Below are 72,089 nucleotides of genomic sequence, written 5' to 3' on the forward strand. Positions count from 1 at the left end.
ACATCAACTTAGGTCTGTCATACAAGTTTGGCAATTGAGCCTACCGGACATCACTTAGGTCCGTCATACATTTCTGAACACCTTAGGTCTAGCTACACTTATCTTCTTTTTGTACCTGAAATGTTAGGGTCATACATATCACAAACTAGGTCATAAACTAAATTACTTAATTTTCCTTACCTTGAGTGTGGTGCACAGAAACTACACTTGAGTCTTTTATTGGTAATCCTGCTTAAAACCCTATTTCATAAACATGATACCATTATTAAAACATAAATTTATAGATCTAAAACTCAAACACAATTAAAACTTAACTATACCTCAACCTTGATCTTGAAGAAAAACCCTAGATCCTTAAATGCTTGCTTGTAGGTTTTTAACAATAAGAAAGATTGCCTCGGTCGTGTGGCCTCTTTGGGTACTAGGGTTTCAAAGATATGAAGAGGTGATGGTGATGATGATTTCAGCCTTAGGGTTTGTGTTTTGATGGTGGTGTACGATAACAATAGGGAGAGAGAGAGAGAGAGAGTGCGTGAGGGTCTCAAGAAGAGCAATAGTGAATGAAAAAAATGAGTATGAATAGGCTCTATTTATAGGCTCTAAAAAATCCCAATTTCATTCTAACTATAACTAAAATGTAAATTTAAATAAAATAGAATCCTAACATCTATAGAAAATATCTCTAAATTATCTTATTAATATTTTTATTAAATAATTGAGGAATAATCTGACATCAAACTACCTAGGAAAAAATATTTCAACCTCTAACTACCTAAATCTCGTAACTCCGGACTTACCTATAGTAAAATCAACATAACTGTAGCTGTAAGGGTCCGATTTAAACAATTTTTATATCATTAGAAATCTAATTCAATTATCTACAACTTTTTAGAAATACTATTTTTCCAAAATTATAATATAACTAGGTCAAAAATGAGTCCAAAGGTACAGTACTCTATAGTTACGAAAATTCTATGTAATTATCTAAATAGCAACCTAATCCACAAATATCCTAACTAACCATAAAATAACAAACTCTAATTCTCTAGGCATTTTGAACTTACTAAGCCCAAAATCTTATTGGGCTTTAGGGCTTTATGTAGACTCGATCCATAACTATTCTTAATAATACCATAATTAATGTATTCTTACGCAATCACCCATTTTTCCACAAACAATGCTACTAATATCACAAAACTATACTATACTATACTATACTAATCATAACCACTAAATATTTCAAAAATTAAACCTTATTCTATCACCTCAACTCAAGTTAAATCTATTCTATAAAATAAAGACAACCTATAATCACATAAATAAAGAGGTCTAAGAGAAAGGTAACCTCAGTTACTACAGGTATTTTAGTAATCTAGTGCATAGTCGGGATTTTTCAAGTGATGGGTAGTTATTTGGTGATTATTTAGGTATGTCGGGATTAATTGAGAATCTTAAGTGAAATTTAAGGTTTAGCGGGGAATAGACGATTTTGCCCTTGGGGCATTAGAGAACCAATGTAAAGGCTAGGGGCATTTTGGTCTTTTCCCTAGCCTAGGATTACCTTAGTCATCTAGAGGCTTTGGGAAAACTCAGAAACAAGCAAACACTCATCAGCTCCCATTCAGTCTCTCTCTCTCTCTCTCTCTCTCTCTCTCTCTCTCTCTAGTTCATCCATTTCTCTTAGGCACTTGGGAAGATTTTGAATTTGAGGAGAATTGGCCTGGGAATCTAAGGAGCTGAAGCTAGGATTGGGATTAAGAGGCAGCTTGAGGGTGTAATCTCAGTTAAGGTAAGATTTATGCTCTGGTTTTGAGGGAATTATGTTATGGTTTAAGTGTTTGGTTGAGGTTTAAACTTTAGTTTTGATTTTTGAGTTTTGGTAAGAATTTTGTTTAGCTTTTGGGGTGTTGATGATGCTTATGTTGTGTTATTGAGAGTCCTAGACTCAATTGGGACTTTGGTATAACTTTGGGTTAGGTTTGGAGAGATTTTGGCTCGGGGAAAACACAAGAAAAACCAAGAATATCTGGGTTCGCGGGGTCGCGTCACGGCCCGCATGAACTCGAGGGCTAGGGGTTGTTCTCCTAACCGCCTCAGTGTCGCGGCGTTGGGTGGGTTGCGCAACAACGCGTGTCTAGGGAATTAAGGGGATTTGCTCTCTAACTTGTAGAGGGTTGTGACGCTTGTGTGGGGCGCCACACCTCAAATTGGAGGTCTTGGCAAAAAGGAATTTTTAAGCTCAAGAACTCAAACCTAAAGGCTCAGGAAGGATTCTACTACCTGCTTTAGTAGAATTCGAGATTCTAGAGGCTATTAAGTAATTTTGAAGTTTTTAATCAGTTCAGATCTTGATGGTTACCTGCTATTGTGTTGTGACTAGGTTATACCATTAGGGCTCGAGAGTAGGGATCGTGCTCGGGATCGCCATATGCCATCTGCTCGGGACTCGAGGTAAGAAAACTACACCCTGGTTGTAATTGGGAGTCGAGCCCCTGTTAATAAATATGACTATGATTTTGCATGAGATTACTTGATTAGGCATGCTTGTATATGCCGCATCTGATTGTGTGTTATACAAACTGTATGTTTGATTATACCTGATCTGAAAGCTCAGCTTAAGGGAGTCGGGGATGGCAATAAGCATGTGGAACGCATGCCATTTTGGCTAGGGCAACCTGGGAGTGCAATATGCACTTGACTAGCCCGAACGCCACCTAAATAATTAGAAGTGTGGTTTGCACTTGTCTAACTCATTTGTTGTATCATTTGGATTATGTGTTTGTTTGAGCAGGGTTGTTACTACTAAGCTTATTGTTTGTATTCTGTTGCCTATCTGAATCTGTTGATTTAAGTTTTCTTGTTCAGCCTTGGCTCACGTGTGCTATGTGGTGCATGTAAGGGAAAGGGAAAGCTATATCAGCCATGAGTTGGAGAGCTTTAGGGGCAGCGTGCACATTTGCAACTACTTGACCACCACGACCGAGGGTTCATGAGGGACTAGAGTCAAACCTTAATTTTGCCGCTTAGGTTGTAATTTCCTTTGGAGTTGTAAATGCCTTATTGTTGACCCTAATTTTGGCCAACTGACACGGAGTCAAATATGCTTGATTTGGACAAACATGTTGAAAAGAATATGATGACGAAACAATAAAGAACACAAGAGTTTATAGTGGTTCGGCCCCAGAATCTGGTAATAACCTACGTCCACTTGAATTGTTATTGATATAGGATTCAAATGAGTGATCAAAGAACTAGGGTTCAATGAGTTTCACAAACCTCTGAAGAACAAGACAATATATCAAATAGATTAACTCTAATCTCCAGTGATCAGAAAAGCCAAAAAAGATCCTTTCCCTTGAGCTATCTTCCTCTATTTATAGGCTCAAGGAGGATTTACATTAATTTTTTACAGATATTATTTCTTAAATAATCGGATACTCAGGAAATCATGGGAGATAATTTCGGATTCTATCATAACTGCATGAGATTCTCTCCGTGTATAGCATGCGTACGACCAGGCTGGTCGTATATAAAGATCGAACGTTGTGACAATAAATGTCTTCCTGGTCGATAGTCGAGCACTAATTCTGCCAGATGTCAGCCACGTGTATTAAACGTTCGCCATGTCATCCATGCCTGTTTTTTGGATAACATTTGCCCCCCAAGTTTGTTTAGTGCGACCAGCAATAAAGAAACTTTAGGGAAACAACTGTTCATATCCCCACGATGTCTATCAGGATCCCCGTGCATTTTTGAAAGCCGTGACATAATTATGTCTAATCAAGCCTTTTCAGTTTTCAAGAAAACAATTTGACGGCTTATACACATCCCCACGTTTCGAAATAGGAAGTAATGATTACCACCTTTTGCCATACCTCACCCCTATAAGTAGCTCCTTTTTCTTCCCCATAATTTTTTACTCACCATCTTTGTCAAAAACCTCAAGAACCTTGCTTCCAGAATACAAAGCTTCGAAACCAGTCAGTCGTCCAGCCGAAGGTCTTTCCGACTCGAAATCTCTACTTTTTTTGAATCTCCATCTTCGCCCAGGTAATTACTTTGTTTTTTAAACTTTTCTTTATGCCATGCACGCCGTTACTATGCTCTGTGATTTTTTGTGTTCTTCAGTAGGGTTTTATGAGGATTTTTTGTATAGAACTTTCAATGCTTGGTAAGGGGGTGTCTTTTTTCTTTGTATAAGTTAGGACTTAGTTTGATAGTAAGGACCATAGGCTTAGGGCATAAGATCGACGTAAAAATTCAATCTTTAAGCTAGGTGAAAAAACTGGGTTTTTTCCCGCCCTTCAGGAGTCGAAACAGTTCTTTTTTAGAAAACCGTTTATTTCCTCTTTGATCCGTTTTTCAAACCACTAGTGTCGAATCTTAGTGTAGGAGTAGGATGCTGCTGGTTACCTAGACGCGAGCAACGTTATCCCAATCTTCCACACTACTTCGTAGACTGTGTCTTATCTCCTCCATTGTATGTTTGCAGTTCATATGCAAGACCCTTGGGGAGGAGAAAGACCTATTGAAGATGACCTCTTGGCACAACTACTTGAAGGCGAAGAAAACCCATCCACTTTGATATCAGAAATCCCATTTTCTCGCCCTAGCTCAAACCGTCCTCCAGCCCCAACTCAGAGAATGGCCCGAACAAAAACAAAAGCTCAAAAAAGGAAAACTCCTAACTCCTCAGGCCAACCTTCTGTTGATGCCCCCTTGACCAGCGGTCGAGGCGAATTCGCTCCTGAGACCAATGTCCAGAGGCGTGCCCGTCCTCGTCATGCTGACCAGCCAGCTGTTGAGTGGCACGTTGTTCCCCAAAGTAGGGTGACGATACGGATGATCGCCAACTACTTAAATAAATACAACCTGACGGGGGTGATCCTGATCAGACCTTCTATCGACCAGCGGGCCAACCTGCCAGGCAGAGCCTATAGCGCCTGGGCACGGTTTCACTTCGAGGCGGGTGCCACCTTGCCTCTTCACCCGTTCTTTCAGGGGGTAGCAAATTACTTCGGAGTTGCCCCCTTTCAGATTACCCCAAACGGATATAGAATGCTAGCCGCACTCTATATCCTTTATAAACTCAAGAAATGGCCGATACCTACCCCCCACGAGGTCAATTTTCTTTTCGACCTTAAGTCCAACCCCAACCAAGATGGCACGGGGTTTTTTCATCTCTACCACCAAGAAACCGGGCGCACTTTCTTGTCCAACACCACTCATATTTCTAACGCGGGGAGGTATCATCATGAATACTTCCTTACTCCTGACCTAGCCGCAGACAACCTGGCCTTCACTCGAGGAGGTAAAAATTCTTATGCCAGTAGCTTCTACACTTAGTGTTTTTATGTCGCAATGTCTTGACATTCCACTGTGTTCCAGGCCCATGGTTACGTCCAATCCCTACTCCATGGATGGAGTCAAGGGCAACACTCTTAGCCAGCATGCCAAATGCTGATAAGAGTGTAAAAAACTTAGTCAACGAGGTTAACCTTAGGCTGGTCGGCCTTTGGGGCTCCCAATCTGTGACGAATGAACCCTCGGCGGGCGGTGTCCAAGGCCACGCGGAACCCGAGTAGCAACCCCAGACACCTCCTCCACGGAGGAGGCCAACTGGGGTTACGATCAGGGAACCTGCCGTCCCCCATCGAGCGGAGAAAACCTCGGTCCCCGAGGGCAAGGGGAAACAAAAGGCTGCTGAGCCTACCGAACTTTCTGACGATTCGTCGGATGTAAATGGTACAATAATCTCGCTTTTAAATCATTTTCCAATTCCCTCTCATCTATTTGATGGGGACGGCAACTTTAGGAATGCTCCCTCTTTAAACTCAGATTTCTTCCAGGAACTAGGTAGTTCAGTAAATAATGCTACGACCAGTAGTTGTAGCCCGGGTACTTTACTTGTAATCCTTTCACTTTTATCCCTGTTCCCTCTATGACCATTTAGTCTTATTGCTCAAGTTGCTTTCTTTTGTGCAGGTATGGATTCTGAAGACGTCTTCGAGCACTACGAGGCTACTGCTGCCTCTTCTGTCCCAAAGAAGGATAGCAAGAGGACTCGAGGGGAAAGCAGCAAGACTCCCTCGAAGAAGGCTCGAACAGACGATGCTCCAGCCACCGCCCCTTCCAAGGAGAACACGACACCTCCGCCCCCTACCGAGCAGTCGATTCCCACACCTGCTAATCCACAGCCCTCTTCTAGGGCTGCTGACAAGGAGGCATTGGACAACTTGCCCGAAGGCTCCCTGCCCAGCTTCGTGGTCGGGTCAGCCCGAGAGAGGATATACAAACTCTCAAAGCACAGATGCAGTCAGGCTGCCATCACCAAAACTGCTTCGATGGATGCTGACCAGGTCGTCAACAGAGGGCTGAACGAGATAGTTAGTGTGAGTCATCTCCTACTACTTTGCCATTTATGTCTGATTCATTTCCCTTACTTTGTTTCAGTTTTTTGCCTTCCAGGGGCTGCTAACTCTAACTGCTGGCTGGCGCCGTGTTGGAGCGTTGGTTTCTTGCGGAAAGAATTTTGATTCCAGGCTTGTTCAGGCTAAGCAAGTACTTGAGGCTGACTACAACAAGTTGCTCGAGGAGAAAAAGGAACTGTCCAAACTTAATGAGCAACTGTGCGAGGACCAGGCCACTCTCACCCAGGAGCTTCAGGAGAGCCAAGACGCCTTGAAGAAAGCCAACGATGCCCGGGAGAAATGGAGGGAAAGTTCCATACTTGTCACCCAAGAGTGTAAGCAACTTGGATTTGATCTGATCGCTAGCAGGGAAGAGACGAGGAAGCTTGAAAAGCGAGTGCAGGAGCTCGAGGAGGAAGGGGTCAAGAATTTGAAGAGGTACAAGGAAGCTACTCACCTCTGCTTCTACGAGTTCTGGAAGCACAACCGGGATGCCAACTTCAACTATCTGTCCGAGCGGTTGAAGAAGACTCTGATGGTGCAATGTGCCATCCGGTTGGAAGAAGAGGAGAAAGCCAAGGCACCTGCCGCTGATGCTGAAGCTGGTCCTCCTGCCGACCAGGGCACTCCCCCTAATCCTCAAGACCCTCCTGCTCCTCAGTAATTTTTTTTTTCTTTTATTTCGTTTTTATGACCCACGGGTCGTTTTGTAAAGACAATTGGTTTTTATTGCTGCGAGGGCAGCTCTTTTACTTTTAATTAAACAATTACATCCGAGCATAACTGCTCGCGGTGTAACATAATGCTTTTTTGATATTATAATATTTTTTGCCTATTATAACATCTGTTCGTATGACCGAACTTAGCATAGTACTTTGGTTTGATTTAACAAAATATAAATTTTGAAAAATACTCTATGTACCGTAGCATGCTTTCACTCATTTTGTTCATGTGTTTACATACCTCTTGGTATGCTTTGCTATCGATGTACCTTATATGCCCCCCAAGTGATCGAGGAGCTTTAGGCCCTTGGTCACTTGCCTTGACCACGACCTGTGCGAACATTACTGCTCGATAGTAAACATAACACTTATAATACAGCAAAACAACACACGTAATGAACAAATACTTGTAAAAATAAATTTATAAAGGTTGGCAAGAATGACTGGCTGCGCACAGTCCCTTATAATCTCGTATTAAAAATGGACTAAACATGTCTTTACGAGTGATCTTAAAAAGATCTTACACTTATAAGCGATTAGCCATACAACGTGGCTAACCCTTTTTCGAAACTTGTAAAAAGTAAAAATTAATACAAGCCAGTCCTTTAAAAAGGACTGTTTATTGGTAGTACTTGCGCAGGTGTTCACCGTTCCAATAGTGTGGAACGAGATCTCCATTTAAGCGTGCAAGTTTGTAGGTGCCCGGATGAAGGACTTCTTCAATCTGGTAAGGTCCTTCCCAGTTTGGTCCAAGCACTCCAGCAGTGGGGTCGCGGGTATTCAAGAAAAATCGTCGTAGCACTAGGTCACCGACGTTGAATTTCCTTTCTTTCACCTTTGAGTTAAAATACCGGGCGACCTTTTGCTGGTACGCAGCAACTCGGAGTTGGGCTCTTTCTCATATTTCTTCAATTGAGTCTAGGGACTCCATTATCAGTTGGCTATTCTGGCTCTAGTCGTATGTAATGCGCCAATGTGAGGGGGGATCTAATTCGACAGATAACACAGCTTCATACCCATATGCCAAGGAAAACGGGGTGTGACCTGTCACTGTTCGATGAGAAGTTCTATACGACCAGAGGACTTCAGGCAGCTGTTCTGGCCATGCTCCTTTAGTGTCTTCAAGTCTTTTCTTCAGGGTGTCCTTAAGCATTTTATTCACTGCTTCGACCTGCCCATTTGCTTGTGGATGCGCGACCGAAGAAAAGCTTTTAATAATCCCGTGCCTTTCGCAGAAGTCGGTGAATAAGTCACTGTCGAACTGGGTTCCGTTGTCTGAGACAATCTTTTGAGGCAAACCATATCGGCAAACAATGTTCTTGATGACAAAGTCAAGAACTTTCTTGGTCATTATGGTAGCAAGTGATTCAACTTCGGCCCATTTGGTGAAGTAGTCGACTGCTACAACTGCGTACTTCACTCTGCCATTTCCCGTAGGCAGGGATCCAATCAACTCTATACCCCATACTGCGAAAGGCCAAGGACTCTGCATCTGTTTTAACTCGTTTGGAGCTGCGCGTGGGATTTTGGAAAATCTCTAACACTTATCGCACTTTCGCACAAACTCCATTGAATCTTCGTTCATAGTCAGCCAGAAATAGCCCTGCCTTAGAATCTTTTTCGCCAAACTTTTCCCCCCAGCGCGATCCCCGCAGAAGCCTTCATGTACTTCTTTCATCAGCTCCTTAGCTTTCTCTGGTGTAATACATCTGAGCAGTGGCATGGAATATCCCCTTCGGTATAGAACACCATCGACCAGTATATACCTAGCAGCCTACCTTTGAAGAGTTCTGGCCTTGTTCCTATCTGTCGATAGTACACCATTTGTAAGATACTCCAAGTAAGGCGCCATCCATGTATCTTCCATCCGAATTTCCATACTGGTTTCATTTGCTCGTATGCTTGGCTCGCTCAATCTTTCCACTAGCACAATATTCAAAGTGTCAGCATCTTTCGCGCTCGCGAGTTTGCCTAAGGCATCTGCATTCGAATTCTGATCCCGAGGTATTTGCTGGAAGGTATACTTCATGAACTGGGCTAACAGGTCTTTAGTTTTGTTCAAGTAGGCCACCATTTTTAGGCCTCGCGCTTGATATTCCCCTAGAACTTGATTCACTACCAGCTGTGAATCACTGTAAATATCCAGCACCTTTATACTCATGTCTTTTGCCATTCTTAATCCAGCTAAGAGTGTTTCGTATTCGGCTTCATTATTTGACGCTGTGAAGTCGAACCTAATGGCGCAGTGAAATCGATGCCCTTCTGACGTTATCAAGATCACTCCTGCTCCCGCGTGAGATTCGTTTGACGACCCATCTGTGAATAACTTCCACGTAGGAGCTTCATCTTGAGGCTCAGGCGCACTAGGCTTTTCGCACTGCTCATTGTCTAGGAGTTCGGTGAACTCTGCAATAAGATCAGCCAAGACTTGTCCCTTTACTGCTGCTTCCGGTGAATATGTAATATCGAACTACCCCAGTTCGACTGCCCATTTTAATAAATGCCCAGCCGCCTCTGGTTTTTGGAGGACTTGCCGAAGGGGCTGGTAAGTTAAGACTGTAATGGGATGGGCTTGGAAGTAAGGACGTAGCTTCCTTGAGGCCAAGATTAAACAATACGCTAACCTCTCGATGGGAGGATACCTCAGTTCTGCTCCAATTAGCCTCTTGCTTACATAGTAAACCGCTTTTTGTATGCCTTCTTCCTCTCATACTAGTACCGCACTAGCAGCAACTTCAGTGATCGCCAGGTAAATGAACAAAGTTTCTCCTTCGATAGGCTTTGATAAAATAGGAGGCTGTGCCATATGGGCTTTTAAGGCCTGAAAAGCTTGCTCGCAGTCTCCTGTCCATTCAAACTTCTTGTTGCCCCTAAGTAGATTGAAGAAAGGGACGCATTTATCCGTTGACTTGGAAATAAATCTACTTAGGGCTGCAATTCTCCCAGTTAAACTTTGTACATACTTGATCTTCTCTGGTGATTTCATGTCGATTAGGGCTTTTATCTTGTCGGGGTTGGCCTCGATTCCTCTTGAATTAACAATGAACCCCAAAAATTTCCCTAATCCAACTCCGAAGGAACATTTGAGAGGATTTAGTTTCATCTGGTACTTGTTCAATACATCGAAACACTCTTGTAAATCCTTCACATGTCTTTCTGCTTTTTTTGACTTTACCAGCATGTCGTCCACGTACACCTCCATGTTTACTCTGATCAATTCTTTAAACATGTGGTTAACCAATCGCTGGTAAGTCGCACCTGCGTTTTTCAGTCCGAAGGGCATTACTTTATAACAGTACAATCCCGTATCAGTCTGAAAGCTGGTGTGATCCTCGTCAGGGGGATGCATGTTGATCTGATTGTAGCCTGAGTATGCATCCATGAAGGAGAGAATCTCGTGTCCTACAGTAGCATCGACCAGCTGGTCGATCCTTGGGAGTGGGAAGCAATCCTTCGGGCAGGCTTTATTGAGGTTTGTAAAATCCACACAGGTTCGCCATTTGCCGTTAGGCTTGGGAACCAGCACTGGATTAGAGACCCACGATGGATAAAATGCCACCCTGATGAACCCATTCTCCTTTAATCTTTCAACTTCTTCTTTTAAGGCTCTCGACCGATCCTTATCGAGCAGCCTTCTTTTCTGCGAGTGGAAAACTCTTGTCTATGTTCAAGACATGGCTGATAACTGCACGATCTATCCCAGCCATGTCTTTGTGCGACCAGGCAAAGACTTCCTGGTTTTTCCGCAAAAGCTCCACCATTGCATGCTTCGTGGTTGGTTCTATGTTTTTCCCGACCTTCACGACTCTGGTCGGGTCTTTTTCATCAAGTTGGACCTCTTCCAGGTCCTCGACGGGTCCAACATTTTCCTCAAAATCCCCAAAGCGAGGATCTAAATCTCCATCCTCACTTTGGGCAACACCCTATTTGGTGACTTCATCACTAGATTGGGCTTGTGTATCAATTGCCATCTGCAACCTATCTGGGGGAGTGCTCTTTGACATTCCCTTCTTCGCCTTCGTGACTGAGGCGTTGTAGCACTCCCTGGCCTCCCTCTGGTTTCCCAACACGCGTCCTACCCCTGCGTCCGTTAGGAATTTCATGGCTAAGTGCCATATAGAGGTGACGGCCCGTAGATCAACCAGTATAGGCCTTCCAATGACGGCATTGTACGCCGAAGGAAAATCGACTACTATGAAAGTAGCGAGTAATGTCCTGGTAGCAAGCGTTGTACCTGCTGTCACTGGTAGTCTGATTGACCCTGCTGGGGCGAGTCCCTCACTAGAGAAGCCGTATATTGTTTGGTTGCAGGGCTCCAGGTCCTTAACGGACAACTTCATGCGTTCCAGTGAAGACTTATATAGGATGTTCACCGAACTTCCTGTATCAACTAGCACTCTCTTCACCATCATGTTGGCCATTTGTGTATCCACGACCAGCGGATCGGAATGTGGGAACCGGACATGTTGGGCATCACTATCAAAGAAGGTTATTTCACCTTCTTCTGACCGAGCCTTTTTAGGCACGCGGTCATCCACAGTCATCATCTCGATGTCTTGGTCGTGGCGCAGAGTCCAAGCATATCATTCTCTGGCCTTTCTGCTGTTTCCCGCGAGGTGTGGGCCTCCACAGATGGTTAACAATGTGCCAGTTACGGGATCAGGCTGCAAAGGTGGCGAGCGTTGGCATGTGGGCGCTTACTCGTTGCCACCTGGAGCTTCTCGTTGGGAATTTCCCGAGGCCCGTATATATCTTCTCAAGTGTCCTTGTCTAATAAGGAACTCGATCTCATCCTTCAGCTGGTTGCATTCATTGGTATCATGTCCGTAGTCATTATGATTACGACAGAACTTGGTAGTGTCTCTTCTCGAAATATCCTTTCGAATGGGAGCAGATTTCTTATAAGGCACACTGGAACTAGTGGCTTGATAAACCTCTCCCCAAGACTCAATAATGGCAGTATAGTTGGTGAATTGAGGTTCATAACGATTACCCTTGGCTCGTTTATTGTCAGAGGTGGAAGGCTCATTGTGCGGCCTTTTCCCCCCATTCTTGCCATTTCCATTGCCGTTTCCGTTGCCTTTGTCGTTGCCATTGGGCTTGGACCCATTGGCGGCTTTGGCGGGCTCGGCAGTCCCCTTGTCCTTGCCTGGGGGCTTCCCTTCATTGGCGATGGCGTCTTCGAGCTTGATATATCGATCAGCTCGATCCAAAAATTCCTGGGTAGTTCTGACCCCATGTTTTCTGAGGCTGTCCCAGAGAGGCGTGCGACGTTTAACCCCCGCGGTTATGGCCATCATCTTGCCTTCGTCTCCCACTGTTTTTGCCCCAGCAGCTGCTCGCATAAAGCGTTAGACGTAGTCCTTCAGTGGCTCTCCATCTTGCTGGCGTATTTCAACCAGCTAGTTTGCCTCAGTCGGGTGCACACGACTCGCGTAGAACTATCCGTAAAACTCCTTTACGAACATTTCCCAGGAAACTATACTTGCAGGAGGGAATTTGAAAAACCACTCCTGTGCGGCATCAGAAAGTGTTGCAGGGAAGATCCTACACCAAGCGTCTTCAGACACTTTCTGAATGTCCATTTGTATCTCAAACATGTTGACGTGAGATACCGGGTCACCATACCCGTCAAAGTTCGGAAGCGTAGGCATCTTAAACTTGCTAGGAGTTTCTGCCATAGCTATCCTCTGGACGAAAGGAGTGCCATTTCTCCTATCATGGTCGATATAAGATGTTCTTCCCCGGACCAGCTGCTGGACTGCCTGGTTGAGGGCATCTATCTGGGCTTGCACGGCACCAGGAATCGCCATGGCCTCTGGTGCTGGGGGGACGTTCTCGTCTTGCCGCTCCTGGTGATCATTGAGTACGTCTCTTAAATCCTCGTCTCTCCTCCGCTGCTCGCTAGCTCTGAGCCGGTTGAAGACGTTATTTTGTCTGGGCTACCCCCCAGCGTCCCGTCTATCGGGTTGGTCATCCCTAGGCGGTAGGCTTCTGCCTCCACCCCTTTCTTCATTCCTCCGACCGGCATTTCCTCTGCCTGAGTCGGCCTCATTATAACCATGCCCATCTCTGAATCTTGATTGGCTATGGTGGGATCGACTGTTCCCTCGGTTGCCTTCCCGAGCTGGAACCTCCCGAGCATTAGAGGGTGGCCTGCGTTGGTCGGTGGGTCCCCGTGCATTATCATGCCGTGGGGGGCCCCTGACCACAGAGCCTGACTCTGAGTTCCTTCTGTTACCAGGAGGATGTTGTCCTCTGCTCGGAGGGTTTGGCTCGTCGCCCTTATGGCGTCTAGGACTGCGAGGCGGCTGCCCGGCCCTATTCTGCCTCAGCTGCGGGGGATTTCCGCGACCAGCCTGGGATGGAGGCTGTGCTTCAGGGTCCCTTAGCAGGGCATCGTCCTGAGGCACCGGTGGCTGCTCGGGTCTTTGTGGGCTCAAGGGTTGGATAGGCGGGCTAGGATTGGGACCCCTGTGGAGCGGCCCATTCGCAGGTTGATCAGGCTGCGAGGCAGGTGCAGCCTGATTCCTAGCCAGTTGTAGGGCTGCCTCGAGGGCTGCCATGGCCTCCCTCTAGCAATGGTCCATCTCCACCTGTCTTTCACTCAGCTCCAAGCGCTGCCGTTCAATTTCTTGTTGCTGCCGCGCCATGATTTCGGCAACACTTTCCTGCCTGGCCCTCAGATTGGCCAATTCGTCCTACAATACCCCCAGGGTATTCTTCAGCGTCTCGGAGTCCATTTCTTCCTCATCAAATTCCAAATGTAGCTCATCCTCAGCACGTTTGGAGGAGGCGGGTGAGATGGTGCAACGCCGACCACCTGTCCAGTTTTCTTGGTAGTTTTTGCCATTGATCTTTCAACGATAATGTATCAAGCTCTCAATGAAAGCACCAGCATGTTGACCCTGATTTTGGCCAATTGACATGGAGTCAAATATGCTTGATTTGGACAAACACGTTGAAAAGAATATGATGACGAAACAATAAAGAACACAAGAGTTTATAGTGGTTCGGCCCCAGAATCTGGTAATAACCTACGTCCACTTGAATTGTTATTGATATAGGATTCAAAGGAGTGATCAAAGAACTAGGGTTCAATGAGTTTCACAAACCTCTGAAGAACAAGACAATATATCAAATAGAATAACTCTAATCTCCAGTGATCAAAAAAGCCAAAAAAGATCATTTCCCTTGAGCTATCTTCCTCTATTTATAGGCTTAAGGAGGATTTACATTAATTTGTTACAGATATTATTTCCTAAATAATCGGATACTCAGGAAATCATGGGAGATAATTTCGGATTCTATCATAACTGCATGAGATTCTCTCCGTGTATAGCATGCATACGACCAGGCTGGTCGTATATAAAGATCGAATGTTGTGACAATAAATGTCTTCCTGGTCGATAGTCGAGCACTAATTCTGCCAGATGTCAGCCACGTGTATTAAACGTTCGCCATGTCATCCATGCCTGTTTTTTGGATAACACTTGCAAATACTTATTTTGGGATCCCATGTGCAGACTTAAACTTTTAAATGAAAGTAATCGTTCCTATGATTAAAAATTTTAAACCCTAATCCGTTAATTATTCTTAGTTACACATTTATATCCAAATGATTTGATTAACAAGTCCAGCACTATTTAAAATACACAGTGTAATGGTCTTGCTATCTAGAGTATTACAATATTTAAATAATAATAAATTAATTAATTAAATCATTTATTCAAATTAACTAATTATAATTTGAACCTTGATTTAATATCATTTATCAATTTGACACAAATTTGTCATAACTAAAAAATTTGCCCAAAATTCGCTTTTCTTCTCTAAATTCCACATCTTAGTAAAATTGTCCAAAATTGACACAAAACAATTTTGACAATTCTAATTGATAATTAAATCAATTAATCAAGACTATCTAGATGATTTAATCAATGACATTGTGGGGACCATGGACCTATGAATTCAAACTCCAATAAGTTACCGTAAAATTATTATCGAATAATTTCACTACCTTATTAATTTCTCGTGACTCCACTAAAGACTCAGAATTGCACTCTTAAACTTATAGAATGCTTTACACTTAAAGTAAATATGTTATTTATTGTTACAACCATAATTTGTCATTCAATCCTCTATATATGATTTACAACTGAGTCGGGTACAAATTACTGTTTTACTCCTCATTGTATTTTATCCTTAAATACCACTAAGTTCCTTGTAAATGATTTTGATCTCTTTAAAATTAACACGCAAGTATACGTGGTCAAATCAAGTAATATACGATAAGTAAAATGTCGATTCCACAAAGTCTGATATTAATTACCAATAATTAACTTCTAATTCTAATTGATTTAAATAATAAATTCAGAATTATGAGTAAAATATTTATTACTAAAATTAAGGAAACTATTAAGCACTAGAGAAATTCAGAGATAAAAATATGATTTAATTCAATGGATGTAAAAGTTAGGGCTTTAGTTTCATCAACCATCCACTTATGATTTCTAACCGATTCTCAATATTTCTTAATTCTATTGTGATAGCAGATTACAACTATATATTATAGTCTTGCTAGGATCTATAATTCTCTACAACATATTATTTCCTACATCTCTGTGGTAAATCAACATATTGCAGGCTTTAAACACGTAATCCCTAAACTACACAATTCATAGAAGTACTTTCGTCTAATATAAAATTTGTGATTATCTACCTATATCATAATTAGCCTTCTCTTTTCAGAGCATAGGTTAAAATCATATAAACATGTAAATGGTGATCAATCATTCACAAGCATTAAGCATAAGATAAATAATTCACAGTAGGAGAAAGAAATTCAAAAAAATTGCATTAAGAAATCAAAAGCTTCAAGAAGAATCCCCTAACACCCTAATAACAAGATTAGTTAAAAAAAACATAATGGAATCAATAAAATTAAACATAAACTCAAGAATAGAGAAATCAAGAAGAGATCAAGAAATCAAACTCTCAGATCTTCAATGTTCTCCCAAGTCTCTAGTAATTTCTCCACATCAAAAATTAATGAATCTCCTAATTAACTCTTAAAAACGTATTTAAATAGAAACCCTAAAAAAAAATTTCCAAGTAAATGACGATTTCACCCGTCTGATAGTCACGAAAAAATACATGCGCCGCGGCCCTGGCATTTAAGCGCCGCGGCGCGCCTCTCTGAATTTGTGCAAACACGCTCTCTAACTTCAGCGAGTGTCGCGTCCTTTCTTCCATGCGCTACGACCCTTGAAAATTCCAGAAAATGGCTCTCTCTGTTTTTCCCTTGCGCTGCAGCTCTTCATGTAAGCGCCGCAACCCTTCATATTGACCCAAAAATTTATTCCAAAGCTCCAAAATGAACAAGTCTCTCTACAAATGAATCCTCAACTGTCTTCTTGTCAACTTTTAGCATAAATTTCCCAAATTGTTATGATTTTTCGTTCATTTCCCCAACTCCACGTTTCCTTATTCTATTTCCTGCAAACATACCAAAACAAGCATAATACCGCATAACATTCCACCAAAATGACTCAAACTTACCCTAAACACATGTTAAAAGCTATGCTAAAAACTGACTCATCAAATTCCCCCAAACTTGACTTTTACTCGTCCTTGAGGAAACCAAAACAAACAACTCAACTAATGACAAAAACACAACAAACACACATATGAATCAAGCCAACAACAATACTAAGTCTCAAGCTATGACAAACAACTCACTTATATAATCTTCAAGGAACTCAACTTTTAATCCAAAATTTCAGTTGAAACATTTATTCCATTCAATTAAGCAACAAAAATAACAGCTCTCAAAATCATGATTAACAAATAACATGTAATTGAATTCAATTATGCTCACTAAATTTTCACTTCAATCAAACAACCAAATAATATCCCATAAGCTTGCTACACTTGCTAATCTCCACTAATGTAGACAAAACATGCTCAGAAATCAATAGGTCTTTTCAAGCTTATAATTGAATGGCTTAGGCAAAGGTGGATGAGAAAGTCATTTAAGCTCAAAATGTACCATGAACACTAACCAACCAATTCAACCTTTAATACAAATCACAAGCCCAATCCCAAAGTTCCCAATATGTTATCATTTCGAGAGAAATTGTATAATCAAATTTTTTTTTCTTTCATGTATAACATTACACTCCCCCAAACTTATTCTTTGATAATACAATTTGGAGTGTAATGATTTCTCAACATTATATTTTTTCTTTCTTTCTTTCTTTTTCTACTTTTCTCTTCTTTCTCTCAAAATATATTTTCTTCATTGTTGACACAACTTGTCATACATAACCTCCCATTACAAATCAATCAAAATTACTCCCAATTATCGTTCCTATATTCATGGTACATTCCAGGGAAAGAAAAATAATAATTAGGTTCTCAAGTTATAAGATTAAAGCAAATGTCAATCAATAAAAAAATCAATTTAGGCTCAAAAATGGGTAACTAAGGATTTAATACATCAAGGTTGGCTTGAAAGGCTCAAACAGTCCAAAAAAATTGCCTAAATCATTTTTCTAAGCATGCATAATCTAGGATTTCGCCTCAAAAAGCAAGCAAACAAGTTCTAGGATAAACCAATTTCAATCTTCCCTTCCTATTTTAAATTTAGCAAGCATAAATTTTATTCAATCACATAAAATTTATCAAAATCATGATTAAGCTCTCAATTATTTAAGTGTTTAAGAAAAATAGAACAAAATATTCAACCAAGCACACAGATTTTTTTACAGTTTTATTCCCATTCAATTTACACAGCTCATCATTCAATCATATTATCATTGGCTAATCATTGTCAACTTGATTCAACTGACACCCTAAACAACTTAAACAAAACACAACTAGCTCAACTTAGACATAATCAACACAAAACAAGATAACACAGACACAACAAACAACAATAAATCTCTTCCCCCAAACTTAATCTAAACATTGTCCCCAATGTTTGTTTTTCTTTAAAAAAAAAAAGTAAAGAAAAAGAGACTTACCATAAACACTCAAATTGGTGGAGGCGGCGGCGGTTGATAAGGAAAAAATTGAGATGGTAGTGGGAATGGAGCTACGTCTTCATTGTTCCATAGAGACCACTTATTTACCAACGCATTGAGCTGGTCCACGTGAGCGATTTGATACTCACTTTGCTGCGCCAAATACTGCTGCATATGTTGATTTTGAGCAATCTGATAATTGTTATGTTGAACCAAATAGTGGAATTGATTTTGCATCATCTGCATATATGGATCAAAAGTACCAGCTTCAGGCTAAACAGGCGGTTGTACAACTGGTACCTCATGCGTAGGCTCCTTAGGAAGAGTACCCTCTAAGTCTACTTCATTATCCTCATCTTCTACATCATTTATTCATTGTCTTTTATCAGTGGCATGCGGTCGAGGTGGTGGTGCTTCTAAGGAAGGTGGTTCATAATTAAGCACCCTATTTTTAGAAATTGCCGACATAGGCTTCCGAACTACGTCACTTCCAAACATAACAACTCCATATGTACGACATAAATCAGTGATTAACGAACCATGTCCTAATCCTGCCGTAGTAGTCAACATGCTAATATCTTTCATACTTTTCCTAATAATGCGGCCTACATCAATAGTCATCCCAGTCATAATGGCATACACCAATAACAACCTCTCCTTATTGATATCCGACATGTGAGTAGTCGGCATTAGTCGTGCACTCACAAAATGCACCCAAGCCCAAGCCACATGATTCAATTGATAACGCCAAAGATATTTTGGAACACCACCAACAACAGTAAAACGAGCTCCTGGTATACTCAAAGTTTCAGCCACCTCTATCCAATTAATATCATCCCCATGAGCCCATTGATGATACTCATCATCCTCTTGTTCATATGTTAGCATGTTGTTCAACACAGCAATAGTATCTATACCGACAGGAACTTGGACACCTCTCACAAATACTTCCGTATTTTTCATCTCAACATAATTGGCATAAAATTCTAAAACCGCCGAAAAAATTTCATAACTTACATCCTCCGCAGGAAACATAGCCCAACCCCTTCGTTGAATTTCTCCACGAATATCTTCATAAGTAGAAATTTCACAGGGTGTTTCAGTATACTCAAAACCTCTCTCAATTATCACCTTCCTCTTACGTATCCTTTTGTACCGATCAAAAGCTGCCTTACTTACAAATTTCGTAGCATCATATTCTGGTGGTTGTTCAGGTTCCTTAGAAGAAGATGGCCTATTTGTGTTCCTAGAGGATGATGCCCTAGAAGGATTTCTTTTAGGCCCCATAATATTCCACTAAAAATTTGACAGCACCTCCCCTATATTTTCAATATTCCCCAAACTTCCCAATGACTTTTCAAACAATTAAAAAAAACTCACTACAATGCTTCCCAATCCCCACAATAATCTCAAAGCAATAATCCATTCACAATGTCTTCAATATAATGAAATCACCCAAAAAAAAATTCAAATATTTGGAGAAACACTTACTTGACTGTGATATACTCCTCTTGAACCCTTCAATTGCACCAAGTAATCATTAAATCACCATTTGAACTCCAAAGGATAGAATTTGAAAAATAAGAGTTTGAAGATTTTGGGAATTATGTATTTCTATAGCAGAATAGGGAATGGGAAGGAAAAAGAAATGTTTGGAGGATAATATATATGGATTCAAGGTGTAATAGGGAATTGGAGAGAAAATTTCTGGGTTAAAAGAGAGAAAAGCTAGAGAGAAAATTGAGAGAGAAATTTTGGAATTTTTCAAAATGGAGAAAAGTGACAAAATTGGAAGAGGGGAAACCCTCTTAAGGCCTCGGACCCCACAAGCGTCGCGGTGCGCTCCTTCAAGCGCCGCAGCCCGTATCAATTTCTTTTTAAATTTTTTTTTTTCTGAGAACCCTATGAAGTGCCGCGGCCCTTCTCCCATGCGTCGCGGTGCTTGCTGCATGCCGAGCCACCATCTTTGGTTTTTTCAAGGGCCGCGGGCCTTTCTCCATCCGCCGCAGCCCTCTCTTCAGTCTTCAACATTTTCATCATTTTTATATTTTTTTTTTCTTTTTCAATAGTTTTCACGATTTCCACGGTTCTATTACATTCAAAAATACTTAAAAATAAAATCTAAAAGAAAATAATATGTCCAACCAAAACTAAAAAAATAAAAACTAAAATTGTTCATAAACTTTAAAACTTAAAACAAATGAAAATTAGAAATAGTGAGATGCCTCTCAACTGCGCTGTCGTTAACGTCATTTAGCCGGACGCTTCTTTATCTTCAAATCAAATTGGTTCCAACCCCACCACGGACTTACATTTTTCCACCGAACCCTCCAAGTAATGCTTCAACCTCTTACCATTCACCTTAAAATGTCTCATCTTTTCACTATGAACTTGCACTGCTCCATAAGGAAGTGACACAACTACCGTGTACGGTCCTGACCATCGCGACTTCAATTTACCAGGAAAAAGTTTAAGTCTGGAATTAAATAGCAGGACTTTATCTCCTGGTTGAAAATCCTTCCTCAATATTCGCTTATCATGAAAGGCCTTCGACTTCTCCTTATAGATTCTCACATTCTCATAAGCTTCATTTCAGAATTCTTCAAGCTCATTTAACTCCATAAGCCTATTCTGTCCCGCCATAAAGAGATTAATATTTAACTTTTTCACAGCCCAATAAGCTCTATGCTCCAATTCCACTGGTAAATGACAAGCCTTACCAAACACCAATCGATAAGGTGACATACCAATCGGAGTTTTGAATGCAGTGCGATATGCTCACAGTGAATCATCGAGCTTCTTCGACCAATCTTCCTCAAAGTATTTACTGTCTTTTCCAAAATACTTTTTATTTCCCTATTCGACACTTCAGCTTGGCCATTTGCAATTGGATGATAGAATAACGCCTTTCGATGATGAACACCATAGCGAGCACACTGAGCAGTGTACCACTTATTGCAAAAATGACTTCCCCGATCACTAATAATTGCTCTGGGGGTGCCGAATCAAGTAAAGATAGTTTTATGAAGAAATTTCATTACTTCCTTCCCATCACAAGTAGGAGTTGCTGCGGCTTCTACCCATTTAGAAACATAATCTACCACAAGCAAAATATATTTATTATTATACGATGATGGGAAAGGTCCCATAAAGTCTATCCCCCATACGTCAAATAACTCAACTTCCAAAATACCAGTCATCGGCATTTGATCTCTTCTTGATATATTCCCAGTCCGTTGACAACGATCACAACTTTTGACAAAATCATTAGCATCTTTAAATAATGTAGGCCAGTAAAACCCACTTTGCAAAACCTTCGCTGCTGTTCTTGTTCTGCCAAAATGACCGCCGCAATGCAAACTATGACAGTGAGTTAAGATTGACAACATCTCCTCTTCGGGCACACATCTCCTAATAACTTGATCAGGGCAATGTTTATACAGAATAGGCTCCTCCCAATAATAATGCTTCACCTCTAAATAAAATTTCTTTAGTTGTTGCCTTGTCATCTCAGGAGGTATAACCTTAGCAGCCAAATAATTAACATAATCTGCAAACCATGGAACATCCTTGCAAACACTTACTTCGAACAGCTGCTCATCAGGAAAAGCATCATTAATCTGAACTTCTTTATCAAGAGAATCTTCATCAACCTCCAATCTAGACAAATGATTAGCCACCAAATTCTCAGTGCCTTTCTTATCCTTAATTTCCACATCAAATTCTTGTAACAACAAAATCCACCGAATAAGAAGAGGCTTGGAATCTTTCTTAGTCATAAGATACTTTATCGCCGAATGATCCGTGTAAACAACCACCTTATTCCCAATCAAGTATGGCCTAAATTTATCAAAAGCAAACACTATGGCCAATAGCTCCTTTTCTGTAGTTTCGTAATTTATTTGAGCATCATTCAAGGTACGACTTGCATAATAAATCGTTCTAAATACCTTGTCAACTCTTTGTCCCAACACTGCCCCAACCGCAAAATCACTGGCGTCACACATCAGTTCAAATGGCAAATCCCATTGAGGCGCAACAACTATAGGTGTCGAGATCAATTTCTCTGTAAGTATCTTAAAATCTTGTTGACACTTCTCATCAAAATCAAACGTAACCCCATTCATTAACAAAGTGGATAGTGGCTTCGAAACTTTGGAGAAATCTTTGATAAACCTCCTATAAAATCCCGCATGACCTAAGAAACTCCGTACTCCTTTTACTGAAACTGGTGGTGGCAAATTCTCTATCGTTGAAATTTTTGCCCTATCCACTTCAATGCCTTTCTTAGAAATCTTGTGCCCTAACACAATTCCTTCATTTACCATAAAGTGGCACTTTTCCCAATTAAGTACCAAATGCGACTCTTCACACCTCTTCAACACCAGCTCCAAATTAGTCAAACACGTGTCAAAAGAGGACCCATAAACCAAAAAATCATCCATAAAAATTTCAATCCCCTTCTCAGCCATGTCAGAAAATATTGCCATCATACACCGTTGAAACGTGGCTGGTGCAATACATAACCCGAATGGCATCCTTCTAAAAGCAAAAGTCCCATAAGGACATGTAAACGTTGTTTTTTTCTTGATCCTCTGGTGCAATTACAATCTGATGATAGCCTGAGTACCTATCTAGAAAGCAGTAGTAGTTATGCCCCGCCAACCTATCCAACATCTGGTCAATAAAAGGCAAAGGAAAATGATCTTTCCTAGTTGCCTTATTCAACTTCCGATAATCTATACATATCCTCCAACCCGTCACAGCCCTTGTTGGAATCAGTTCATTACTTTCATTCTTCACCACAGTCATACCCCCCTTTTTAGGTACTACTTGCACTGGACTCACCCAAGCACCATCAGAGATAGGGTAAAGCACTCCAGCATCTAACCATTTCAAAATATCTTTCCTCACCACTTCTTTCATTGTTGGATTAAGTCTTCGTTGAGCATCAATAGTCGGTCTCGCCTCATCTTCCATGAGAATTCTATGCATAACTGTCGATGGGCTAATTCCTCTTATATCAGCCAGAGTCCACCCTATAGCAGTTTTATGAGCTCTTAACACCCTCAACAACTTCTCCTCCTCTACTTCTGAAAGAAATGATGAAACTATAACTGGAAGAGTCTCTTTTTCCCCAAGATAAGCATAACGGAGATGGTCCGGTAAAACTTTCAATTCTAAAATAGGTGGCTTCAGAATTGATGGTAATGGTCTTTCTCGTCCTTCACCCAATTCTTCAAACTTCTTATGCTTCCACGGCTCAGATGATTTTATCCACTTCAAATAACTCATCGCTTCTTCATTTTCCTCACCATCTACATCATCAACTGTAAGACTTATTTCAAGAGGATCCTCACTTAATTTTTTTCTTCCTACTACTTCTTCGACCACATCAACTGAGAAACAACTATCACTTGCTTTAGGATAAGTCATAGCCTTAAACACATTAAATACGACTTCTTCCCCTTGAACTCTCAGCTTTAACTCTCCTTTTTGCACATCTATCAATGCTTGCCCAGTTGCTAAGAATGGTCTCCCCAAAATAATAGGAACATTCTCATCCTCCTCCATATCAAGAACTATAAAATCAGCTGGAAATATAAATTTATCCACCTTTACCAATACATCTTCTATAATACCACGTGGGTGCTTCATAGATCTATCAGCTAGCTGCAATGTTACTGTGGTTGGCCTAGCTTCCCCCAAACCAAGTCTACGGAATACTGACAAAGGCATTAAATTAATACTTGCCCCCAAATCACAAAGTGCATGCTTACATTCAAACTCCCCAATCGTGCATGGAATAGTAAAATTCCCAGGATCTCGTAACTTTTGAGGAAGCTTCCTTTGCAAAATCGCACTACATTCTTCTATTAATGCCACTGTTTCGTAGTCACCCATCTTTCTCTTACTAGAGAGAATCTCCTTCATAAACTTTACATAGCTGGGCATCTGTTCTAATGCTTCTGCGAACGGTATATTTATATGTAGCTTCTTGAACACCTCTAAAAACTTTGCGAACTGTTTATCTAAATTATGTTTACAAAGTCTTTGTGGATATGGAATTTTAACACGGTGCTTAATATTCACAGGTGGGGTCTCCTCTTCTTTCTTAAGGTCTTCAGTAACCTTTTCATCATTAAACTTATTTTCTTCTTCTTCTGACTGATTCTTCTTTAGCCCTTCATACCTCGTTCCACTCCTCAAAGTAATAGCTTGGCACTGTTCTTTAGGATTAACTTCTATAGTGCTAGGCAAATTTCCTTGAGCTCTATTAGTCATTAAAGTAGCCAATTTCCCTATTTGAGTCTCCAAACTTCTTATGGATGCCCTGGTTTCAGTCATGAATTGGTTAAGTACATCAGGTTGGGTTTTAGCTGGTTTCATTTGCATTTGGTGAGGTGGTCTATTTTGTGGTTGATAATAGCCAGGTGGAGGATTTTGGTGTGCATATTGCTGTGGATATGGTGGCCTATTTTGGGCAGGTTGTTATGGTGGCTGAGGTGGAGGATAAGGTTGTAGAGTGTTTTGGTTGTTAGACCAGGAAAAATTAGGATGATTCTTCCAAGCTGGGGTATAGGTCATGGAATTGGGGTTATTAGGTTGTCTTTGGTAATTTCATATAGCTTGTACTTCTTCCATGGGCATGTTATTCATATCTATAGCAGGGCATTGGTTGGGTGGATGGTTTGTACCACACACTTCACAAAGGTTGTGAACTTGCATAACTTGAGATGGGAGTGTAGTCTTTTGTAATTACTTTGTCAAGGCCGCTACTTGAGTTGTAAGCATGGATATAGCATCCAATTCCATCATTCTGACCATCTTATTTGGTTGTCCCCTTTCAGTTGGCCATTGGTAATTATTCATCGCCATTTCCTCTAATAGCTCATATGCCTCATTAGCACTTTTACTCATAAAGGCACCTCCCGCTGCAACATCTATAATTGTTCTAGTCGTTCCATTCAACCCATTATAAAAATTATGCACCAACATCCACTTTTCTATTCCATGGTGTGGACACTTCCTTAACAATTCCTTAAAGCATTCCCAAGAATCATACAGTGACTCTCCATCCAACTGATAAAAGTTATTAATCTCGCCCCTTAACTTTGCAGCCTTTGCTGGAGGAAAAAACTTGGCAAGGAGTTTCTGAGCTAACTCCTCCCATGTAGTGATAGAATTCGCCTGTAAAGATATCAGCCAACTTTTCACCCTGTCACCTAGTGAAAATGGGAATAACCTCAGTCTTATAGCATCATCACTCACCCCATTCATCTTGAACGTTGCACATAACTCCAGAAAATTCGCTATGTGTAAGTTGGGGTCCTCCGTTGGCATACCTCCAAACTGAGCAGTTGACTGAACCATCTGAAGGATTGCAGGCTTAATCTCAAAATTGTTGGCAGCAATTGTTGGAGGTCTGATGCATGAATGCACTCCTGTAACAGTAGGAAGTACATAATCTCTCCAAGTTCTAGGTCCTTGCTCCCTTGGAATTTCTGCAGCCCCTTGACCATTATTAGCACCGTTTGCCAAATTGTCAGCCATGGTAAATTCCAATTTCCTTTTTATTTTCCGGTTCTGTCTGCACGTTCTTTCAATTTCCCGATCTATTGGTATAATCTCCTTTTGTCTATTGCTTCGCATATACCAAAAATTCCTGGAACACAATAAACCTTGATTCAAATAAATGTTAAATAAAACAAATCAAATTAGAATAAAAATTAACTTTATTGATATTAATAAAAACAATCTTCGGCAACGGCACCAAAAACTTGATCTCTTTAAAATTAACACACAAGTATACGTGGTCAAATCAAGTAATATACGATAAGTAAAGTGTCGATCCCATGAAGACTGATATTAATTACCAATAATTAACTTCTAATTCTAATTGATTTAAATAATAATTTCATAATTATGAGTAAAATATTTATTACTAAAATTAAAGAAACTATTAAGCACTAGAGAAATTCAGAGATAAAAATATGATTTAATTCAATGGATGTAAAAGTTAGGGCTTTAGTTTCATCAACCATCCACTTATGATTTCTAACCAATTCTCAAAATTTCTTAATTCTATTGTGATAGCAGATTACAACTATATATTATAGTCTTGCTAGGATCTATAATTCTCTACAACATATTATTTCCTACATCTCTGTGGTAAATCAACAAATTGCAGGATTTAAACACGTAATCCCTAAACTACACAATTCATAGAAGTACTTTCGTCTAATATAAAATTTGTGATTATCTACCTATAGCATAATTAGCCTTCTCTTTTCAGAGCATAGGTTAAAATCATATAAACATGTAAATGGTGATCAATCATTCACAAGCATTAAGCATAAGATAAATAATTCACAGTAGGAGAAAGAAATTCAAAAAAATTGCATTAAGAAATCAAAAGCTTCAAAAAGAATCCACTAACACCCTAATAACAAGATTAGTTCAAAACAAACATAATGGAATCAATAAAATTAAACATAAACTCAAGAATAGAGAAATAAAGAAGAGATCAAGAATCAAACTCTCAGATCTTCAATGTTCTCCCAAGTCTCTAGTAATTTCTCCACATCAAAAATTAATGAATCTCCTAATTAACTCTTAAAAACGTATTTAAATAGAAACCCTAAAATGCTTTTTCCAAGTAAATGACGATTTCACCCGTCTGATAGTCACGAAAAAATACACGTGTCGCGGCCCTGGCATTTAAGCGTTGCGGCGCGCCTCTCTGAATTTGCGCAAACACGCTCTCTGACTTCAGCGAGCGCCGCGACCCTTCTCCCATGCGCCGCGACCCTTGAAAATTCTGAAAAATGGCTCTCTCTCTGTTTTTCCCTTGCGCTGCAGCTCTTCATGTAAGCGCCACAGCCCTTCATATTGACCCAAAAATTTATTCCAAAGCTCCAAAATGAACAAGTCTCTCTGCAAATGAATCCTCAACTATCTTCTTGTCAACTTTTAGCATAAATTTCCCAAATTGTTATGATTTTTCGTTCATTTCCCCAACTCCACGTTTCCTTATTCTATTTCTTGCAAACATACCAAAACAAGCATAATACTGCATAACATTCCACCAAAATGACTCAAGCTTACCCTAAACACATGTTATTTTGGGATCCCATGTGCAGACTTAAACTTTTAAATGAAAGTAACAGTTCCTATGATTAAAAATTTTAAACCCTAATCTGTTCATTATTCTTAGTTACAAATTTATATCCAAATGATTTGATTAACAAGTCCAGCACTATTTAAAATACACAGTGTAATGGTCTTGGCTATCCAGAGCATTACAATATTTAAACAATAATTAATTAAATCATTTATTCAAATTAACTAATTATAATTTGAACCTTGATTTAATATCATTTATCAATTTGACACAAATTTTTCATAACTAAAAAATTTGCCCAAAATTATCTTTTCTTCTCTAAATTCCACATCTTAGTAAAATTGTCCAAAATTGACACAAAACAATTTTGACAATTCTAATTGATAATTAAATCAATTAATCGAGACTATCTAGATGATTTAATCAATGACATTGTGGGGACCATGGACCTATGAATTCAAACTCCAATAAGTTACCGTAAAATTATTATCGAATAATTTCACTACCTTATTAATTTCTCGTGACTCCACTAAAGACTCAGAATTGCACTCTTAAACTTATAGAACGTTACACTTAAAGTAAATACGTTATCCATTGTTACAACCATAATTTGTCATACAATCCTCTGTAGATGATTTACAACTGAGTCGGGTACAAATTACCGTTTTACTCCTCATTGTATTTTATCCTTAAATACCACTAAGTTCCTTATAAATGATTTATGTGAACTTTGATCACAGAAATGACTACTCAATCATTTAACTCGTTGAACCAAGCTATAAGGTGATTATCATTTCACTTTTTTTTTTTGATGAAAATATTTTTATATTGAATTCAATCAAAACAGATACAAAACAAGCTCAATCCGAGCCAGACAACAAACCTTACAACTGAACAAAATTCTCAAAAAAAGCTAAGTCATTTTTCTTAACTTTCAGCTTAGGAAGCCTAGTTAGTCTAGTTTTCAAATAAAACCTGATCAATTGATCAATATAGCCTACAGACATTGAGCAAAAGTCAAAAATACATTTGTTTCGGTTCCACCAAACCAGATACACAGCTGTTGCCAGTGCAACAGCAGCTAATTTTTGTTTCAGGCCCTTAGGCTTTCCAACCATCCAAGAGCTCCACTCCTCATACCTACTCAGCCATATATCCATTCCCAGCCACTCCTCCACTTTGGCTCTAACCTGCTGAGAAAAATGACAAGCAAAAAACAGATGGGAATGTGATTCCTGCTTCTCTTCACAGACCGGGCAGAGTAAGGAAGTTAACTTCAAGTGGCAGAGAGATAGCTTGTCACGGGTGAGAAGGTGTCCTAGAGTAGCTTGCCACAATATAAATCTATGTTTAGGCACAACTATAGTACACCAGACCACATTAGCAAAAGGCACTCTATCTTTATTAAGCATTCGATTATAAAGTGTGCTCAAACTAATCTTGCTATTCTTAGCTGCCTCCTCCAGGTTTTTAAAGGAAAAAAAAGATCTCAAATTGGCAATCTTTTTCCAGTATCAGCTCACAACCTGTTGGATTTTATAATCCCAGAAATTCTGCCCCTTAAGATAAATGGAATCTACCCATTTCACCCAAAGAATGTCTTGTTTAGAGGATATATCCCAAACAAACTTAGCTAGTAACACTTTATTCCATTTGGCCCCTTCCTTAAAACCAAGACCACCCAGGCTCTTAGGCAGGCAAACTTGATCCCAGGCTGAAAGATGAAATTTACTTTGGTTCCTGATATTGTCCTTGGTCCCCCAGAGAAAAGTTCTACATAATTGATCTATTTCCTTGATAACACTCTTGGGATGAATGAAAATACTCATCCAGAATGATCTGATACCTAATAGAACATAATTAACCAGTTGAGCCCTCCCAGCAAAAGAGAGATGGTGACTAGACCAAGTGTGAAGCTTCAGCTGGATCTTTTTGATAATAATAGCACAGTCGCCAGCCTTCCATTTTGTAGTCCGAAGAGGAACTCCAAGATACTTTAATGGAAAGCACCCTTCAACAAATTGGAGCTTATTTAACAGCTATTTAGTCTCTAACTCAGCCAAAACCCCAAAGAAAACCTGAGATTTCTCCAAATTGGCTGACAGACCAGATGCCAAACTGAACTCAACAAAATAATCTTTAATTATCTGAACCGAGTTAGAAACTCCCTTGCAAAATATCACCAAATCATCAGCAAAGCATAGGTTAACTATTTTCAGATTCTTACACTTTGGATGATATCTGAAATTCTTGTTTAGGGAAGCTTGACAGAGAAGTCGAGTAAAATATTCCATGACTAGCACAAATAACAAAGGAGAAATAGGGTCCCCTTGTCTTAGACCTTTTTTACCTCTAAAGCCCCCTTGAATCCTGCCATTCATCAAGATAGCATAAGAAGTATCCTTCAAACAAGTCATCACCCACTTAATAAATATGTTGGGAAAACAGAAAGCAATGAGAATATCCTCCAAAAACTGCCAATCTAACATGTCATAAGCTTTGCTCAGGTCTATCTTCATCACACATCTAGGAGAGATGTTTTTCCTTTTATAACCTTTAATGATATCTTGAAGTATAAGAATATTATGCGCCAACAATCTGTTCTTAACAAAGGCTCCTTGATTTTGATTAACTAGAAAAGGAAGAACCTTAGTCAATCTACCACTTAGCATTTTAGAAATACATTTATAGATAGTATTACAGCATGCTATGGGTCTATAATCCACTGCCTTAGTGGGGGTTTCAATCTTAGGAATCAGAGAAATTGTTGCCTTATTCATCTCTTCAGGCAGCAGACCCCGATTAAAGAAATCCAAAATGGCCTCAGAAATTTCTGCTCCCACTTCCTTCCGCATGGCTTTGAAAAAACCCGATCCATACCCATCAGGACCCGGACTTTTAATTGGACTAATACTGAACAAAGCTTCTTCCACTTCCTTTTTAGTAAACGACTTTATCAAACAAAGCTGCTGGTCCAATAATAAGATGTTACCATTACTGAAACAAGACCTCTGAATAGGCACCGAAGCAGTACTCTGACTTCCCAAAATTTTTCGAAAGTGATTCACAAAGTCAGCCACTACATCCTCAAACCTCTCAATTAACTGGCCTGTCTCACTAACAAAAGAAGTGATACGGTTAGATGCCCTTCTCTGTTTTAAACAAGCGTGAAAGTAGGTCGTATTATCATCACCATAACGAAGCCAATTAACTTTACTTTTCTGTCTAAGAAAGCTGTCATATACTCTAGCATGATTAGAGAATTTCTCACCAGCTATCCTTTCCTCTCTTTGCAGAACTGTTGAGTGAGGGTCACATTGGAGATGAATTTGAGCAGCTTGGTAGTTCTCCTTAGCTATATTATAGTTTAGGGGTGTTCGTGGTGCGGTTGGTGCAGTTTTTCTCTAATTTTTTGGACCAAACCGCATATGCGGTTTGAACAATTTTCCAAACCGCAACCCGCACCACATAGACCTCAAACCGCATAAAACCGCACCACAAAAATGCGGTGTGGTGCGGTGCGGTGCGGTTTTGGCAGTTTATACCTATCGCCAAATAATTTAACAATTAAATATTATAATTAAGAAAGATTCATAATAAATCTCATAACCATAAAGTGTTTAACAAAATAATTAAATGTACAACAAGCTAATAAACTTTAAACAAGACAATAAAAATATAACAAACTCATAACAAATAAAAAATGTAATATAAAAGTAAATATTATTTTAATTAAGGAGGAATATCTTTAGATTGAAGTAGAATATGTGTTAGCATCCTATGAAACATTATATTTCTTTCTAGATATTGTGTATATTATATTATACTATATAAATATTTATGCATTAACTTTAAATGTAGTAAAATTGAAAAAAAAATATATAAAAAAGTTAATATATATATAGTGATGCGGTGCGGTGTGGTTTGAACCGCATTTATAAAATTTAAAACCGCAAACCGCACCGCACCGCGCGGTTTGGCAAAAATACAAACTGCAACCGCACCGCGAAGGATTCTAAACCGCAAATTGCGGTGCGGTGTGGGCGGTTTGTGCGGTGTGGGTGGTTTTATGAACACCCCTAGTATAGTTCTGCACAACATCACCTACAGTTCTCTTGTTAAACTTGCGTAGGACATGCTTGAGCCTATTCAATTTCCTCATTATTCTTTCCAGACCATAACCCTTACTAGGTTTGCTCCAGCTCTGCATCACTGTCTCTCTAAAATTATCATGATCAGTCCACATATTAAAAAATCTAAACGGTTTGACACCACAGTTCAAGGCAGCTCCAGATTTGATAATGCAAAAACAATGATCAGATAGCATTTCCCAGTTAACAAAAGCTTCAGCTTGAGGGAACAAGTCCAACCAATCTTCATTTATAAAAATTCGGTCCAGTTTAGAGAAGATTATGTCCTCATTAGCTTGCTTGTTTGTCCAAGTGAAGTGTGAACCACTAGTGCGCATCTCATCAACCAACCCTAAAGCTCTCCATTTTTGAGCATCCAGCAATTCCTAAGCAGTAAAGTTACGACCACCAACTCTATCAGTAACCTCAAAAACCGCATTAAAATCCCCAGTCACAAAGCCAAGGAGTGGCTGGAAAACACAAACCAGATAGATCAGCCCAAAGCTGCAATCTCTCCTCAATCAAGTTCCTACCATTCACAAAAGTAACACAAAACTTTTTATTAGATCTCACTTCTTGAACAAGGACATGAATTAACTTATCACTTTCCTTCAAAATCTCAATAGAAACACTAAACCCCTGCCAAATTAGAAGAATTCTTCCTTCAGAAGCTGTTCCTGTATAATAGTTCCAGCCACTGAAATAAGAAGTCATCATTTCCTCAGTTTTTTTTTCCACGCAACTTAGTCTCTAACAAGGCTCCTAATCCTATTTTATTCACATAACAAAAAGAACAAGGGACTTCTGCTTCTCCCTTTTATTAATGCCCCAGACATTCCAACTAAGTATGTTGTGACTCTCCATTAAACAAATTCGTTGTAGAAAGTCCCAAGTTTGAAACCTCCAACATCTTCTCTTGCAGTGCACTATAGGAGTTCTTCAGCTTGTTCTGAGTATTTAGAGCCACCTTCTTATTACCCCCCACCCATTTAGGGGTGGTCCAGTCAGAATGAAATCTATCTCTAGAATCCCTTATAGCCTTGTCTTCATTTCACTTTGAATCTTTCGAGTTGCCAAGAGGCTCTGATACAGCCTGGGACTCAGACACCTCTTTAGCATCTAGTTTCCTTTTACCATCTGCATTACTCCCATTAACTAAAACTGTAGCCTCTGCTAATGATTTCAGCTCCTTGGGTTTTTGCTTAGCCTCTTCATCAACATTTCTGACTTTCTGCCTCCGGACTTCATTTTGTTTCCTGTTACACATCATCTCAGTATGACCATAAACCTTGCATCCTTTACATTGAGTTGGTAGCCATTCGAACTCCAATAGTTGTTCCATTAGCTGTCCTTTCTCATTGAGAAATTGAATTGATTTAGGAACCTCCTCTGTTATTTCTATCTCCACTAATACCCTAGCAAATTGCATCATAGATCGATATTTTGTAACTTTATCTACTAGAATCGGATTCCTAATTGTACTCATTAGGGCACTCAAACATTTAGTACCCCAATATTGCAGCCCAAGCCCCGGTAACCTAATCCAAACTGGTACAGATTTCACTGACCTTAGAGTGTCTAGATCAGCAGACCAAGGCTTCACAATCACTGGTTTCCTATTGAAATGGAGACCCCAGTTTCCAAAACCAAATCTCTGGTTGCTTCATCCCTAAATTTCACAAGAGTATACCCAGCATTCAATCGAGCAATTCTGTCAATACCTAGCTTGCCCCAAATCCTCTTAATGAAACCTTCAAAAACAGCAAAGGGTGGATTAGCTCCAAGAACCATACATATCACAGCTGAGTTCCAAAATGATGTTTTAACTTGGATTTCCTCCAAATCAACCTGAGCAATTCTTTGGCCCTCTCGAATTAGGGATTCCTCAAATTTTAGTCTAGCCCCTCCTTAATTCGGTAACAATTCCCGAAACTGAGCCCATTTTTCTTTTGCCTGGCTTTGAAAATCATTTTCGCCATCAACCAGAACATTCCAGTTCACTCTGTTCCTCTTAACTCTAGATGATCCCTCATCAGTTTCCATCGGCCCAAAACTTCCAACTTCTGGGAAATCCACCAGAGAATCCTTGAACACCTCTTCCACCACAGCCGACAAATCTTCATCTAAACCAGTCATTTTTCCCTCACGAGTCTCTTGGACCAAAGGAGATTCAGTCACCTTAGATCTAGTAGCAGGCTTCTGGTTGGTCTTCTTGCGTCTCGCCATGGAGAAACCAGAGAGAACCTCATGCCTTAAAAATTCGCATCCTTTTATCATTTCACTTCTTGCTAGAAGCTATAGATGTTCATATCTATGATTAACACTCCCACTCAATTATACTACCAAGTGCCCAAGATGTAAGTATGGGCTAGTCCGTAGGGCAAACTGGTAAATAAGAAATCAAAGGACTTGAATAATACAATCAGTTAGAATACTAACCACTCAAAATTGAGATTGAATTGACCTATGGTCAGCTTTATGATATGACTATATTAGATAATAACGGTACATTTACTTATCTATCTAAATTCAATATCGGTCTAACCCGATGTAACAAATACATCTGATCTTATCTACTTTGCTAATGTTCTGGAAAGAACATAATACTACAATGTGTAAGTAGATCATATCATAGATTGTCAAATCAATATAACTCTTGTGCATTGACTAATCTTAGGACTAACTTATTTTGAACATATAGTCATATTTATATTCCACTGTGATTACGTCACTATAAATATGATTAACTATATGCTCGGGATTTAATAGAAGTTTATAATAAACAAATAATCATGAAAATAAAATATGTGAGCAAAGTGATCGACCAAGTCAAAAATGATTTCTATTATTTTATTGATAATAAAATGAGATTACAAATAAATTGAGTTTTAATTAGGGCATAAAACCCCAACATTTGTATGTGCCATCGGTGTGATATTTCCTCTGAAATACCCACTTGCACCCAATTGGTTTTGAACCGTGTGAAATGTCTACCAATTCCCATGTGTGGTTTTACATAATTGAATCCACCTCATCGTTTATTGCCTCCTTCCAAAAACATAGTCTCTCGAAGACATTGCTTCTTGGTAGGTTTTGGGATATTCCTCAACTTGATGAACCATAGGAAATTTCCATGTGACTTCTTCAAGTCTACCGTAGAGTATTCTTACTTGAGAACATTTCTCAATTGATCCCAACTCCTTAAGCCTTTGGCTTCTCCGAGGTAATATTAGTTGCTCATCAACCCTTGGATATTTCTCTTCACGAGATTCTCCAACACTTGTGGGTTCTTGAGAGTTGTTACCACAATGTAACGTGTCCACTTCTCTTGATTCAATTATCACATTAGACTTCAAGTCTAATAGCCTATTTTCCTTGCTATTTGAGGCATAGCCAACAAATGCACACTTTACAACCCTTGGACCCAACTTAGTCCTTTTAGGATCTGTACTCTTGCAATAAGCAATGCACTCCCACACTTTAAGATAGCCTAGGTTAGGCTTCTTTCCTCTCCATAACTCATATGGAGATACATTGTTCTTTTTCATATAAATTTGATTCAATATATGACACACAGCAAGCAGAGCTTCACCCCACAATTTAGCATGTAAAAGCATAGAGTTAATCATCTCAAGTTAAGTCATATTCTTTCTTTTAGCTATTCTATATTGTTGTAGAGTGTATGGTGTGGTGCATTCATGTATAATGCTATGTTGTTCATAAAACACAGTGAAATCATTTGAAAAGTATTCACCACCTCTATCACTTCTGAGAGTCTTTATTTTCCTTTCCAATTGAATTTCTTCTTCAGCTTTATAGATTTTAAATGCATTAAATACCTCATTCTTACTCTTAAGTAAATACACATAAGTATACCTAGAGCAGTCATCTATAAAATCATGAAAGTATCTATTTTCTCTTCTAGTCAACATGTCATTCAGTTCACATAAATCACTATGTATTAAATCTAGCAAGTTTGAACATCTATCAACACTTGGAAAATGTTTCTTTACCATTTTAGATTTAACACATAATTCACATTTATCATGCTCTTTCACATCACAATTAATCAATCCACATTTAACAACTCTTTTAATTATGCTATAACCTATATGAGCAAGTCTATTATGCCACAAAGTAATAGAACTAGAATTAATCACATTACAATATTTAGATGTCATATTATTATTGTCATTATCAAGAGTACAAAGTTTGATCATTCCATCACATGAATAACCATTTCCCACACATTTTAGTCAAAATGAGTTTACCGGATTCAAATTCCATTTTGATACCAATTTTACTAAATAGACTTTTACTCACAATGTTTCTAGTCATATCGGGAACATGAAAAATATTAGTTAGGGTCACTTTCTTTTCATTAGTGAAGAATACATCAATGCAGCCCCTTCCAAGTACCTTGGATCTCTTTTCATTTCCCATTTGGACTTTAAGTCCCACCTTTGCACTTTCAAAGGTTTTGAAAATAATTTTATTATAGGTTGCATGAATGGTGACACATGTATCATACCACCATCCTTGCACCTTTCCTTGGGTTGCCTTAACTTCACTCAAGGTTGCAATGATCTCAACATCAAATACTTTGACCTTTGTATCCTTACTTAGGTTTGCAATGATCTCAACATCAAGTGCATTGACTTTAATATCTTCACTTTCTTTTGCAATGATCTCATCATCAATTGCATTGACATGTTCACATTCTCTTAAGGTTGCATTTGTCTCATCACTACATGCATGAATTATGTCAATTCTCTTTAGGGTTATCATGCATTCATTATCGAATGCATTCAATTCAATTAAGGTCACAAAGATCTCATCATCAATTATATTAACCCTAATCTTATTATGGTTAACTTTAAAATTACCATATCTCACATGATGATCAATAATTTTACAAACAAAACAAGTATAACAATAACCATTGAATTGTTCATTAACATTCACCATTGTACTCTTAACATAAGCAATAATCTCAAACTCACAAAAATATGACAGCAAACACATTTCATTCAAATTCTTAAAATCTACACATTTAGAAATAAGGAATTTGATGATACCAATCTCCTTAAGTATGTAATCCCATTGAGTTGTCTCATCCTTTATTGATGAAGACTTTGAATCCATATCCACATTCATGTAGAGAATATCCAAATAGAACTTTTTTTTTTTTTATCTTTCATGTTTATGTGTTCAATACAAACCAAATCTTGAAGCAAGGATTTGAAGGTTGTAGAAGATGGACCTTCATTGTAGATTATGCAAAATACAAAAAGAAAGTAATTAGAAATAGAGATTTTGATTGTTGGGAATATATGGCTTTAAACTTTCTTAATCAACAATGCATAGTATGAAAAGTTCAATATTACAAACTCTAGATGCTAATCAAGAACCTTATTCAAAGTATGGATGCAAATCTTGATAATCAAAGGACCATGCTCATGGTATGAATGCAAATCTTGAAAAACAAAGAATTAAGTGATTAAATGATTATAAGATGAGCTTAAAAATATTTAATCATCAATAATAACAACATAAACACAATCGAATGATAAAATACAAGATTAGGGTTAGAGAGATATGACCTTTTGGATTGAGCAACTTGAATCTTCAAACTTGGGGAACTTCTAAGGCTTATACACGATAATAATATTGTTGTCTAAAATCTCTATTCCAAGCCTTCTCTAATTGCTTGAAGATTCAACCAAGTAGAATGATATTTGGGATTGAGCAAGCCTTAAAACTCATGCAAGTCAAGCATTACTTGGTGAGTTTCTTGAATAAAACTTTGGTCTTTGAGAGCAAGAGTGAGAGAGAGAGAGAGAGGTTAGAGAGGGATTGGAGAGAGTGATCAAGTCTTCCAAAACTCTATGAGAACTATTTTATAGTGTAGGCACCGTCATTAGGTCTAACCAATATGATTAGAGATAATTAAATCGTCATTTGGAGCTTATTTTGCGTGTTTGTACGGACACGTCATTTGGACGCTTTTCCGCTCACGTGTTGTTTCACGTTAGACGATGCAACACCTCTTAGGAGGCGACACATCACCACCTCCTCTGACTTTTGACCCTTCTGATGGTTCTAAAATTGCTCCAAATACTACCAAACTTTTTGGGGATCCTTAGATACCTCCATGTATCACTTTATATCCATAAAAGTCACTTTTAGATGCCTACTACATAATCTCATGTTTTCACTTCAACTTAAGTGAAAATCGTTAAGTGTTTTGCACCTCAACGTGTAAACATCTTAACCATTATATTTAACCAATCTCAACAAGAGGAACAAAGTGAGGCTAGGGTTTAGTGATCTTAGGGTTAGGACTGAACATAACATTACATTATATACTCTTATTAATTATATAATATATATAAATATATATAATTGAAACTGTAGTACAATCCGGGTTGGGTTCATTGGGTCTAAATTCCTTCAGCCCATCACCGAGCCGCATATATTTGGCCTGCTAGTTTATGTACCGGCTGGGCTTCGACCCATTTGAAGACTAACCCATAAGCACAATAAACAGGTTGTGTTGGCCGGGTTCTTCGGCCCAATGAGTTTTTTGTGCACCCCTTAGTTGGTACAATAATAACCAATTACCTCCATCTTGGAGAGGCTATAGAAATAAAATTCTTCACAAGAATGAGGAGATCCTTTTGGAAAAGATTCTCAAGTACCTAAGAATTGAGCAGGAGTCTCGTTCTAGGGATACACATGTGTATGAGTCTATTGGTGGGACCTCCAAAGCCATTGTAATGACCAAGCCTCCTAACAATAAAGGCAAAGGGTATAAGAAGCCCCATGACAAAAGTGACAAACCTTTGGGACCTAGAAAGAATGAAGGGAAATTCAAGAGCTCCAAAGGGCATTACTTTATGTGTGGCAAGAATGGTAATTTTGCAAGGGATTGTAGGTTCAAAAAGAGCCACAGCAATGAGCCAAAAGTGAGTTCAACCGAATAAGACTGGCTACACCAAGTGAGGTCAATGCCATTAATGAGAAAGTGCAAGAGTGGCGGTACGACACTCGTGCCACTATCCATGTCACTTATGATAGGTTTATCTTTAAGACATTTGAGAACACAAGTAACGAGCAGGAAATTCAAATGAGCAATGAAAAGATGTCTAAGGTTGAAGGCAATGATACAATTGATCTTTTTTTAACTTCGGGCAAAATGTTCTAATTTATAAATGTAAATTATATATATTAAAAAAAATAAAATAAAGCTTAATTATGTGGATTGCAAAATTTTTTGAATGCGCCTAATTCTTGTATGTTTCTTTTAAGAAAATTTAGGAAATAGTGCTTAGGCTTGATTTTTCATCCATAACAAAAGAATGAATTTTTTCTTAAGAAACATTTTACATTTTTTATTTTTTTATTTTGAAAGGGAGAAACATTTTATATCGATAATGTTGGTTTTTTTTCCTAAAAAAATAATGTTGTTTTTCATTAAGTTATAATGAAAATTGGTTAAAAAGGCCTTGAATATGGGAACACGTGGAACAACACGTGAGCGGAAAAGCGTCCAAAGGATTTCGAACGTACAAAACGTCTTTGTGGCTGAGAACATCCAGCTTGGACACTCTCAGCCAATAGGAATCCCCCATTCACCCAACCTCTCATCTCTCCGGTGACACGTGTCATTCCCACGTCCACCCCTTTCCCTCCATTTTCATATTTTTTGGGAAATAAAATTAAAAAATTAAAAATAAAATCTTATGCTTCTGACTCCATACACGCTCACACCTTGTCTTCTTCTTCTTCTTCTTCTTCTTCTCCACAACTCTGACTCCATAACCGACCTCAACTTCTCTCTCACACACACAGTATCGGGCTATGAAATTTAGGGTTAAGCTTGATTGAATCCAGGTACTTTCTCCGTAATGGCTTGTTCTTCTATAGCTATTCCGGACCTGACTTTTCTCTCACCACAATTGACGCATAGGCGGTGTATATCGCTCTCTAAAAGTTCTCTATCTAGGCTCTCTCTCTCAAAGAATCGCGGCTGCAATTTTCGTCTCAGAACACGGATCAGAGCTGTTAAAGAAGAGGGCGTTGTGGTCGATGAGGAGAGGAGCGAATTCATCAAGGAGGTGAATGGAGTGGGATTGAATGGTAATGGAGCTGCCAGTACGAATGGGAATGGTTATGCGTATAATGGTTCTGTGGAGAGGTATTCCAATGGCGGTGTGAGTGTGTTGGAGAGTGGGAATGGGGCGGCTACTAATGGGACCTTGGCGAAATATGTAAACGGAAATGGAAATGGTGCGGCGGCGGAAGTGGCGGCCGAGGTTAAGGACGCGGAGGTGGCGGAGGAAGGGAGAAAGAAGAGGATAGAGGAAATTGGAAAAGAAGACGCCTGGTTTAAGCAAAGTGGACAACAAAAAGTTGAGGTATGGGGTCCTTGATTCTCAGCTAGCATCCAGTTTTTTACTTTCTTTCTTTTGTTTACCGTTTAATTTTATTACATAAATCTGAATCAAGAATTGAGTTGCGCAATTTTGCTTTTGGTTTCATTTGATTAGTGTTGATATGTGGAAAAAAGTTGGTGAAGGATTCAATGCTTCATATTGTTAATCAATTCAGTAGTTAGGAGCAGTCAGGGGGCATTTTTTCTAATCCTTAATGGAAAGAGTCTAATGGGGAAATGAGTGGGAAGGAATCAAGAATTGTTGTTCTCTTTCTGGTTTCTCTAAATATGTGAGACTTACAAAAATTGTGTTCCTCACATGAATGGATTGGAAAGGAATTTTTTTCGTTTCCCATTACAGCCAATTATATAACAGTGAGTGTGGGCTAATCTTTGGTTTGAAATTATGGGGATTTTTGTTCCACAATTAGGAATTAGGTGTAACTAATACTTTACATGATCTCGATGAATACGTTGAACAGCATATTATACTTGCTCGTACATTAAGTACTGGAATTTTTTTTTAAAAAGTTGGAAAGGGCTTAGATTTTATCATTTAGTCCTTCAACTTCACTCTTCTTATGATAATAAACTTACACATATATTGCAAAACAATTTTACAGTTACCATCTTTCTTTTGTAGTCCTTATATAATTTGATGTTTATTTATAAAGTCATATACGTTGTTGGATATTTTCTGTGCATATGCTTTGGTGTTGCAATACCACAGTATCATGTCAATTTATTGTTTTTTCAGGTTTCTGTTGCTCCTGGTGGTCGTTGGAGTAGATTTAAAACTTACTCAACAATCCAGAGAACCTTGGAAATATGGGGATTCGTTCTAAAATTTCTCTTTAAGGCTTGGTTGAACAATCAGAAGTTTACTTATAGAGGTCAGTGACTTGTAAAAGAAAAAATAGACATTAAAGTTGGAAATCTTTGGTGGGATTTGGGTTGTTGTTTTACTGTTGCTTTGTTGCATTTCATTCTTTGTCATTGAAAACTAATCAAACTATTAATTTTCCTACTGCCATTAGAAGGTAGCTGTTGAAGTGACATCTTGAGTAGTGGTTTGTTTCGGTTGCACAGCCGGTCTGGTTCTTTGGATGATTACTTATCCACACACACACACATTTATATATATATATATATATATATGTAACTTCTCTGTTAGCAACTTCGCATCTAGTTTATAATAATAGACATAAATGTTCACTTGTTCAGGAGGAATGACAGAGGCGAAGAAAGTCTTGAGGCGGAAGGCTCTTGCAAAGTGGCTTAAAGAAAGTATTTTAAGATTAGGTCCGACATTCATCAAAATTGGCCAGCAGTTCTCTACAAGGGTTGACATTCTTGCGCAAGAATATGTAGACCAATTGGCTGAACTTCAGGTTGGAAATTAGTTTTTGTTGTTGTTTATGTGTGTATACATTCTTTACTTGTTCATTGGTCCCTTAACATATAATTTTATGGTATAATCTGTCATTGCTTGGTTTTTATTTGGTGTTAGTTTTACTGGGAATATTAATGCTTGCATGGACGATGTTTGCAGTCTCTTTTGAGGGTAATATTTAGAAATAAGATAAGAAATACTGTCTGGTGTATTAAAACAGTATTTTCTTATCTTTTAGGTATTCTACTTGTTCTGCGATCAATGCAACAGCGATTAATTAAGCTAGTGGAGTGTCACCCTTTTACTAGCGGCTAGCCATATAGCTTACTGAACTTTTAACTGCAGAAAACATGTGTGCAGTGCATGCACTACACTTTTGAATTAATGCTTCTTCAGTAAATGAAAAAATAAAATAAAAAAAGGTTTGATAATGTTGCGGAAAACCTAGCGAAGAAATTTATTATTTAGCATTCCATTTGTTAAGCCAATTGATGTAGGATAGAGTGTCAAAAGAGGATAAAAGAGGAAGAACAGATAGAATCTTAATTATTTTGTTCTACCTTGCAATTTTATATCAATTAGCTTGTTGAAATGGGAACAAGTTTTGTATTTCCCACCATTTCTTTTGAACTCATAACAACTGCTTGCTGCAGTTTGTCTCTGTTTTCTTTAGAGAGTAATTATACTTCTTTTTGTATTCAGGATCAAGTTCCTCCTTTTCCATCAGAGACAGCTGTTTCTATTATTGAAGAAGAGCTCGGAGGTTCTGTAAATGAAATCTTTGATCGGTTTGACTATGAACCAATAGCTGCAGCTAGTCTTGGTAATTTTTAATTTACCTTTTAGATGCTGTATGACTCAAAATTTCCAATTAGTCTGTTTTTATTCTACCACTTGCAACAAGGGGATAAATTGTACTATTTGTAAAAATAGTCAAAGAAAGAATGTAATGTGATAATGTTGTATACCTTTTACTATGCAGGTCAGGTCCACCGTGCAAGATTGAAGGGACAGGAAATTGTCGTTAAAGTACAAAGGCCCGGGCTTAAGGGTCTCTTTGACATTGATCTAAAAAATTTGAGGGTTCGTGTCTTTATCATCATTTATTTTTAATGTCTTTTTCCTTTTTTTGGTGTGTGTGGGTGTTTTATATTCTTTCGACTGGTTTTTGTTTTCTTTGTTTATTTCTCTTGCATTTTAATTTTAACTATGTAATTTCAGCTTCCACTTGCTTTGGGAACTTCAGATTTTAATCATATTTCTTCTCTCTTCACTGCCATAATGGGCCTTATCATAAATTAGTTGTTGTCTATGTGCTTGTATCAATTTGCACGTCTTACTTGCATGTATACATTTCAAAAGCTTTTAAAATACTGACGTGCATTTGCAACTTTGGAATTGTTTTCATTTTTTTCTACCAGGTAATTGCAGAGTACCTTCAAAAGATTGATCCAAAATCAGATGGTGCAAAGAGGGATTGGGTTGCTATATATGATGAGTGTGCCTCAGTTTTATACCAGGTATTTGATAGACCACCAATACGTTACACATATGCTAGGCGATCTGCTGGTAATTAGTGGGCACATTTGGGATTGGTTATTTATGGGAGTTAGTAATTTTATTTATTTGTTGTTTCTATTTTACTCATTGTTATTGTAATGTTTGGTATGTTTAGGGAAATAAATGGGATGAGAAAGAAAGTTTAGGGCATGTCTAATTTTTATGTAATTAAGCAATAGCTCTTGGGAGAGAAGCCAGGTCTCTCGAATATCCTGGGCTGTTTATTTATGATATTCAATAAAGATTGTCTCCCTTATTTCCTCAATTCGTCTCTGTTTCTCTAAAATTTTGCTATTGGGCACTTCGATACACGATTGTTGTGTATCAATTGGCGTCGTCTGTCTAACTATCCCAAGGTGACTAAGATGGAAACTAGAATGGAAGCCGTGGAAGGTCTGGTTACTATCGTTCAATCTGAATTGGCTACCATGAAAGATGATTTGCAGCGGTTACCGGTTCTGGAGCAAAGTGTGGCTTCCTTGGTTAGTCGTTTGGATCAATTCATGACCACCCAAGAAGAGTGTCGGATGCAGCCGGTGGTGGACACTCGGGCTCAGTTGTCGGCGTTTGGAGCAGCCCCGGACGGGAGTCCCGCTGTCCGTCCGCGGGTGTCGAGCAGTCCTGTGCACATAGGTGGCAGCGATGGGCCAACTGGTGGTTCTTTTTAGGATGCAGCGGCGCCGGCACCAAGGTGGGATATCCGGCCCCGAATTGTTTGCTTTTGATGGCGACAATCCAGACGGTTGGATTTTGAAGGCTGAACGATATTTCTCTCTTCATCGCCTGATTAATGACGAGTGTCTCGAGACAGCGATCACTAGCCTTGACGGAGGAGAGGCATTGATTTGGTTTCAATGGGAAAATCACAGAGGTCCCTTTGTCTCTTGGGGTGATCTGAAACGACAAATGATTCGCATGTTTAGGCTCCTTCCATCCGGGTCGATGTATCGTGAATTTTTGGCTTTGAAGCAAGATGGATCGGTGCGTGAATATCGGAAGCGATTTGAATTGCTCGCGTCTTCCTTGGACGGTATATCAAAAGAGGTACTAGAATCTACTTTTATTAATGGGCTTATATCTGATATTGGGCATGAAGTAACTATATTGGGTCCTGATGGGCTTGAAGAGGCCATGGAGTTAGCCTACCATATTGAGACTAAATTCTTAGCCCAACAAAGAGCTAAACCAGCCACAAAAGGCCCTTTCTCTCGATTTAATGGGTCTCCCGTGGGTACAACTTCCTTCTCCACTCCACCTCCACGTTCGACAGCCATTAAAGAAGAGGGTCGACTACTAGGTTCTGGGTTCCGCTGATTGTCAGAATCCGAGCTCCAACAGAGAAAAGCTAAGGGTTTATGTTTCAAATGCGATGAGAAGTACTCCCCTGGCCATCGCTGCAAAAGTAAAGAACTCCAAGTCATTGTTTTGCAAGATTTGCCTTCCAGCGATAGTGACCACGAAGCTGATGAAGCTGATCACCTCGCTGCCGATTCGGGTGTCGAGCTCTTGAAAAATCAGATGGTGGAAGTTTCTCTCAATTCTGTGGTGGGCCTCACATCTCCGAAGATCCTGAAATTGGCAGGGCAAGTTGGGCAGCAGCCTTTTGTGGTCTTGATCGATAGTGGGGCAACCCACAACTTCATCTCCAACATCCTTATTCGCACATTGGGGCTACCCATTACTACCACGGCCTCTTACGGTGTGGTACTGGGTACTGGGAAAGCAACGCAAACTCAAGGAGTTTGCTGAGGTGTGGGCATCACTCTGCAAGGGATAGAGATTGTTGAGGATTTTCTTCCCCTGGATTTGGGCAACACGGATATTGTACTGGGCATCTAATGGTTGGAAACGCTGGGGGTAACACACATCAATTGGAAAACGCATTCAATGAAATTCTCGGTGGGTGATACAGCTGTCACATTGCAAGGCGATCTAGCCCTTCACAAGACCCTTGTGTCTCTTAAGTCCTTGATGCGTTCTATTCCACATGACGACTATGCTCTGCTTATTGAGCTTGGAGCTGTAATGGTGCCACCTAGTGGAACTACTGAAGTTCTGACAGAGATTAGCGATGTGTTGGATGCGGCTAAGGATGTGTTTGACATGCCAAAGGAGCTTCCACCATTACGTGGCCAAGAGCATGCCATTGTTCTACGAGAGGGTGTGTCGCCTTTTAGCATACGCCCTTATCGTTATCCTCAAGCCCAAAAAGATGCTATTGAAAAGTTGGTTGGAGAGATGTTGGCCATCGGTATTATACAACCAAGTACTAGTCCCTTCTCGAGTCCTGTGTTGTTGGTCCGTAAGAAAGACGGAAGTTGGAGATTCTGTGTTGATTACTGAGCCTTGAATACTGAGACGGTACCTGATAAGTTCCCTATTCCAGTTATCGATGAGCTTTTAGATGAACTACATGGCGCAACAGTTTTTTCGAAGCTTGATTTGAAGTCCGAATATCATCAAATCTGTGTTCAGCCATCAGATGTACCCAAAACTGCTTTTCGTACTCATGAGGGGCATTATGAGTTTCTCGTGATGCCATTTGGGCTCACCAATGCGCCAGCCACGTTTCAGTCATTGATGAATGAGGTATTCCGTTCCTTCCTTCGTAAATTTGTCTTAGTGTTTTTTGATGATATTTTGGTGTATAGCCGCAGCCTAAGCGACCATGTTCAGCACCTATCCATGGTTCTTCGTTTGCTGTCCAAACACAAGCTTTATGCCAATTTCAAGAAGTGTTCATTCACTCAAGAACGATTGGAGTATTTGGGCCACATGATCTCTGGGGAAGGGGTGGCGGTGGATTAGTCCAAGATGCAAGTTATGTTAGATTGGCCTACACCCAAAAATATATAAGAATTACGAGGACTTTTGGGACTCACCAGTTTTTACCGCAAGTTTGTCCAGGGGTATAGCGAGCTTGCGTGGCCATTGACTGAGCAATTGAAGAAGGATAAGTTTGGCTGGAATGAAGCTGTAGGGGTCGCCTTCGAGGCTCATAAGCAGGCTATGACTACGGTACCAGTATTATCTCTTCTCGATTTTGACCAGCCATTTGTGGTAGAAACTGATGCGTCGAGGTATGGTATTGGGGCTATGTTGATGCAAGGCCAGCAGCCAGTGGCTTTTTACAGTCAAGTTTTGGGTCAACAAGCTAGGTTGAAACCAATATGAGAGAGTTGATGGCTATTGTTTTTGCTGTCCAAAAATGGCGTCCCTACTTTCTTGGAAGGACGTTTGTGGTGCACACGGACTAGCAAAGTCTCAAGTTTCTGCTGGAACAACGTATTGTTGCTCCGGAATACCAATGTTGGATGGCCAAGCTCATGGGATACAACTTTGAGATTCAGTACAAGCCAGGAGCTGGGAATCGGGTGGCTGATGCTTTATCGTGGGTCATTCAGCCAATGGAATTTCAAAATCTGCTTGTTTCTCAAGGTATTGATTGGGTTGCTTTGCAGCAAGAGCTTCAAAAGGACACTATTCTGGCTAAAATTATCTCTAATCTGCAGCAAGGAAAGAAAAGGGCTGCTGGTTTTTTGCTGGAACACGGGCAGTAAATGTACAAAGGGCGACTAATGTTATCTAAGGATTGCTCTATCATTCCTATCATTTTGCGAGAGTATCACAACTCGCCACTTGGAGGACATTCAGGTGAGGATAAAACATGGAAGCGGATTGCCTCTGATTTTTATTGGTTGGGAATGAGGAAATGGTGGCTAAATGGGTTCGTGATTGCGATATATGCCAGCAAAACAAGTCTATGAATATGTCTCCTGCTGGTTTGTTACAACCTATAGCCTTGCCAACGCTAGTTTGGGAAGATTTGACCATGGATTTCATAGAGGGGCTGCCACGTTCGCATGATATGGATACTATCTTGGTGGTGGTTGATAGGCTGAGTAAATATGCCCACTTCATTCCACTCAAGCATCCTTTTACTGCTCGCAGGGTCGCTGAAATATTTCTAAAAGAAGTGGTACGTCTCCATGGTATTCCGACTTCTATCATTTCAGATCAAGACAAGGTTTTTATGAGTCGCTTTTGGCAAGAGCTTTTCAAGTTACAAGGTACGACGCTTCGTCATAGCACTGCCTACCACCCCAAACTGATGGACAATCTGAAGTTGTGAATCGTTGTTTGGAGACCTTGAGGTGTTATGCTTTTGCACAACCGCACTCTTGGATGTCTTGGCTGGCTTGGGCTAAGTATTGGTACAATACTTCCTTTCGTACGACATCCCAACACACCCCTTTCAAGATCTTGTATGGTCGTGACCCTCCTGCCCTTATTTGCTATAAGAGGGGCGCTACTCAAGTCTCTTCGGTGGATGAAATGTTGGAGGAACGCGATGGACAGTTGGACGACCTTAAGATGCACCTGCTCTGGGCTCAGCCCAAAATGAAGGTTTCAGCTGACAAGAAACGAAGGGATGAGCAGTTTGTGGTTGGAGAGAAAGTCTTTGTTAAGCTTAAACCATACCGACAAAAATCTCTTGTTGAGCGGCATAATGAGAAGCTCTCTCCTCGGTTTTGTGGCCCATTTGAAGTGCTTGCTCATGTTGGCGAGGTTGCTTAGAGGTTGAAGCTACCAGCCACTTCGTCGGTACATCCGGTCTTCCATGTTTCTCAACTTCGTCGGGCTCACAGGGTGACTCATTCTTCACCGCTGCTACCTCCGCAATTGAGTTCAGATTTGGAGTTAATTGTTGAACCGGCTGAGTTATTGGGTGTCCGCAATAGCCAGCAAGATGGAAGGGGAGAAATGGAAGTATTGATCAAGTGCAAGGACCTTCCACTGTTTGAGGCTACTTGGGAGAATTACAACACCTTCTTGCAGCAGTTTCCTCAGTTCCACCTTGAGGACAAGGTGAAAGTTTGGGCGGCGGGTAATGATAGACTACCAATACGTTACACATATGCTAGGCGATCTGCTGGTAATTAGTGGGAAGATTTGGGATTGGTTATTTATGGGAATTAGTAATTTTATTTATTTGCTGTTTCTATTTTGCTCATTGTTATGTTTGGTATGTCTAGGGAAATAAATGGGATGAGAAAGAAAGGTTGGGGCATGTTTGATTTTTATGTAATTAAGCAATAGCTCTTGGGAGAGAAACCAGGTCTCTTGAATATCCTGGGCTGTTTATTTTTTATATTCAATAAAGATTGTCTCCCTTATTTCCTCAATTCGTCTCTGTTTCTCTAAAAATTTTCTATTGGGGCACTTCGATACGCGATTGTTGTGTATCAGTATTGACATGAGAGATTTTGACAAAAAAAACAACTGAGTTTTAGTATTCACTTGTCTTGGGAAAGTTGAATTGCTTTAAATGATTTCTATTGTTCAATCGAAGGTTCAATACAATTGTTAGTGTTATCAAATTGCTATTTTTTTTGTTGGTCCATATAATCACTTTGGCTGATCATACTTTCATAAAATTTGGTCTAGTTTGTTGGAAGATGTGTGAGTGAGGAGGGAAGGTAGGAAACAATGGTCTAATGATGAAGCAAGAGCATTTAGAGAATTTAGACAAAAAATAGAAGATAAGATCCCATGAGGTGTCAATTCAGTTTATCATGGGGACCTACAAAACAGTATGCTTGAGTTTCTTGTCTCCCAAAAATTTCAGGGTTCAATACCACCCCAGTTTTAAACTCAAGGTCGTTAAGCAGGGTTTGGGAGATTTTTGGGACATCAGGAAAAAAAAATCATTGATTACAATGGTTGAATCGTGCTACAATACAATGGGAAGACCAAAAATTGTTGTTTGCGTTCGAGTAAGCGCAGAATGGCCGTTCTATTTAACATGTTATAACCCCTAAGTAATTAAAATGAGTCATGAAAACTAATAATTTGCTGCTAGCCCTGACAATTTAGGCAATTTTCTGAATATTTTGTGCTTCAATTTATGATAGTAAGTGATGAAATGAAGAGTAATTGATGAAAGTAGCCAGTTTGCAAAACATCCCATGAAAGGATTACTGTGGAGCTCCTAATAGGCCGACCCCTGAATACTTATTTAAAACTCTTCTAGAAACATTTATGTTTGCCCCCCAGCATATGGTGCACAAAAGTTCTATGCCAAAACAAAGGCACCGAGGACAACAGTATGGGAGCTTCTTCCAAACAATTTTCCATTTTTACTCTCAATTTTTGGAAACAGAACTTAATGTAGTTCATCTTTTTGTTGGCAAGTTTTTAGTGTCTGATAGATTCTTTCTAGGCAAGAATTATCTATCCGAATTTCCACACTATAAATGAACTCCCACAAGAAAATCACTTTATTGATGATATTAAACAAGTACAATTTGGAAGCACTTCGAGAGGCCCCAATCTCCTATTTCCACCATCCGAGAGGGCTCCGTTTCTTTCCCCCCGCTCCCTACGAGCCCCCAATACCCCTTTATAAGCAGTAGTTATTTCTACTAATACCAATTAGGGTCCTATAGGAACAAGACAACTCAACCCCTCCTGACAATAAACTGCCAGCTGGCTTACCCCTACTTACAATAACTGCCAGCTGGGAACTATAACGAATAACAAAAAGAATACAAAAATTAAAATAAGTTCTATCTACTTAGGCAGCCTCTGATTATATACAAAACGTATTGGAGGCTTATCAGTGTCTCATAGAACCTTGATGCAATCATGTTAAGTTATCTGTTAACCTGCTCAGTTTTCTTCTAATTTGTAAAATGATTTGCCTCTGTAACTATTTTAGTGTAAAATATCTAATAGCATCTCAAAAAATTTCAGGAAATCGATTACACCAAGGAAGCTGCAAATGCAGAACTATTTGCAAGCAACTTTAAGAACTTGGAATATGTTAAAGTCCCAACAATATTGTGGGAGTACACAACACCACAGGTTTAATATATCAACAATCCTGAATTTCAGCAAGTAACATTGCCATTATTCTTTTCAGATGTAATCTTTTTTATCATTGCAGGTTTTGACTATGGAGTATGTCCCAGGGATCAAAATAAATAAGATAAAAGCTTTAGATCAGTTGGGTGTTGATCGGAAAAGGTCAATACACTCCCCTGTCATCTCTCTGGATTTGGTTTTTGCATAATGATATGATATTCAGTTCCTACATTTCTCAATTACAAACCGTACGTTTTCTATGTATTTACTTATCATCTTTTATTTTGCAGGTTGGGTCGATATGCTGTTGAATCTTACTTGGAGCAAATCCTGTCTCATGGTTTTTTCCATGCTGACCCTGTAAGTTCCTATTTTTATTTTGTAGACTAGTGTAAGTGATGGTAAAAATTTAGGTGATCATAGCTCAAGAGAGTGATGTTCCTGGTGATTGGTTCCAAACTTCCAGTGAGTGCTGAAATTGCAGAAATTATATGATAAAGATAGGATACTAAGTATCCAATCACATAGAACACATAAACAATTGACTGAAATTCCTTGTTATCGCAACGATTATTAATTGGTCTTAGACCTATTCCAAGAATGTACAGTGAGTGAGTTCAAGAGGGTTTTCTTTCCCAAAACAACAAACAAATTATTCGCTAACTCTCACAGTGTTCTATACAAAAATACACCCTTGCAACAAACAACAAACAGAAAACTGAAAAACAGCCCCAACTATCCAACTTAGTAATCCTTTTATTTCTAAATTTCTTCCTAACATAAGTAAAACAAATAGGTGGCTTATCAAATAACTACATCCATACTAACAGCAACAGCACAAATAATCACTACTTGTATACGTGCCTATTTAATTGCTGTGGTGTTTCTAGTTAGAAACTTAGGACGAGCCAGAAAATTTCATTTTACAGTTGCCTTTTCTATTTTTGGCTTTATAAAGCAGGAGTGCACGTCATACTATTTACTGTGTATCTATTATCAGTTAGGGTTGCATTATTAGTACAGGCCTCTAAAATATGCACCTTGGATATATATTGTAAATACTTCTAACTGTTGTCTTACTTTTGCATGAGAATTATAGATTTATTTATATTTTGTATGCAGCATCCTGGAAATATTGCTGTTGATGATGTTAATGGTGGAAGGTTAATCTTTTATGATTTCGGAATGATGGGAAGGTATTCTCTTGTCCCTGTGCTTTCTATGCTTTCTTGGGTGTTTCCCTTTCAAAAGACATATACTGTTTGAACTCCTTGCAGTATTAGTCCAAACATCAGAGAAGGTTTGTTGGAAGTATTCTATGGAGTTTATGAGAAGGATCCTGATAAGGTAATTGTTTGTTCCATAATTGCAGCCCATGCTTTTACCTATTTCTCTTAAATAACAGTCATCAAATGTTAATGGTTTAGTATGACTTCCTATAAATTTGTAATCTACTAATCAGATAAATATCTTATATTACTGCAGGTCCTCCAGGCAATGATACAAATGGGCGTTCTTGTACCTACTGGAGATATGACGGCTGTCAGGCGAACAGCTCTGTTCTTCCTTAACAGGTGCTTATAGAGAACATTGCAGAAAATTAATTGTGTGGCCTCTTTTCACTCTTATTCATTATATTAGTTTTCTCTTCCCCCTCTATTTTTGGTTTTATTAAGTGCCCAAAATGATCAATGAAACAACTCACCTTGGTTCTATATCTCCTCTGTTGTCAATTTTCTAAAGACTTTCTAACAATATGGAGTTGAATTTGACAGAAAATCAGACAACTCAAGAGACTTATTCCTTTTTTAAATCATTGCTTAAAATATTCAGAAAAATGATAGCTGCTTATGCAATATTTTTGTCAGAGTGTTTATGGTATTAATGTTTCAGTAAGGATAATGATACTGTAACATCAAATTTCATAATTGTATAGGCGATTAGAAATTTTTATTTCCACTGCAGTTAATATGGTTCATGATTCGTTATTTGTAATCTATTGGGATTTTAATTCCATGTTTGCAATATCCTAAAACTAAAAACAGATGCATTATGTAGTTTTACAGAACAAAGATGGATGAATGATAGCCATGCTCATGATTATTTGGTGATGCTTGCAGCTTTGAAGAGCGCCTTGCTGCACAGAGAAAAGAGAGAGAGATGGCTACAGCTGAACTTGGTTTTAAAAAGCCATTGAGTAAGGAGGAAAAGATAATGAAGAAGAAAGAACGTTTGGCTGCAATTGGTAATTCAATAACTTAATTTTTGTTGTCTAACTCATTTGCTAGATTTGAATTATTATTTTGTAGTAGTTTTGTTTTATTCCTTTTTTAAGAAAAAAGTGAAATAAAGAGTAGGGATCTTCTCAAAATGTTGCTTAAACTATCTTTCACCATTATGCATGTAAAAGAAAAGAAAATGTTGCATAAACAAGTCCTTCCTATCTTCTAAAGACCAATTTGGCTCCCAGACTCGTATCCTTTTCCCAGATGAGAGAACATAGCAGTGAGTAAATAATGAATGATTTAGAGGAAGGATGACCGATTATTTTTTGGTTGCCAGTCTTATTAGTAACGTGGGGTTTTGTAGTTTGAGAGAAGGCATAGTTAAATTTTGACTTAAACTTTGGAGGCATCCTGTAGTTGGCAAAAATTGATTTAGTTTTCTTACACTGATGGGTTAGCGAGTTTTGAGTACAAAATATAATTTTCTCAAACATAAGATTAGCTTGAAAATTATTAGGTATTAACACTTTCTTCCTTTTGAATTTTATATAAGTATTTATACATGCCATTATTCTACTTGTAGCATCTGGTGAAACATGAGATGCTTCTACTCTGTACTCATTGTTGCGTTGATTTAACAGGGGAAGATCTATTAGCCATTGCAGGAGATCAACCCTTCCGCTTTCCTGCTACTTTCACATTTGTTGTTCGGGCATTTTCAGGTGACGACATTATTTAAATGGCTTTGTAAATTTCTACCTCATACATAATCCTTACCTGTAACTGAGTAATGACCATTTTTAATATTTTTTTGGCCTGCAGTATTGGATGGCATTGGAAAGGGCCTTGACCCTCGATTTGATATTACTGAGATTGCCAGACCGTGAGTCTAGCCTTGAGTTTACTAATTATTTGAAATTAGTGTACTTGTGCGCTTTCGGATATGGCTAATATAATGATGTGCAAATGACAAGTCTTATGTGTTCTATGTTGTAGTTATGCCCTGGAATTGTTGAAATTTCGGGAAGCTGGAGTTGAAGTTTTATTAAAGGTAAATTTAACTTATGTGCATCTAACGTGCTCTATAAATTTTTAAATATCATTCCTGTTTATATCTTGATCTCACAAATGTTGTAGGATGCAAGAAACAGATGGGATAGGCAATCTCAGGCCTTTTACAACTTATTTAGGCAAGCTGACAGAGTTCAAAAGCTTGCTGATGTCATCCAAAGACTGGTATGAATGATAATATTATTTTGCTTATATTTTCTTAAAATACCTTACTAGATTTTTGTTTTGATGTGTTTATCATAAGAGTGCTTCAACTACTTCATGTCCTTCATTAATTGGTTGTTTCTGTATGTTTATTAAATTTTATAGGAGCAAGGTGATCTCAAGCTTAGAGTTCGGGCATTGGAATCTGAGAGGGCATTCCAACGTGTAGCAACTGTTCAGAAGACTATAGGGAGTGTGAGTTTAGCTTTGCTCATGATCTTGTGAAGTCATATATATTTTCTGAATATGTTTCATTTTATGATGATTTCGCTGAAGGAAAACTATTTCTTTCTTTATTTGTGCTTCTCCTAAATCAAAGAAAATTGAATCTAGATGCCCAGTATCATTTATAGTTTTCGAGTATGTCAATGACTGTGTGGAATTGAAAGATTTGTATGCATATCTCTGCCTGTGGAATGGATTTATTAGAAGATTGGATAATAAACATTTTTTGCAGAAAGAGGAAAAGAGAAGTACATGTGTATCAGATTCTAGTGTTTAGGTCCTCATTCAATTATCGGTATTTTAGAATTTGGCACACATATATGTATAACATAACGTATTTGCTATAGAAAACTCTGGATTATCTTAAAAAACAATATTTGCTTCCTCATTTATTTCAATCCCTGTCTTTGATGAACAGGCCGTTGCTGCAGGAAGCTTAGTAAACCTGGCAACAATTTTGTATTTTAATTCCGTTCGAGTAAGTCCTTTAATATATTTTTTTTCTTTCTATAATCCTGGTAAGATTTTCTTTAAATTTCTTGTATATTAAATGTTTCGTTGCTCAGGTTCCTGCTATCACCGCATATGTCTTTTGTGCATTTTTCGGTGTTCAAGTTCTCATTGGCATTATCAAGGTGAAGAAGTTGGATGAGCGTGAAAGATTAATAATGGGAACTGCTTAATTGGTAAGTGAATCTTGTTTCTTGCAAGTGCTCTAAAGTTTATGGTTGCATGCTTCATGGATCAACTTATGATCTTTTATTGCAATTTCAGTTGTTGGTTCATCTCAGTGGCTTAAACCATTCAACCGTTGAATAAATTGGGATGCCGAAACGTATAGTTTCCTTCACAAAAGTCGTAATTCAAAAATTGCCCCTACCCAAATTTGAGATATGGAGATGTTTGGCACCAAGGGCTTATCATGGCAGTTGTTTTAAAGCCACACTCGTGTAAATTTCCACTTGGTATTAGGATAGAGTTTAGGTTAGCCAATGCCGTTTTGTTCTATAACTACACCAAGTAACGTCGTTTGCTTCAAGATGCACCTGAATTTCAGGCTTATTGTCTTATTTGAGCAGCCTTTGGCCTTGATGTAGAGCTGTTTTTGTAACTATTCTGTAGTTGGGAGTGGTCAGTGTAGTCACGTGGCTTCCCATCATAATTTACAGAGCAAGGATCTCTGCAATATCGTTGTATAATTGTGTAACCAAAAAACAGAACTCAATTTTAAATAAGGAAAAAAAATGCAAGTAAATATAATATATCCAAACTAGAGACTGATTTTTCATTTTTCTTCACTTTTGATTTGATTTTACTGCGGCTCATTTGTCTTCCTTACAGGGCATATTTGTCGTGTTTTTGTGTGAATGTTTTCTTAGCTGTTGCTCTCTATTTGAGAAAGTGGAGTATACACACGCATATATATACAATATAACAAAGTTGCAGAATATGGTTCAGTTTGCATGTGATGTTCCTCCGTTTTGGTTGAACATCGTTGTAAAGCTGAGCCACTTTATATATCTTTGAGGCAGCTAACTTAGTAATAGCTAGGTAGATGATGTTAAACTATGGTCCATTCCATTTCTATTCTATTTATTGTAGAGAGAAGCAGATAACATGTTCTTGGGATTGGTGACCACATCAGTGGTAATTATTTATGCATGCAGTCGTCCTCAGTGTGTGTTCACTTGTTTTACAACTCGACACCACTGCTGACAAATAAGTGTTCAACATGTTTCGTCCCCTTTCACTTCATTGGCTTTTCGTCCTCATCCAATACAACAGTGAACACTTCTTTTTTCCCCATTTTTTAATCTTAAAATTTACTCAACGGGAATATACCACTCACAAAATCTTTTATTGATATATATATATATATATATATTGTATATATTTTTTTCCAAATGGAAATTGGCATAAACTCAATATAATATATTCAATTAATATCCTTTGAAAACTAACTTATTTTATTCTCTATGTTGATTACAATTTTCTCTTTTCGACTATGCATTTTCATTCGTTCTCTTCAAAATTATTTCCGTTCATTTTTGCCTTAGATTGAGTATCAAGGCACAATCCTCTTCAGTATTTTGTAATTTATACATTATATTGTATTTGCAAGTTTATTCAATAGTTAATGCACTAAATACGTTTTCAGTTTAATATTTTTATTAGGAATTAAAAGATTTACTAAAAAAATGATGAGTGGAGTGAAGGGTACTTGACAAATTTGGCAATAGAGCCCCCCTTAAATTGGTATTTTAAATTTTATTATGAAAAGATTAGAGAGTACCTTAAATGGTGTCACGTTACCATTGAAACATTATCTGATTTTTTTTTTCTTTTTTTTTGAGGCCAATTTAATTTTATTAACGTTAGCTTATAAGACAAAGATCTTCCATAAATATAATGCATCAGATCCTGCCAATTGATCAGTTTTTGTCATTAATTTTTTATGCAGGGTTGGCTCCTAGTGCCTTTTGGCTGAAATTGACAACTATAATCTGTCCAATGGCACCAATCCAGCCTAATTGGCTTCATACATAACTTGTACTTTTGCTCTTCAATTTCATTTGTTGAATACTCGGTCTTTGAATTTTACTAGCGGGAATCCTTTGTAGATTTGGAGCAATTGATCACTAGTAATTTAATTCTAAAAAATAAGTGCCTTTTGTGGACAAAGTTCTAGAGAGCAATATACATGGTAAAATCGTATACATGAAATTTATTAATGGAAATTAATAGCTAGGAAAATATATCAATTATATCTATAACAAATTAATTTTATTTTTTTTGTACACTAGAAATAGATGATTTCTAATTTGGTATCCCTCTATTAAATTAACCTATATTCATATCTGTGTCGCTAATACTACAAGGACACATGTAAAACACCAAAATCAATTTATTAATATTACTTTTTAGAAAAAAGATAAATAATAGTATGATTAAACAATGCAAGTAGGCAGAATATAAGAATTAGTTCAAAGGGTCTTAATGGTGTACTCCTTAAGAATATTGGCTCACAAACATTTAATTAAGAGATTCGCCAGACTGTCAAGATATGATCTTCTTCCTCACATCACAATTTTGTGAAGCCTTCAAGGATACAGTAACTCGTTTTGACATTGTCATTGCCAAATTGAAATAAGCCAGGTAGACAAACCAAACCAGTATGAGATAAATAATAATATTCATATATTTATTTAATTTCTTAATTCTCACCACCTCAAATATACCATGTCAGACAACTCATAAATATAACCTGAATTTTATTAATTATTGTAGCTCCTTATCTATGCAGCTTTTAATATTTTATATTTTGTCCAGTTTGATATTACATTTCATGCTTTGGTCAACTTTTGAGTAACACTAACTTCAAGATGATCAAGTCAGACAATGCATTTTGTTGTGAAAACTCAGTGTTTATAAATAAATAAATGATATACCCAGTCATCAGAAAACTTATGCAATTTAATTCAAACTATTTCTTTAAAAGGAGAACAAACCTAATTAGTTAAATCATTTTTAAAGAATTGGACAACTGTTAGTTTTTAATACACACAGGCTGTTCAGGTATAACATGTGATCTGATTTTTAATCTTTTTAACCTTAAACAAAAGTATATCTAACCTGGAATTATAGTGGATCTTTTACTTGATCCCCAATATTTATTTATTATTTTCTAACAAATATATTTTAAATTAGTTAAAAACGACCAATGGGGTTTGCAGAATGTTGGTTTGCTTATATAGCAAATAAAAGCTTGAGCCAGATTAAGTACAATACATTTGAATTCAATTGTCTCCATCATTAATTAATACAATACTAAAGAAGATTTGCTGAGAGTAAAACCCAAAAGAAAAGACTAATATACATTTTAACAAAAGTAGGTACCAAATTTGTACAATATTACAAGCAAAAATAATTAAAATCCAATTCAAGGGAGTGAGTTGGCGTAGATGTAGTCTTCATCCTCAAACACATCTTCTTGATCTGACCCTTTTTTGCACTCGACACTTTGCTCCTTCCCACACTCTGCTTTCCCCTCTATTCATATCAATTGTCAAAAAAATTACTTATATATTACATATATATAAGTACACATATACATACGTACATATTAGAGAGAGTAAAAAAAGAGAGGAGGGAATCCAACTCACCACATTGAGAGAGTTTTCAGAAGCCACCACTAGTTGATCAGTAGTACTATTACTAGTCGGGTCCACTTTCCCATGCACAAGAAAAGTCATAAAAAAGAAGAGAACCAAGAGAGAGCTAGTCTTGAGAATCTCATTATTGTACTTTTTGGTTGATATAATTCAAAATCTCCACTTTTGTTTATGGGCAAATGTTTAAGGAAAGAGATATATTGCTACTGATATTTATGTATAAACACTAAAGAAGAAGACCACAAGAAGAAGATGAAGAGGAAGAAGAAAGCCCCGACCATGCCTTGAAAAATTTCAAGCTTCTAATTTCAATACATTTTTTTATTCTATAGTACACAAATAATTTTCTAAATAAACACAACATTTAGTACTACGTGTTTGTGTTTGTTAGGATAATGTTATCTTCTTTGACTATGTCTGTTGATTCCTCAGCATCAAGCTCGAGCCTCTAGACCATTGGGTGGCCTTATCTTGGCTTTTTCCCACTAATACATACATAAGATATAATGATATTTATATAAAGGTTTTTTTTAATAAAAAAACATAAATTTAAAAGGGCTACGAAGTTGTCACTTTATTTGGTGTGTTCAAGGTGCATTAGATTTCACTTGGTTTGGATTCTTATCAATTACTTTCTACTATCCATATATTAGTCATAAAACTATTAATAAACTTTTATTCTATTACCATGAATGTAATTTATTAGAATTTTTTTAAGGATATAAATATATATATACATATATATGGAAAGATTACTGTGCAATCACTTTTTTAGCTGTATCGGTGCACTAGTTTTTATTTTCTACACTTCGATAATTTTTTTTCAATTTTTTATATGAAAATGTACATTGTAATCATTTAAGATACCCTGTAAATTTTCAATAAATTATGAATAATTTACAGTATCGAAAACAAGTTCAAACAATTTGTTGTACTCATGAAAAAATAAACAATAAATTCAGAATAATTTACAGTATCGAAAACAAGTTCAAACAATTTGTTGTACTCGTGAAAAAATAAACAGAAAGAGAGCAACCAAAATAAATAGAGTATAATGATAATAATAGTATTAGTAGTAATAATAATAATAAGCATATAATTTTAGGTTTTTTTTTCTTTGTCACAGCTATTAGACTTATTTGCTAACCTCAAAAAAAAAAAGTAAGACTTATTTGCATCCAAAACAAAAAGTTGCAAATAGTTTAAGACTTTATAAATGGTAAAAACTTAATAAGATCATTTTAGTAGTAACTCAAAAAATAAGCTATATGAGACTAGTATAATTAGTAAGTACTATTAGTTTTAATTAAATAATCGGGATTTTCGCTGTCATGCAATCTAGAAATAAAATAATGGCAAGTCAATTTTTTTTTTTTTCCTTTCGCACTTTTGAGTAAAGCATGTGCAAATTTTACTTTTTGTAGGCTTAAAGTTTGCAAGTCAATGTAAAATTATGTAAGACTGTAGAAATCAGAGCATCATGCACCGAACAAATAGGCAATGTTGACTAATGCATATATATGGACAATACATACAAACTTTCATACATGTAAACATCAAGCAAATCAAAATATTGTTCCACAAAATTATTATTTGTCCAAAATTCAGCCACCAAGAGATCTTACTTGCATTACAATTAAAATAAAAAAGAAAAAAGTTTAGAGACAGACAGAAAGAATGACTTCTATAAATACAATTTCAATTCGATAAAATAATAATTTCTTTACCAAGATTAATTAATAACCCCCCAAAAAAATATTGAGAATTTGATCCCTAATGCAGCCCTAAAAATATATATCGACTTTTATTTTTTGAGAAATTAAGGTGTATCCAATAAAATGAGAAGTAAGGGTTCAGTATACAAGATACAAGGAAGGGGTCATCCCCAATTCATATTTGCTCACTAACTAAACTTAAAACAAACTTAGCTAGTAAATGAACAATGATATTTGTTTATCTTTGGACAAAACTAAGTTGGACTTGAGGGAAGAAAGACAGAAACTCTAATGAGATGAACATATTACTCTATAATGAGTGAGGGAGAGGAGATACAAGTTAAGTAATAATTTTGATAATAATGATAAAAATAGTATTACTATAAGAGTTCATTCAACCCTTCAAAAGGAAGAGAGGCAAAATGGGATACTTTGCGTTGAAAATTGACTTGGTTAAAGTAATGGATTGGCTGGGCTTCCCTCGGGAATTTTGCTCATGAGTTAGAAAATGCATTGAAACTGCCTCGTTTAATGTTTGTATCAATGGGAGTCCCTCGGGTAACTTCAAACCTGAGAGAGGAATCAGAAGGGAGACCCCATATCACCCTATCTTTTTATTCTGGTTGCTGATGTCTTTTTGAGACTAATTGATCTAAAGATTGGTGAAAGGAAAATCCTTGAGGTGCATCTATCGGGAGGTGGCCCTCGTCTATCTCATCTCTTATTCGTAGATGATATTATTTTAATGGGAAGGACCAATTTGGAGGAGGCCAGAGCTTTTTGGGATTGCCTGCAAACTTTTTGTAATTTGCCGGGCAAGAAATTAATAAGATGAAAACTACCATCTTCTTTAATAACAACACCCCAAAATCCACCAAGAAAGAGTTAGCAATTGACCTTGGGGTAACCACTCAGATTGGAAAAACTCAAATACCTTAGTATGCAGAGTTCAAAGCCAGAAGCAAAGTGAATGACTTCAGATATATTATCGATGCCTTGGAAGAGAGGCTTGCTGGTTGGAAAGCCAAGAGTTTGTCCAAGTCAGGGAGAGCTACTTTGGTTAAATATGTGGCAATGGGTTTGCCTACTTATACTATGCAGAACTCTTTTCTACCAGATTCAGTGGCAAAGAAAATTGAAAGTAAAATCTGCAAGTTCTGGTGGGGGCATGATCTGAAAAAGAAGGGAATCAACTTAGTTGCTTGGGACAAACTGTCTCTCAAAGTCTTATGGAGGTTTTGGGTTCTGAAGAACTAAAGATATGAATTAGGCCCTCATAGCTACGTGGGGTTGGCAGCTGTTATCGAATAACAACTATTTATGTTGTGGGATTCTTAAGGCTAAATATTTAAAAGGGAGAAACTTTTTCTTGGCTAAATAGGGAGTTGGACTCTTTGTTTTGGAAAATTCTGGTGAGGACAATTCCTCTTTTGAGAAAAAGGGGCAATAAAGATTCCTAGGCATGGTCATTCGATTTGCATTTGGGAAGATCCTTGGGTACCTTATGTGGACAACTTTCGACCTTCACCAAAGGGAGATCCCAAGAATGGGTGCTTCTATGCCTCTGATTTTATGTTAAATGGAGAGCATTGGAACATGTTGAAATTGCAAGAGACGTTTTCCCCAGAAGATGTTGAGGCGATTTGTAAAATTCCAATTAATGGATTTGCTACGGATGATAAATGGGTGTGGATCCATAATGCAAATGATCAATTTACAACTAAATCTGCACATCTTACTCTTATCCTTAATAGAGAGCCAAATGTCTAGTTCATGAATTCGTGGGAATGGAATAAATTATGGAATGCTAAGATTCATGAAAGGCACAAGATGCTTTGTGGTGCATTCTCTCAGTAGCTATCCCTGTCCGAGATCGACTACTTTTGATATTTGAAGTGGATGATGTATCTTGTCCTTTATGTGGAAGTGATAAGGAATCTATTGACCATATATTTCTATTATGTGGTTTTGCTAGAAGTCTTTGGTTCTCCTCAACTTGGGGGCTTGTTCCTACACCTGCTACCCCGTCCTGCAAAGATTGGCTACTCTTCATATGGGCATCGAAAAGGTTTGGAATTAATACATCTGAGTTCATGTTGAATGCATCTCTAATCATGGATAAAATTTGGTTTTGCAGGAATGATCTTATCCACAATAAAAGAAAACGGAATGCCCTTAAGTGTATGGAAGATGTTAAGCTAAATTTTGAGTCGTATAAGGTAACGCTGATCCTAGAGAACATAAGAAAGGAAGTCAATGGATGGATGCCTCCATTCCAAGGATGGGTGAAGGTGAATTTTGATGTTGCTTGTGGACAATACCTGATGATGCTTTACGTAGTGGCTGGAAACCATTTGGGGGAAGTGCTTTGGGTAGTCACAAAGGAAACAATGTCGTCCAGTGGCAGAGCCAGGATTCAATTGTAGTGGGGGCATATGAAAATAATACATTAAATATAAAGTCAATTACAATTCTCATTCTAGCAAAATAAAAAATTACAATTCTCCTCGTCTAGTTTTCATATTTTGAAAGCGTAGCATAATAGTTTCATTATCTATAGCATCACAAATTTCTTTCTCAATGTATACAACCAAACTGTCATTCATCCATTGATCTCCCATTCGGTTGCGTAACTTGTTCTTCACAATGTTCATGGCAGAAAATGATCTCTCAACTGTAGCTATAGCAGCAGGATATGCCAACGCTAAATTTAACAAACGATAAACCAAGAATATACCTTATTCAATCTTGTTTCAACCATTTTTTTTTTGTGAGATCACCAATTCCTTTCAAATCTCCAAACTCTTTACTTGTGCGCATATCAACAATGTAAGTCTCAAGTTGATCATCAAGTGCCAAGATTTCAAAAGCAAAAAAATCATCTCGATAAAACTCGGCAAATTGAATTAATTTTTCCTTGTTAAAAGCATAGAATAAATCAACAGGAGACAAACATGACATGCATACAAGCAATTCAGTATTCACCTCATTGAAACAATTATTTAGCTCTAGAAGTTGCATATCAATCACTGAATAAAATAGCTCCACACGAAAGAAATGCAAGTTTGTAATTTCATGGGATTTGCATCGTGATCTACCTCGAGGTGTCCAAATATCATCCATCTTGGGAATATTAATCTAGTTCTTTTTGCAAAATGAAGAGACTTGATCAAGAAGATAATCCCACCCATTCTCCCGCATGTTTTGTAATTGTTGCTTGCATATCTTAACTAAGCACATGACATTTAAAATATCTCGATCCTCCCTTTGTAGTGCTCTTGACAACTCATTAATATGGTTCTCATTAAATGGAGACTAAATATAAAATCAAATAATTGCATCGTTTCCAACAAATTCTTTGCTTCAAATCTTTGTTCACTTGATCCATCATCAACAACTGTTTCAATAACTGTAATGCCCGAAAATCCCTAATGCGATTTAATGATTGGATTAGTAGGCTGGGAGGGCCATAATTGATTTATTATGCCATTAAATGATTATATGCATGTTTATGTGAATTATATTATAATATGATGTTAAATGCATGCATGTGGGTCCACATTTCATTATAAGGTCATTTTGGTAATTTGGCCCGTTGAAGCCATATTTGTATATTTTGGTGCATGTTTGTGATTTATGGATGAGATCCCATTATTATGTGGATATATTCGAGCTATTCGGCATGAGACGATCTTAGGTTGCAAATTAGCGGTTTTGTCATAACGGGGTCAATTATTGGGATATTGGATAATGAGAATTATTAATTGATGATATATTGGGAGTTAGTGAGATTAGGAGGAAATTCTGGGAGTTTTGACTATTTTTCCCCCGATGACGTTTTTGGGACCCCGAGCATTAGGATTTGTTTGAGGTTACATAAGTTTGAAGTAACCTGTCAGAAAGAAAACCTACGTTCAAACACTTTTCTCTGGCACCCGTTATCCTTTTTGACTGATCGTTGCAATTTCGAAAGAAACTTGGGTTTTAGGAGTCGGAATCAAGCGAGGATCGAGACATAGCGATCCTAGGAAAGATTAGAAGCTTCTTGACCGAAGGATTTAGCAAGAAACAACTTAATCAAAGGTAATCCAAGCTTTAAGTTTTGAGTTTTAGAGTTTCTAAGCTCTGATTTGGATTTTGTGTGTTGATGAGTTTTTGATTTGTTTGAGCTTCAAGTTTTGATGATTTTGGATTATTAGGATGTTTGAGAACTTTGATTTTTGGATTTGGAGATGTTTAAGTAGGTTTTTGGAAGGATTCAAAGGTGGAAAATCGGGGTTATGGCTGAATTTGCAGGCGGGGCCGCGATCCTATTCTTGGGCACCGCGGCCCGAGCTTGGTGCAAATGGGCAGTGGAGTTGAGGGGCCTGGGGGTCGCAGCACTGGGGAAGGAAGGCCGCGGCGCTTGCTTCAGGCGCCTTTGTCTTGGTTGGGGGCCGCGGCTCAGTGAGGTGGGGGCCGCGACGCTTGAGGGTTTTGAGGCCAAAGTAGTGTTTTGATCATGGGAACTCAAACCTTAGGCCTCGGGATCGTTCCTACTACCCGGTTTAGTAGGATTCGATGTCCCGGTGTAGAGTCCAAGAACTTTACTTAGTTAGTTAGATAGTAGTAGTAATAGTAATAGCTAGTAGTAGTTGTAGTATGTTTATGACTGTGGATTTTGGTTCAAGTTGGGACTTAGTTGGACACTCATAGTAACACTTGTAGATTTTATAAGTTTAACCTATAGTTTAAGAATATTAATTATAACATAAGGTTTGATTAATATTGCTGGTTATTAATATGACAATTATTATAACATAAGGTTTAGATAGAGCCAATAAGAATATGACACTTGTCATGAGCATGGTTATTCCTAAGGTTTAGATAGAGCTAATAGAATTATGACATTTGTCATATGCATGATTATTAAGGAATTATTATTTTAATGATAAAATAAGGGAAATATAAGACTTAGTCTTCACCAAAATCTGTTAGAAGCATGACATTTGTCACAATTTTATTTATTTGTGGATTAGGTTGTAAATAAATTTTTTGTAACTTTAGGGTACTATAACTTCTGACTTATTTTTGACCAAGTTATATTATGAATTTCGAAAAATAGTATTTCTAGAAAGTTGTAGATAATTGAATTAACTTTCTAACGGTATAAATAGAGTCTAAATAGGATTCTATTTGTTTTTATTATTTTTGTTTTAAAAATCAAGTTTTGACTCCTTAAACCTCTCTCTGAATAATTTGACCAAGTCCTAAGCCTTTGGCTGAAGAATATTCAAATATTTTCAATTAAATTCATTATTTTTATTCAAAGCCATAAAGAAGATTTTTATTCCTAGAACTCTATAAATAGAACCTAGCACCAAGCATTTTTAATCATTCTTCAAGCATTGATCAGAGCCTTCCAAGTGCTAGTGAGACTATAGAGTGATAAACACTTGGGTTGGGGTTATAAGCTTAATCATTATAAGCTTAATAAACACTTGGGAAGTAAGGTTATAGTGTATTTTAGTTTCGAGGTATAGTTCGGTCATAGAAGCATTCAAGGTATTCCTAATTCTAGTTCCTTTCTGTATTGATTCTTATAGTTCTTCTCTACTCAAATCCTAACTCAGTCTTTTCTATTCTTAGTTAGGCATCTAAGTTCTTGAACTTGAGGTTCTTGTTGGTAAGTATCTTTTCGATGGTGTAGTTCATTCTTTTCATCTCTTTTCCTTAGTATACTCACCTCTCTATTATGGTTTTTAGGAGTGTTCCAAAGTCCCGATCTTGTTCTCACATCTCGGTTTTTGGTAAGGAAAATAGGGTAGATTTGTATGCTTTTATGTTGTTGATATATGTTGTAAGTATGATATGTTTTTAGTTGTTGGATTGTTTAGATAACAATCACATAATTTGTTTAGATAACAAATATATAACTTGTTTAGATAACAAGTCTCAATAGTAGATTCCTTGGGCATATGATTGTTTAGATAACAGCCCCATAAATTTATACGACTTGTTTAGATAACTAGCCCCGTAAATTTATGGGCATATGATTGCTTAGCTAGCAAGTCCCAAGAAGTATAATGGCCATTATAAAAGATGTTGTATGTATATAGTTATGTGATTATAGTTTACAGTTTATAGTTTATAGTTTATGTATATGTATATGTTTCATGCTTCTAGTAGATTTTCCTTGCTGGGTATTAGGATCACTTCTTTATGTTTTATATGTGCAAGAAATTAGTTATGGCGGCGGGAAGGTTCTTGGCAGCTTGGGGATGTGTATTGAGGCAGGATGGAATCGGTGGATTGCGTGTATGATTCGAGGATGAAGTTTTTAAGTCTTTTAGTTATAATTTCTATGTATTATTTTTCCGCACTTAATTTTGTAACCCATTTATTTAAGTTATGTTTTGTTTTATTTTCAAAACAATGGGATCCCATATTCTAAGTGAGATTTTTATGTATTTAAACCTTTACTTTACATTTTTAAATAAAGTTATGGTGTTTTCATATGTACGTTTTCTTAAGGTTAGTATAGTAGTTATTAATGGTCCAAGGTCTAGAATAGTTGGGTCGTTACACCCGGAGGCTAGGTCTTGGTTCGGGAACCTTTGTTATTCATTTTACTGATGGAATCCCATATTTGGTTATGACTAGGTGACCGCTAAGGGACTAAAAGGCAGATCGTTCTCAAGAGTCGTTCCTTTACTAATTCTTGCTTGAACCAAAGGTAAGAAAATTACACCCTATATATATAGCATGCATGTTTATTATTGAGGCATGTTGATTGTGTAAATGTGGACATTGATTGCATATTAAATACTTAGCAAATCTTGCTTACTTGTGTATGGCACTGATTATTCAGAATCGGAACCGGTCGCGTGTTACTGACCTAAGAGATAAGCGTCATGAACACAGAGCCGATAAAAGATTAGATCTAGTAGACATCGACATTGAATGACTCACATGGAGCATTAATGCTGGACCAACCCTAAGTTCGATGAAAATTATAAGCGCTTGTCTAGTCTATGACTAGTTACTCAAAGCCAGGGCCGAAGGCCTAGGTGACTGTTTCGTCACATGGCTAAGGGAACAGAATCCCACGTTAGTGACTCTATGGTCACTCGGTAGGTTTATGTTGGTGACTATCTCATCAGATACCTATCTCGTTTAAGCTAGTGAAATGATCACTTATTTGTAAAGGGAACAGAACCCACCTTAGTGACTTTTATAACTGTCACTCCTCTATTTTGGACTAAAAGTCCTCGATGGTTATTATGATCATGTGTACATATGCGGCCGCTTGACCACCACGGCCAAGGAGTTCTCAGGGGAACTAGGGGGTTTACTCTATTTTTGCCGCTTAGAACGGCGGATTGTAAATTTTGTACTGTAATGACCATTTTGTATCGTAAATAACTTGTAAATGTTTTTATGGGCCCATGAACAGTTTTATGTTTTAAATAAAATATATTATTTCCTTTTGATTGGTTTTCCATCTTAACCTATTAATAACACCTAGAAGCACGTTTTTAGCCAAAGAACTCGGTTAGCGAGTTAAGCACGGTTCAAAGTTCACCGTAACTGTCTTGGGGTAACTAGGGCGTTACAATAACTTTAATTGTAGATGAAAAGATAGTAATCAATCTCATTAACGTACCATAATGTGAACCCCAACGTGTGTCTCCAGAGCGTTTAAGAGAAGTATTTTGATTCAAACCACGTCCCCTTGAAATCTCACCATTTTCAAGTGCTTCCGCAACTATTTTAGCCTGATTATCTTGAAGAATATTACAATGCTTAGATGACCCACTAACAACATTCACCACACTAGAAGTAAAAAAAAAATAGTAAATATGTCTTCTGGCCACAGCTACAAGCGCTAATTGAAGTTGATGTGCAAAACAATGAATGTAAAAAGCATAAGGATTTTCCTTCAAAATAAGTACTTTAAGATCGTGGAACTCACCCTGCATATTACTTGCTCCATCATAACCTTGTCCTCTTAATCTTGATATACTCAACCCATATCTTGAAAATAGTTATCAATTGCAACCTTAAGAGACAAAGCAGTAGTGTTAGGAACATGTTCAATGCCTATAAAGTGTTCAATCACATGTCCATTCTTGTCCACATAACGCAACACAATAGCCATTTTCTCCTTTGTCGATATATCACGAGATTCATCAACTAAAATAGAGAAAAGAGAATCTCCAATACCTTTGATAATAATATTGGTCGTTTCAACTGCGGCAGCATTAACGATGTCTTTCTAAATATCGGGTGATGTTAATTTCAGATTTTCAGGAGCATTTTTAATGTAGCAATTCTAACATCATCATTAAAATAACCTGCAAATCGTAAAAGCTCTACGAAGTTACCCTGATTTGTTGAGTTTGGAGATTCATCATGGCCACGAAAGGCAAGTCCTTGTCGTAAAAGATATCGTACTTACATCACAGATGTTTCCAACCGGGTTCAATATTCTTTTTTGACTTGACTTGACTGCTTAGAAATAATAGTTTCAATATGTTGCTTTTGGTTCATCAAGGCTTCATAGTTTCTACGAGCTTGATTGTGCTTGCTACCAACATGTCCAACATGAGTACTAATCTTTCTATCTTTCTCCAATTTGAAAACCCTTCAATAACAAAAGATTGGTTGCCTGGCTTTTTACCACCGGTTGGTCTGAAAAGATAACACCACAAACAAAATACAACATATTTTTCTATGCTATATTCCAACCAATTATAATCATCAAACCAATCAGGATTAAATATTCTAAATGCTTGTCCACATTTTTTCTTGGGAAAATCATGATGTCGAGGTTGACAAGGATCCATTTGCATATAATGGCTTCTAACTTGGTCTCGAATATTTGGATTATAATTCAAAATTGGGATCCTTAAACCTGGATCAGTGGGAAGATCTCCAAGATTGAATTCTGCTTTACTTGTCTTTGTCTTTGCATTTGCATCGTTGTTTGCTTTTTTTCTTCCAAAAAATGGAAGCTCTAATTTTCTTTTCAAATCTTTATCCATATCTCTATTTAAAAAAAATTATGTCAAACTTAGTAAAGATATAATAAAACAAAAGTGCAATATGTCAAGCATTTTCATACCAATATACATATAGAGAAATCATCACTAGAAGCATATATGATATATAGTAGTATATCATAAATTCTTTCAGCATAATTAAACACTATCCTTGATTTTACCAATAACAAACTCAGCAAGCACTAATTCTCAACAATTCAGTGTTGTATTTGGTTCCCCTGAACCTGATTATGTCGTTTAATGCTATTTACTAATACAAACATTAGAAGTATAATGTCACCAGTCCTTAAAATAATTATCTGTCGAAAATGCACAATCACAACACTAAAGTTAGATTAAACACCACTATTTATATATTCATTTAAAAAGTGATCCTTAAAAAAATATATACTTGGTATGAAAGCTACTTTTTTGCTTGAAAAAGTGGTTGCAGATTACAGTTAATAAACTATTAGCTCGAATGAAAAACTTGTCTAAACCCAAAGAAAAAAGTCATGAAAAAAACAACTTTTTTTAGCCCCTGCTACAAGTAATGGAAAAATCTGTCCCAAGGAAGAAGGCATATAAATTAATGAAATTATTCATAATTTTTATTTATGTATTTAAAAAAAAGATAAAATATGTATTATTATTTATTTATTTTTGTATTTTGAGAAAAGAACTCAATAACTAAAAACAGAGCAATTCTTGTAAACATAAAAGAAAAGTTGAGCAAAAAAACAAATTTTATGACAACCAAAATCGAGAAAAAACTTAAAAAGATGAAAACTTGGTTTGATCAACTCAAAACTAGAAAAGAAAAGAAGAGAGAGAGAGACCCAATACAAAAAAAAGACTCAAAAAAAGAAGTTTAAAAAATAGAGAAACCCAAATCGTCTGAATACTTACAAGAATACATATTTTATAGGTTGTATTCCCTTTCTCGTTGAACCACCATCTCTATATACAATCTATGAGCAAACTGAAAATTTTTCCAAACAAAAAAAAGCAAAAATAAATCAGAAACATAATCAAATTAAATATCAAAACAAAAAAAAAACTTATACACGAAGAAAATAAAGATTTTAAGCTTTTTTTTTTTACCTTAACAGTGCTTAGAACAAGCACGAAGATTAAGAAAGTGGAAGACAAATTGGAGGGTTTCCCAATTTTAAGTTTCATATTAAAAATATGTCAAAAAAATTATATATATATATAAAAGATAAATGGGACTGGGGGCATGTGCCCCCACATGCCCCCACTTGGCTCCGCCCCTGATGTCGTCCTCTATGATGGTTGGTGAAGCCTGAGCTGGCCTCCTAGCAATCAAGATTGCTATCTCAAAAGAGCTCTAAGTATGTACAAATTGAAGGGGATGCAGCCTGTAATGTCCCAAATTCCCTAATGTGGCTTAATGCCTAGATTAGGGGGCTGGGAGGGCCATAATTGATTTAATATACAATTATGTGATTAAATGATGATAATTGCATGCATGTGGGTTCACTTATTATTTGAAGGGTATTTTCGTAATTTGGCCCGTTGAGGACATATCTGTATATTTATGTGCATGTTTATGATTTATGGATGAGACCACAATATAATGTGGATATGCTTGAGCTATTCGGCATGAGACGATCCTAGAACGCAAGAATAGCGGTTTGGTCATAACCTGATTAATTTCCAGGCTCGGGGTAAGTCTGGGGGTAATTTGATGCTTAGTACATTACGAGGAATGAACGGGTAATGAGTTATGATTTAATTATTATTTGAGAATATTGGGAATAACGGGAATTTGAGGACGTTAATTATGATTAGCGGGATAAGCGGGAAATGATTATTTTGCCCTTGGGTGGCTGTATAGGAATTAAATGGGCTTAGGGGCATTTTGGTGTTTTGACCAAGGGTTATATTTTAAATTAAGTGGCTGATTGTAGAAGCTTTAGGCAGAAAAAAACAGAGTTATTTTCCTTCTCCCTCTCGATCATTTCTTCCTATCTTCTCCTTTGAATTTTTGAAGCAAGATTGAGGTTTCAAGCTACGAGATCAAAGCTTGAGGGTTTAGGGTTGTGATCAGTAGCTGAAGGGGATTCAAACCTGTGATTTAGGTAAGGTTTCAGCCATGTTTTTCTGGTTTTGCTATGTTTTTAAGTTAGTTTTTGAACTTGAGGTTTGATCTTTGAAGTGGTATATATGGTGTGGTTTTGAGTGGGTTAAAGCTTGGGTTTTGCTAATAAACTGTGTATATATATTGTGGTAATGGTTGGTTATGAGTTCTGGGTTGATTTGATGAAGGATTGGGTTGGTTTGAATAGAGAAATGGGCAGGGGAGCTGGGATCGCTGGGTCAAGTCGCGACCTAGTTCATGCAAGTCGCGACTTGGACCTAAGTCAGAGCCTCCCCTGGGCTTTGTGAAGCAGGCACGCCGCGACTTGCTAGGCCAAGTCGCGACCCACCCCTGGTACCCCAGACAGATTGCTCTTTGTCTTGGGGGCGCGCCTTGACTCACTAGGCCAAGTCGCAGCCCGCCCCTTCCTTTTGTGTCAAGGAGGAGATTTTTAAGGGTTTAGGCTTAGGGATTCATTTCTTAAGGCTCAGGATCGAATCTACTAACCATTTTAGTAGGATTCGAGGTCCCGAGAGCGAGGTTTTAGACCATGAACCTTTTATTATTTATTTTTATTGATGGAATTTCATATTTGGTTATGACTAGGTGACAGCTAAGGGACTTAAGGACCGATTGTCCTCAAATGTCATTCTTTAATTATTTCACGCTCAAACCAGAGGTAAGAAAACTGCACCCAGTATGTGACATCCATGGTTATTGATAATGCATGTTGAGTGCTCTATATATTGACATTGATTGCATAGTAAATGCATAGTAGCTTTGCTTATCTGTAATGACCCAAATTTCCTAATAAGGTTTAGGACCTTGATTAGGAGGTCGGGAGGGTCATAATTGATTTATTACACAATTAAATGATTATATGCATGATTATGTGAATTATATTATTATATGATGAAAAATGCATGTATATGGGTCCACTTTTCATTATAAGGGCATTTTGGTAATTTGGGTCGTTGAGGGCATATTTGTATATTTTCATGCATGTTGGTGAATTATGAATAAGACCACATTATAATGTGGATTTGTTCGAGCCATTTGGCATGAGACGATCTTGGAATGCAAGTTAGCGGTTTGGTCATAACGGGGTTAATTTCGGGGCTCGGGGTGAGTCTCGGGGTAATTTGAGGATTAGTACATTACCGAGAATTAAAGGGTAATGGGTTATGATTTATTAACATTTGAGAATATTGGGAATAACGGGAATTGGAGGACGTTAATTATGATTAACGAGATAGGGGAGAAAGGACGATTTTGCCCTTGGTGGCTGTTAAGGGTTTTACTTAAGCTTGGGGGTATTTTTGTCTTTTGACTTAAGGATATATGTGAATTAGAGAAGGCTGTAGAAAAACTGAACCAAAACAGAGCTCATCTTTTTCTTCTCCCGTTCATCTTCTCCTTTTCTTTTTCCTTTGAATTTTTGAAGCTCCTTTTGAGGATTCAAGCTAGGGAACCAAACCTTGAGGGTCTAGGGTTATGTTCTACCATTGAAGAGGGTGTAATTCTGAGCTTGAGGTAAGTTTTTAACCATAGAAACTCTGGTTATGCTCTGTTTTCCTTTTGATTTTCAGTTGGGATTTATGATTTGATGGTGAGAATTCAATGGAGTTTTTGGCAAAGGCTAATTAGGTTTTGATGCCTATGACTTGTATGTTGGGTATT

The 72,089-nt window shown here is 37.7% G+C and overlaps 3 protein-coding genes across 3 annotated transcripts; 1 reads left to right on the forward strand and 2 right to left on the reverse strand.

Moving 5' to 3' along the window:
* The first annotated feature begins 39,169 nt into the window (after positions 1-39,169).
* Positions 39,170-54,683, forward strand: LOC133804071 (protein ACTIVITY OF BC1 COMPLEX KINASE 8, chloroplastic). The gene is made up of 21 exons (XM_062242218.1): positions 39,170-39,833; positions 40,608-40,743; positions 41,075-41,241; positions 41,946-42,066; positions 42,226-42,326; positions 42,665-42,763; positions 49,560-49,670; positions 49,753-49,832; positions 49,961-50,030; positions 50,793-50,866; positions 50,948-51,017; positions 51,156-51,244; positions 51,791-51,915; positions 52,537-52,617; positions 52,718-52,778; positions 52,892-52,946; positions 53,033-53,131; positions 53,276-53,365; positions 53,814-53,873; positions 53,962-54,081; positions 54,170-54,683. Exons 1-20 carry the CDS (start codon positions 39,324-39,326, stop codon positions 54,076-54,078), a joined length of 2,316 nt encoding a protein of 771 aa, XP_062098202.1. The 5' UTR covers positions 39,170-39,323; the 3' UTR covers positions 54,079-54,081; positions 54,170-54,683.
* Positions 54,684-61,777: 7,094 nt separating this feature from the next.
* Positions 61,778-67,243, reverse strand: LOC133830536 (uncharacterized). The gene is made up of 3 exons (XM_062260528.1): positions 66,928-67,243; positions 62,093-62,311; positions 61,778-61,986 (listed from the first exon to the last, which is right to left on the reverse strand). Exons 1-3 carry the CDS (start codon positions 67,241-67,243, stop codon positions 61,778-61,780), a joined length of 744 nt encoding a protein of 247 aa, XP_062116512.1.
* A 44-nt stretch (positions 67,244-67,287) lies between these two features.
* On the reverse strand, positions 67,288-68,308 carry LOC133830545 (uncharacterized). Its single transcript, XM_062260537.1, has 2 exons — positions 67,856-68,308; positions 67,288-67,539 (listed from the first exon to the last, which is right to left on the reverse strand). The coding sequence occupies exons 1-2, from the start codon at positions 68,306-68,308 to the stop codon at positions 67,288-67,290; spliced, it is 705 nt and encodes a 234-aa protein (XP_062116521.1).
* Between the last annotated feature and the right edge of the window lie 3,781 nt (positions 68,309-72,089).

This window comes from Humulus lupulus, chromosome 1, assembly GCF_963169125.1.
Source record: "Humulus lupulus chromosome 1, drHumLupu1.1, whole genome shotgun sequence".
Taxonomy (NCBI): domain Eukaryota; kingdom Viridiplantae; phylum Streptophyta; class Magnoliopsida; order Rosales; family Cannabaceae; genus Humulus; species Humulus lupulus.

Coding starts and splice junctions, on each gene's coding strand:
- LOC133830536 (XM_062260528.1), bottom strand. CDS start 67,243: ATGCAGGGTGAGTTCCACGATCTTAAAGTACTTATTTTGAAGGAAAAT. Junction 62,312..66,927: donor ACGTTGGGGTTCACATTATG/GTACGTTAATGA, acceptor TATTTTATTCAG/TGATTGATATGCAACTTCTA. Junction 61,987..62,092: donor CATTGTTGATATGCGCACAA/GTAAAGAGTTTG, acceptor TGTTAAATTTAG/CGTTGGCATATCCTGCTGCT.
- LOC133804071 (XM_062242218.1), top strand. CDS start 39,324: ATGGCTTGTTCTTCTATAGCTATTCCGGACCTGACTTTTCTCTCACCA. Junction 49,833..49,960: donor TTGGGTGTTGATCGGAAAAG/GTCAATACACTC, acceptor TTTATTTTGCAG/GTTGGGTCGATATGCTGTTG. Junction 51,916..52,536: donor AGAACGTTTGGCTGCAATTG/GTAATTCAATAA, acceptor TTGATTTAACAG/GGGAAGATCTATTAGCCATT.
- LOC133830545 (XM_062260537.1), bottom strand. CDS start 68,308: ATGGATAAAGATTTGAAAAGAAAATTAGAGCTTCCATTTTTTGGAAGA. Junction 67,540..67,855: donor TACTCATGTTGGACATGTTG/GTAGCAAGCACA, acceptor CCCGATATTTAG/AAAGACATCGTTAATGCTGC.